Below are 72,089 nucleotides of genomic sequence, written 5' to 3' on the forward strand. Positions count from 1 at the left end.
TGTGTTATACTTACGTTTGCAGCTGCATCGACCGGCCAGCAGTCATCTTCCATCCCACTTCGCTTCCCGCCCCACGCTGCGGCTCTTTGCAGCGCAGGGCACTGTGGTTGGGCTGGGAGAGACGTTATCTCTCCCAGGCAGGGGTAGAGAAGGGGGAGCAGGGAGGCTGCCCTGCTCACGGATGGCCGCGGCGGACATCCTCTGTAAGTGTGGAGACGGAGATAAAGCTATCTCCATCAGGGTGGTTCTGCTGCCGCACATACAGTGTCAGGGAGCGGGCGGCAGGAGCCGCAGCTCAATAAAGAAAGAGCTGCATGCGCTCGGGAGACGCGGGCTGGCCACAGCTGCTCCAGATGCTCCTCAGACTTCACCACATACCCCCAAATCTACCTACATGTCCACAGACATCCCACATTCCCTATGCATGCCTGTCAGACATCCACAAATGCAATCAGGCCTTCACATATGCATACATCTCTATTGGATGTACACGCACATCTGTAGCTCACCTTAGTGCTCTCCTCCTTCTGTCCCCATTCCCTCTCATCCCATTATACTTACCAACCTGATCCTGGTCCTCTTCATTCCTGACGCTGGGGCACACACCTGCACATCACACCTGAAGCGTAGTGGGAGCTGGAGCACAAGCCGTGCCTATTAAGTTTACAACACACATATATACACACACACACACACACACACACACACACACACACACACACACACACACATACATATATACACACACACACACACACACACACACACACACACACACACACACATACATACATACATACATACACACTTAAAATAGGAATATACAATTATTAAAAAATGAAAAATTGTGCTAACCTGCCATCCTGATGAATGATGTGGCACTGTACACTGTGTTGATTTTGTTGGTCTGCACAACCAGCCATGGGGTGGTGTGGACTGTACACATGGAGGAGAAGCAGAGTGTCCCTCTGCAGATGGTGGCAGGGGTATGATGAAAAGGCAGCAGGGGTACAGAGTGGGGAAATATCAGAGGCATAGATAGATAATGTGGCAAAAGTATAGATGGGAAAGTGGACAGAGGCATATGAGAAAATAAGAATTTACTCACCGGTAATTCTATTTCTCGTAGTCCGTAGTGGATGCTGGGTACTCCGTAAGGACCATGGGGTATAGACGGGCTCCGCAGGAGACTCGGCACTCTTAAAAGAAAGATTAGGTACTATATCTGGTGTGCACTGGCTCCTCCCTCTATGCCCCTCCTCCAGACCTCAGTTAGGGAAACTGTGCCCGGAAGAGCTGACATTACTAGGAAAGGATTTGGAATCCAGGGTAAGACTCATACCAGCCACACCAATCACACCGTACAACTCGTGATAACTATACCCAGTTAACAGTATGAACAATAACTGAGCCTCTCTCAACAGATGGCTCATACAATAACCCTTTAGTTAAGCAATAACTATATACATGTATTGCAGAGAGTCCGCACTTGGGACGGGCTCCCAGCATCCACTACGGACTACGAGAAATAGAATTACCGGTGAGTAAATTCTTATTTTCTCTGACGTCCTAGTGGATGCTGGGTACTCCGTAAGGACCATGGGGATTATACCAAAGCTCCCAAACGGGCGGGAGAGTGCGGATGACTCTGCAGCACCGAATGAGCAAACTCAAGGTCCTCCTCAGCCAGGGTATCAAACTTGTAGAATTTTGCAAAAGTGTTTGAACCCGACCAAGTAGCAGCTCGGCAAAGTTGTAAAGCCGAGACCCCTCGGGCAGCCGCCCAAGAAGAGCCCCCTCCCTCGTGGAATGGGCTTTTACTAATTTAGGATGCGGCAGTCCAGCCGCAGAATGTGCAAGCTGAATCGTGCTACAGATCCAGCGAGCAATAGTCTGCTTTGAAGCAGGAGCACCCAGCTTGTTGGGTGCATGCAGGATAAATAGCGAGTCAGTTTTTCTGACTCTAGCCGTCCTGGAAACATAAAGTTTCAGGGCCCGGACTACGTCCAGCAACTTGGAATCCTCCAAGTCCCTAGTAGCCGCAGGCACCACAATAGGTTGGTTCAAATGAAACGATGATACCACCTTAGGGAGAAATTGGGGACGAGTCCTCCATTCTGCCCTTTCCATATGGAAGATCAGATATGGGCTTTTACAAGACAAAGCCGCCAATTCTGACACACGCCTAGTCCAAGCTAAGGCCAAAAGCATGAACACTTTCCACGTGAGACATTTTAGCTCCACGGTCTTAAGTGGCTCAAACCAGTGGGATTTTAGGAATCCAACACACGTTAAGATCCCAAGGTGCCACTGGAGGCACAAAAGGGGCTGAATATGCAGCACCCCTGTAACAACGTCCGAACTTCAGGCAGTGAAGCCAGTTCTTTTTGAGAGAAAAAGGGATAGGGCCGAAATCTTGGCCTTTATGGATCCTAATTTTAGGCCCATAGTCACTCCTGACTGTAGGAAGTGCAGGAATCGACCCCCCTGGAATTCCTCTGTAGGGCCTTCCCGGCCACACACCAAGCAACCTATTTTCGCCATATACAGTGAAAAAGTCTTGCTGTCACGTCTTTCCTAGCCTTTATCAGCGTATGAATAACTGCATCCGGAACGCCCTTTTCCGCTAGGATCCAGCGTTCAACCGCCATGCCGTCCAACGCAGCCGCGGTAAGTCTTGGATCAGACAGGGTCCCTGTTGCAACATGTCCTGACTGAGAAGGCAGAGGCCATGGGTCCTCTGAGAGCATTTCTTGCAGTTCCGGGTACCGAGTCCTTCTTGGCCAATCCGGAGCAAAGAATATTGTTCACACTCCTCCGTTTATTACAATTCTCAGCCCTTGGGTCTGAGAGGAAGAGGAGGGAATATATAGACCGACTGGAACACCCACGGTGTTACTAGTGCGACCACAGCTATCGCCTGAGAGTCCCTTGACCCAGCGTAAAACCTTTTTTATCTTTTTATTGAGGTGGGACGCCATGTAGTCCACCTGAGGCAGTTTCCATCAATTTGCAAAACTGCGTGAAGACTTCCTGATGAAGTCACCACTTTCCCGGGTAGAGGTCGTGTCCACTCCCGGAACGAACACTGCTGACAGTGCGCTTACTTGATTCTCCGCCCAGCGAAGAATTCTGGTGGCTTCTACCCTCGCCACCCTGCTCCTTGTGCCGCCCTGGCGGTTTACATGAGCCCCTGCGGTCTGACTGGATCAGAACCGGTTGGTCGCGAAGCAGGAACTCCGCTTGACTTAGGGCGTTGTATATGGCCCTTAGTTCCAGAATATTGATGTGAAGGCAAGTCTGTTGGCTTGACGACAAACCTTGGAATTTTCTTTCCTGTGTAACTGCCCCCCACCCTCGGAGGCTTGCATCCGTGGTCACCAGGACCCAGTCCTGAATGCCGAATCTGCGGCCCTCAAGAAGGTGAGCACTCCGCAGCCACCACAGGAGAGACACCCTGGCCCTGGGGGATAGGGTGATTAACCGATGCATCTGAAGATGTGATCCGGACCACTTGTCCAGTAAGTTCTATTGTCCTTGCATGGAACCAGCCGAAGGGGATGGCCTCGTATGATGCCATCATCCTTCCCAGGACTCAAGTGCAGTGATGCACTGACACCTGTTTTGGTTTTCAATGGATTCCTGACCAGTGTCATGAGCTCCTGAGCTCTCTCTATCGGGCGAAAAACCCTCTTCTGGTCTGTGTCTAGGATCATGCCTAGGCGAGGCAGATGAGCTGTAGGAACCAACTGCGACTTCGGAATCTATAGAATCCAGTCGTGTTGCCGTTTCACTTCAGGAGAAGGTGATACGCTGTCCAGCAACTGCTCTCTTGATCTCGCTTTTATGAGGAGATCATCCAAGTATGTGATAATAGTGACACCTTGCTTCCGCAGGAGCACCATCATATCCGCCATTACCTTGGTGAAATTGTTAATGACAATCCCGTACCGCAATTCTGAGGTACGCCTAATGAGGTGCATAAATGGGGACCCGAAGGTATGCATCCCTTATGTCCCGATTCATTTCAGGCTTGCAATGACCGCTCTTAGCGATTCCATCTTGAACCTGAACCTTTTCAGGTATATGTTCAGGGATTTTAATACAATATGGGTCTAACCGAACCGTCTGGTTTCGGGATTATAACATGGTCGAATAATAACACCCTCTTGTTGAAGGAGGGGACCCTTGACCACCACCTGTTGAAGATACAATTTCCGAATTGCAGTTAACACTGGCTCCCTCTCTTGGGGGGAAGCCCACCGGGTCCTCGGTGAGGGGGCATCTTCTCACAGTCCAGCCTGTATCCCTGCGATACAATTTCTATTGCCCAGGGATCTAACAGGGAGTGAACCCACTTGTGGCTGAACTTACGAAGGCGTGTCCCCACCGGGCCTAGCTCCGCCTGTGGAGCCCCAGCGACATGCGGTGGATTTTTGTAGAGGCCGGGGAGGATTCTGTTCCTGGGGACTGGCTGTGTTGTACAGCTTCTTTCCTCTGCCCCCGGCTCTGACAAGAAAGGACGCACCTCAGACTTTCTTGTTTCTTTATTCGAAAAGCTGCATTTAATAATGTCGTGCTTTCCTAGGCTGTGCAGGAATATAAGGCAAAATATCAGAATCACCAGCTATAGCTGTGGAGACCAGGCCCGAGAACCTTTCTCCACACAATCCTCAGCCTTCCATATGCCTCTTAAGTCGGCATCATCTGTCCAATGTATATTCTACAGGACACGTCAAGCAGAAATCGACATAGCTTTTGTCTCTAGGACCCAGTATACTCATGTCCCTTTGGGCATGCTTTATAATTATATATCTATCACTTAAGACAGCATCTTAAAATATTTATATGCATACTAGGGTCTCAATCTCTGCTGATAAGGTACCTGTCCACGCTGCCACAGCGCTATAAACCCATGCCGACACAATCGCCGGTCTGGGTAGTATACTAGAATGTGCACACTATCTGCAGGATCCCTGAGAATAGCTAGTGCAAACAGGACACCCAAGGGGAAGATTCTCAACACATCCTGGCCCTAGTGGGGAAAGGATACAGCCTGAGAATTCTCTTGTGGGAAGCTGCCGTCTCTTGTCTGGAGATTCCCGCTCTTTTTCCTCATGAGAGGAGGGAAATTTACCTCAGCATTCTTCCCCTTAACATGTGTACTCTCGTGTCAGGGACAGATGAGTCATCAGTGATATGCAAATCATCTTTTATTCCAATAATCATATATTGAATATCTTTTAGCCCTCTTGGCTGTAACTTTGCATTATCGTAGTCGACAGTGGAGTTAAACGCCGTGTCGATACTTTGTTATTTTGGATAGTGAACATAGAGAGACTCTGAAGGACTCTGTGACATAGGGACAGAACAGGGTAGATTTCCTTTCTGTTCCCTAACCTTTTGTGCAATAATTTTACCTCAGCACTTACACATATCCAAACAGGTGTCGGCGTTGTCGACGGAGACACCCTCCCACACACATATCGCTCTATCACCTCCTTAGAGGAGCCTTTTACCTCAGACATGTCGACACACGCGTACCGACACACCACACACACAGGGGATGCTCTATTTGAAGACAGTTCCCCCACCAGGCCCTTTGGAGAGACAGAGAGAGAATATGCCAGCACACACCACAGCGCTATATAATACAGGGATGTACACTATACTGAGTGATTTTTCCCCTATAGCAGCTTATATACACAGTTTTGCGCCTAAATTTATGTGCCCCCCCCTCTCTTTTTTACCCTTTGTGTACCAGGATACTGCAGGGGAGAGCCTGGGGAGCTTCCTTCCAGCTGAGCTGTGAAGAGAAAATGGCGCCGGTGTGCTGAGGAAGAAGGCCCGGCCCCCTCAGCGGCGGGCTTCTGTCCGTTTATGTACTTTAATGGCGGGGGCTAATGCACATATACAGTTTATCAGACTGTATTATGTGCTTTTCGCCAAGTAAGGTAATCTAATTGCTGCCCAGGGCGCCCCCCCCCCAGCGCCCTGCACCCATCAGTGACCGGAGTGTGTGGTGTGCTAAGGGAGCAATGGCGCACAGCTGCAGTGCTGTGCGCTACCTTAATGAAGACCGGAGTCTTCAGCCGCCGATTTTCAACTTCTCTTCGTTCTTCTATCTCTGCAAGAGGGACGGCGGCGCGGCTCCGGGACCGGACGACCGAGGACTGGGCCTGTGTTCGATCACTCTGGAGCTAATGGTGTCCAGTAGCCTTAGAAGCCCAAGCTAGCTGCAAGCAGGTAGGTTCGCTTCTCTCCCCTCAGTCCCACGTAGCAGTGAGTCTGTTGCCAGCAGATCTCACTGAAAATAAAAAACCTAACAAATACTTTCTTTTCTAGGAAGCTCAGGAGAGCCCCTAGGGTGCATCCAGCTCTGGCCGGGCACAGATACTAACTGAGGTCTGGAGGAGGGGCATAGAGGGAGGAGCCAGTGCACACCAGATATAGTACCTAATCTTTCTTTTAAGAGTGCCCAGTCTCCTGCGGAGCCCGTCTATACCCCATGGTCCTTACGGAGTACCAAGCATCCACTAGGACGTCAGAGAAAGGGGGCTGAGGTACAGAAGGGAGATGGGCAGAGGCACACATGGAGGGATGCAAGAGATACAGGCAGCTGATATAGGTGGTAGAGGCACACATGGTGGTAGTGGGGGGGGGGGGGGGGAGGGAAGGTTAGAGGCACAGCTGGGGAACCTCTGAGTTTCTCCCTCTGTGCTGCCCAACCTGTGGAAGCTGATGGAGACGGGAGGAGCTGTAGAAGACCTGGGGGCGGAGCAACATGTTGTACACTCGTTTCTGCAGGGCTTGAAGTCTGAGGAGAGGGGAAACTGTAGTCCTGTGCTAGATTGGTGGGGGAGGGGCACACAACATCCATCTAAAACCTAAATCTAATGATCAGTGACTGAGGCTGACAGAGGGGCCCGCTGGTGCTGATGATCTCAGCCCCGAGCTGCTTGTTTACTCACAATCTCAGGCAGACATCTGCCTGTGTGTGAGAAGCAGGCTGCAGCCACAATCATTAGCTCCAGCTGTACCCCTCTGATCAGCCCTGTTCTCCCGGTCTTCAGTTTAATGCAGCTTCCCTCCCCCTCTCTGCTCCACCTGTGTCCCGCTCCTCGGTCTCCCAGTCCCAGCTTCTCAGCCCAGCCGGCTGTCCTGCCCCTCAGAGTCAGCCCTAGGAGTACTGTCTACGCTGCCTGTCATTTAACACGGCCCGGCCGCGCCGCACACCCTCGGCTGCCTGTAAAAAAACAAAAAAAAAACATGGCAGATAGGTGGCCTCACTTGCGCGTCGGCCACCTGGGAATCTTCCCGGTAGAAGCAATGGCCAGTCTGGCCCTGGTGGTGGGAGGGCCCAAGGACAATTCCATCTTGCACCTCTTTTTTTTTTCTTTGCATTATATGCTCTTTGGGGCCTAGTTTTTAAAACTGCCATCCTGTCTGCCACTGCAGTGCCACTCCTAGATGTGCCGCCCACTTGTGTCACTTAGCTTAGTTATCCAGCTACCTCGGTGCAACCTTTTGGCCTAAAAACAATATTGTGTGGTGTAAAGTGTTGAGACTAGACTGAAAATGAGTGGAAATGAATGTTATTGAGGTTACTAATACTGTAGGATCAAAAATACCCACAAATTCTGTGATTTTAGCTGTATTTATGTTTTTCTTTTTTTCAAAATAATCCAAATCCAAAATCAAAACTCGAAGGGGTAGTTTTGGTAAAACCAATCCAGATCCAACACACAGATGGAGATCCAGATCCACAACCAAAACACAAAACCTGAAAAGTGTCCGGTGCACATCTCTAGTTTAGATACACTAGGGTAGGAGAGGCAGGCACCATGCTTAGAGTCCTTGCCCTGGATGAAAGATAGCCTATCTTTGCCTATTGTTTTGGTCCTGTAACATAACTGTGATGGGACCAACTATGCACTGTTATAACTCCAGGCAGTATCCTGTAGGAGAATTAATTGTATTAGTACTAGCAATCTTGCACATTAGTCTAAATTATATACTGTATAAGGTATTTTTTATCATTATTTTCCAAATCATAAAACTGCCTGGATAAATAATTTATGAAGACATGTTAAATTTGTAATTTATGGCACGTTTCTTTCTCTTGGGACACACCCTATGCTGTCATAGCACTCACTCGTAGTTACGCCCTGGCCTTGTCTTCAAGGTTAATTGCACTTGTAGCTTCCCCAGTCCCAGGCATTAGTTCATTATATCAGAACTTTTAAACTAGAGTAAAAATAATCTATATTTTGTTCAATATTACACTCCCACATTGACAGTACTACATTGGGTATATGGTACTCTTTTAGCATAAGTAGTGTATCTTCTTGGAAAGGATGTCTATGAGTAATACATCTGTATATTTGCTTAGGTTCTACAAGGTTGAATCTAAAGAACTTCATTAGTGACTTTGTCCAAATCCAGATGGCTCTCACTGCCAAGCTGCTTACGGAGAACTCACTCGGGTTATAAGGAATTTCTCTTGTCTTTATATGAAAGGCTGTATTATATTTGCTTTAAATGAAATTTATTTTGGAATGTCTAATATTTTTCCAGTCTTTTCCCCAAAGGGATTTTTTTAAACCAAATGTGTTAAAATGTGTATTAATTATTTAGTGACATTTTCTTTTATAAATATATGTGTATACTATATGTTATTTTGGGATTGTTTGGAATATGCTTTTTAGCCTCAGGAGTCTTTGACTCATTTTTTGCCCAGTTTAAACCTGATGTATAGCATAAATAATAATAATAATAATAATAATAATAAATTATTATTATTATTATTATTATTATTATTATCCTAAATAACATTAATGTCCATTAATTTCCAGGCAATTTTAACCACCTCACAGCTCACAATATTGTTTTCATCCACATTAGGCCTAAAGGTTGCACCAAGGTAGCTAGATGACTAAGTTAATCAACAGCAGTTGGCGGCACAAACATGTAGCGCTTAAACTTCCAACATGGCACATCTAGGAAACAGAGTGGCACTGCAGTGGCAGACAGGGTGGCAGTTTAATAAAACTAAGCAATGTTCCAGCACAAAATGCAAAGAAAAGAGGTGCAAGATGGAATTGTCCTTGGGCCCTCCCAGCCACTAGGAATAATAATTAAACACTGCAGTTTAATTTCACCAACAGTGTCGCACAATCCGTGTATGAGGAGGAAATAAAATATATTACTGTGGTACCACCTTCACCCACAGTGTCACACAATACGTGTATGAGTCAGAAATAGTAATCGAACACTGTGGTTTAATTTCACCAACAGCGTCGCACAATACATGCATGAGTACAAAATAATATACTGCGGTCTGATCAGCAGTCTTACAGTACTTAAAACTACTTTAAAAAAATTGTATAGTACATTGTGGAACAGCACAAACAAAATAAAACATTTTTTATAAATATATTTTATGCTTTTTTTTTTGCGTTTATTATTTTAATTTTACACTGGAGTGGAGCCCCTGGATGGATGTACAGAGCACCCCCTGGACTGATACAGCAGAGCTGAAAAAGCACCCCTGGACTAATACACCAAGGGCTGGGAGTGAGTTTTCAATTATCTCTGCGGGGTCGGTCCCTGAAGGCACTGACTAGGTTACCTGCGGCTGAGGTGCTCTGCGTCCATGGTGCCACTCGCAAGTACCCCAGAGTGAGGTTTCCAGTGCAACATCCAGGGCAGACAATTCAGCTGGTAGCAGCCGTCACCCCGCGCTCACCCTACCCTTTGATCCTGGGGCGGGATTTCCCTGGCCAGTCCGAACTGCTGGCGTTTCACCTTGAGGAACTGCCTTCCTCTCCCAGCTCCGTGGCTCGAAGGTCGAGTAATTCTTCAGGAGCTGACTGTGTGGAGTCAGTACGTCTATGCCAGAAGAGCTGACCAGAGGAGGCGAGTGATGAAAGGACATTAAGAACTGTCATGTCGCCTCAGGATTTCGGACGAGACCAGTGAAAAGACCTCGCAAATGCTTTCCAGAACATTTGTAGTTATAATGGGAAAATGTATTCAGCCTTACCCAGGGGAGGCAGCCCTTATTTCATAGTAGAGAAGGATTTATTATATAGGGTTGTCAAGGAATGGGGTAAGAAAGTTGAGCAGCATATAGTGCCACGGGTACATCAGCCTCTGGTCCTGGAAGCTGCCCATTCACAGTTGTGGGGAGGACATTTGGGGGAGGATAAAACTCTGCAGAGGGTACAGTAGCGATTTTTCTGGCCGGGAATCCAGGCGTCGGTAGCAAAGTACTGTCAGGAGTGTCTCATTTGCCAGCGTACCGCACCAAAGCCCCAGTACAGAGCTCCCCTTATACCTCTTCCGGTAATCTCCATTCCCTTTGAAAGGATTGGGATGGATATTATGGGGCCGGTGGACAAATCAGCAAGGAGACACCAATATATCTTAGTCCTCCTTGATTATGCCACACTATTCCCTGAAGCCATCCCTCTATGGAATATGAAAACAGCAGCCATTACCAAGGAACTGTTGCTGATCTTCTCCTGCCTGGGCATACCCAAGGAGGTTTTCACTGACCAGGGGACCCCCTTCATGTCCCGGCTGATGAGCGATTTATATCGGGTGCTGTGGGTTAAAAAGATTCGCACCTCAGTGTATCATCCCCAGACCAATGGCTTGGTGGAGCTTTTAACCACACACTCAAGAAGATGCTCAGGAGGGCAGTCGCCCAGGACAAAAGGGATTGGGACCAGCTCTTACCTTTCCTGATGTTCGCCATCCGAGAGGTTCCCCAGTCCTCTACTGGCTTCATCCCCTTTGAGCTGTTGTACGGCAGACAGCCCCAGGGAATCCTGAACCTCCTAAAGGAGGGGTGGGAACAACAGACATCCCTGGAGCCAAATGTACTACAGTTTGTCCACCAGCTCTATGGGCGGCTCCAGCAGATAGCTCCATTAGTCAGGGACCATATGCCCAGTCTAGATAGAAATGTCATTATGACGACAAGGTCTTGGTCCTGGCACCCACAGTGGAGGGCAAGCTGTATTCCCATTGGCAAGGACCCTACACAGTGCTCAAAGCTGTGCGGCCAGTGACTTTATCGTGTGACCCAACCGGGAAAGCAGAAGCTTACACAGATCTATCATATAAATCTGCTGAAGCCTTGAAAGGAAAAGCTCAGAGACAGTAACTGCAAGAGTGGCCAAGATCTCAGCATGTGCAGTCCCAATTGACAGATTTCTCGATGAGGTCAAGATGCTTCAAACTCAAGACATGGTCAGGAGAAATTTAGATGTCTTTTTGACCATTCCAGGGAAGACTAAGATCATTGTGCATGATATTGTTACTCCTTTGGGGGTAGTGTTCAATCTACGGCCATACCAGATACCCGAGGTGAAAAGGGATGCAGTACACAAGAAAGTGGAGGACATGTTACACCTGGGGGTTATTGAAGAGTCCACCAGCGGGTGGAATAACCCCATAGTGCTGGTCCCCAAGCCATCCGGAGTACTGCGGTTCTGTAACAACTTCCGCAGGTTTAACCAGGTGTCTAAATTTGATGCCTATCCCATGCCACGCGTTGATGAGATGATCGAGCAACTGGGCCAAAGCCAATACTTGACCACTCTTGACCTTACCAAAGGCTATTGGCAGATTCCCCTCACCGAGGTTGCCAAGACGAAAATGGCCTTTTCCATCCCAGATGGCCTATTTCAGTATTGAGTCTTGCCATTTGGTCTTCACAGGGCCCCAGCCACATTCCAGCTGGCTATAAACAAGCTCCTCCATCCCCACCGAAAGTACACAGCCGCATACCTAGATGACATTGTTATCTTCAGAGATGACTGGGAGTCTCATCTGGCCAAAGTGGGATATTTTCCCCAAGTTTGTCCTGAAATTTGCCACCAAAGCAGCTCCGCTCACTGATTGCTTGAAAAAGCAAAGTTCGGACAAGCTTGTGTGGACGTTCCAGGTACATGAGGCCTGGAAGGACTTAAAAAGTGCTTTGTGTAAAGCACCAGTGTTGATAGCCCAGGACTTCGGTAAAAGGTTCATCCTGCAGACGGATGCTTCAGGAACAGGCCTCGGAGCAATGTTGTCTCAGGAGGTAGTTGGGGAGGAGAAACCAGTCCTCTACCTCAGAAAGAAACTACTGCCTAGGGAACAGCGATATGCCATGGTATAGCAGGAATGCCTGGCTATCAAGTGGGCAGTAGAGACTCTGAGGTAATATGTATAGATTAACATAATATGTATAGATTAACACAGAATATAGGTTGAACCCTATGGGCAGTTTGACTCTTTTCAACCTCACTGACTATGTAACTATGACGGGAGTCCACCTTAATCACCGATCACACGCCCCTCCAATGGATGTGCCTAAATAAGGAGACCAATGCCCTGGTAACATGGTGGTTCCTTGCCTTCCAGCCATACCGCTTCAAGTTCCAGCACAGAGCAGGAGGATTACAGGGCAACGTGGATGCCCTTTCGAGGATGTTCCTCTCCTCAGAAGGTGCAGAGCCCTGTGGGGTGAAGCTAGGGGGGGAGGAGGACTCGGAGAGAGGCCGACCTGAAAAGGGGTACGTCTACTGAGATTGGCAAGCAGGTATGTGCGCCAAAGAAGAAATCAGCTTCACCCGTATGCTCAAAGTTTAGGGGGAGGATATGTGGCAGTCCAGTCTAGATGCCACCCCGGGTGTTTTCAGGACAGGGCACAACAGTTCAGGGTTAAGACTGGACCAAGAGGAAGCCCAGGGAGGCGTTGGGACACAGCAAGTTGTCATTCGGCCTTGTCATGGCTGGTTTTGGGTTCCCCTGGGTTTGGATGGGAGAGAGAGAGTGGGCAGGCTCCCATCCATGCAGGTACAGTCCAGGGTTTGGAGAAAGCGCTCCCAGCAATCAGGCACACCTGTGCCACACTTTTATAAAACTTGTTAGGGCAACTGCTCAGGGCTCCTGATGCCAACAAGTGGTCAGGCGATAGAGGGCGGGCCAGTGGATTAGACATAGGAAACCTGGGATTTGTATACATGCTGTTTGTGAACTGGTGCCTGTTTAAGGTACCTTGTAAACTTGCCGTGTTACAGACCTGTTTACTGTGCTGTGGAAGTAAACAGGCTGCTTTTCGTCTTGTCTGGTGGAAGGTCGTTACTTAATACATTTATATATATATATTTATTTTTTACTGAGAACATTTGTATTTTAATCATTTAAAATACAATATCCCCAGCCTCAAAATTTCCAGATTATTCCAAGGAGACATGTTATCTTTACCCTTGCAAATATTGTCCACTTCAAAAGGGGTCTCATATTGGGATTCACACGACACAATAGAAATGGTTCTAACACCTTTCCACAAACCTGCTTTGTTCTCGAATAATTTGACTCTAAATTAGCAACTAAAAAGAGAAGTTAGTTTAGTTACAGTAGATACCCCTTGTTCAAACTATACCTTTTGTATAAGAGAGAAGCAACTGGATACAGCCAGGGCCGTCAGAACGTTAGTCAGTTGGGGGGCAAGATAAAATCTCAATTTGGCGCCTCTAATTTATGGTGACCTTTGACAGGTCACTTGTACCTGTACAGAACTGTGCGGAGCAGCTGGGAGTGAGTGACCCCTTATATACATTATGCCTGATAGAGCTCCCTTACACACAATATGCCCGGTAAAGGGCCCAATTCAGATCTGATCGTAGATGTGCTAAATATAGCACATCTATGATCAGTTTCTCAGACATGCGGGGGACACACAGCACAGGGCTAGTCTGCCCCGCATGTCTGCCCCCCCCCCCACCCCAAAGGGTTCAAAAATATCGCATAGCGGCGATCATTTAGCACCCGGCTAGTATCTCCCTTCCAACACAGCCGCCGTGGCTAGCCCCGCAATGGACCGGACATGCCTGCGTTGTCTGGAGCGCACCCAGCCAACGGTGATCTAACGCCGTTGGCACGTGCCCTCACACCCCGCAACCACCTCTGCCTGTCAATCAGGCAGAGGTGATTGCAGCCCAGAGATGCTGTCATCATCTCACTGGGCTCCCGGGGTGCGTGCGCACTCCACAAAGGGATTCAGACTGCGATCACTGCCGCTGCAGCAATCCAGTCTGAATTACCCCCAAAGACCCTTATATACATTATGTCTGGTAGAGCCTCTTACACACATTATGCCTGACAGAGCCCATTATATACACTGTATAGTGTCCCCAGTGCCAGATATGCACATATGCCCCCAGTGCCAGCTATACATATGTCCTAAGTGCCAGATATACATATATGCCCCCAGAGCCAGATATACATATATGCCCCCAGTGCCAGATATACATCTATGCCCCCAGAGCCAGTAATACATATATGTCCCCAGTGCCAGATATACATATGCCCCCAGAGCCAGATATACATATATGCCCCCAGTGCCAGATATACATCTATGCCCCCAGAGCCAGTTATACATATATGTCCCCAGTGCCAGATATACATATGCCCCCAGAGCCAGATATACATATATGCCCCCAGTGCCAGATATACATCTATGCCCCCAGTGCCAGATATACATATGTCCCCAGTGCCAGCAAATATAGCACATCTATGATCAGTTTCTCAGACATGCGGGGGGGACACAGCACAGGGCTAGACTGCCCCGCATGTCTGCCCCCCCCCCCACCCCAAAGGGTTCAAAAATATCGCATAGCGGCGATCATTTAGCACCCGGCTAGTATCTCCCTTCCAACACAGCCGCCGTGGCTAGCCCCCGCAATGGACCGGACATGCCTGCGTTGTCTGGAGCGCACCCAGCCAACGGTGATCTAACGCCGTTGGCACGTGCCCTCACACCCCGCAACCACCTCTGCCTGTCAATCAGGCAGAGGTGATTGCAGCCCAGAGATGCTGTCATCATCTCACTGGGCTCCCGGGGTGCGTGCGCACTCCACAAAGGGATTCAGACTGCGATCACTGCCGCTGCAGCAATCCAGTCTGAATTACCCCCAAAGACCCTTATATACATTATGTCTGGTAGAGCCTCTTACACACATTATGCCTGACAGAGCCCATTATATTCACTGTATAGTGTCCCCAGTGCCAGATATGCACATATGCCCCCAGTGCCAGCTATACATATGTCCTAAGTGCCAGATATACATATATGTCCCCAGAGCCAGATATGCATATATGCCCCCAGTGCCAGATATACATCTATGCCCCCAGTGCCAGATATACATCTATGCCCCCAGTGCCAGATATACATATGCCCCCAGAGCCAGATATACATATATGCCCCCAGTGCCAGATATACATCTATGCCCCCAGAGCCAGTTATACATATATGTCCCCAGTGCCAGATATACATATGCCCCCAGAGCCAGATATACATATATGCCCCCAGTGCCAGATATACATCTATGCCCCCAGTGCCAGATATACATATGTCCCCAGTGCCAGATTATACGTATGTCCCCAGTGCTAGATTATACATATGTCTCCAGTGCCAGATATACATATATGCCCCTAGAGCCAGATATACATATATGCCCCCAGTGCCAGTTATACATATGCCCCCAGAGCCAGTTATACATATGCCCCCAGTGCCAGTTATACATATGCCCCCAGAGCCAGTTATACATATGCCCCCAGTGCCAGCTATACATATATGCCCCCAGTGCCAGATATACATATATGCCCCCAGAGACAGATATACATAAATGCCCCCAGTGCCAGTTATACATATACCCCCAGAGCAGTTATACATATGCCCCCAGAGCCAGTTATACATATGCCCCGATAGCCAGATATACATATACGCCCGCAGTGCCAGTTATACATATGCCCCCAGAGCCAGTTATACATATGCCTCCAGTGCCAGATATACATATATGCCCCCAGTGCCAGATATATATATATATGCCCCCAGAGCAAGTTATACATATGCCCCCAGAGCCAGTTATACATATGCCCCCAGCGCCAGATATACATTTACGCCCCCAGTGCCAGTTATACATATACGCCCCCAGTGCCAGTTATACATATGCCCCCAATGCCAGATATACATATATGCCCCCAGTGCCAGATATACATATGCCCCCAGAGCAAGTTATACATATGCCCCCAGAGCCAGTTATACATATGCCTCCAGCGCCAGATATACATATACGCCCCCAGTGCCAGTTATAGATATACGCCCCCAGTGCCAGTTATACATATACGCCCCCAGTGCCAGTTATACATATACGCCCCCAGTGCCAGTTATACATATATGCCCTCAGTGCCAGTTATACATATGCCCCCAGAGCCAGTTATACATATGCCCCCAGTACCAGATATACATATGTGCCCCCAGTGCCAGTTATACATATGCCCCCAGTGCCAGATATACATATATGCCCAGTGCCAGTTATACATATGCCCCCAGAGCCAGTTATACATATGCCCCCAGAGCCAGATATACATATATGCCCCCAGTGCCAGTTATACATATGTCCCCAGTGCCAGATATACATATATGCCCCCAGTGCCAGTTATACATATGCCCCCAGTGCCAGTTATACATATGCCCCCAGAGCCAGTTATACATATGCCCCCAGTGCCAGCTATACATATATGCCCCCAGTGCCAGATATACATATATGCCCCCAGAGACAGATATACATAAATGCCCCCAGTGCCAGTTATACATATACCCCCAGAGCAGTTATACATATGCCCCCAGAGCCAGTTATACATATGCCCCGATAGCCAGATATACATATACGCCCGCAGTGCCAGTTATACATATGCCCCCAGAGCCAGTTATACATATGCCCCCAGTGCCAGATATACATATATGCCCCCAGTGCCAGATATATATATATATGCCCCCAGAGCAAGTTATACATATGCCCCCAGAGCCAGTTATACATATGCCCCCAGCGCCAGATATACATATACGCCCCCAGTGCCAGTTATACATATACGCCCCCAGTGCCAGTTATACATATGCCCCCAATGCCAGATATACATATATGCCCCCAGTGCCAGATATACATTTGCCCCCAGAGCAAGTTATACATATGCCCCCAGAGCCAGTTATACATATGCCTCCAGCGCCAGATATACATATACGCCCCCAGTGCCAGTTATAGATATACGCCCCCAGTGCCAGTTATACATATACGCCCCCAGTGCCAGTTATACATATACGCCCCCAGTGCCAGTTATACATATATGCCCTCAGTGCCAGTTATACATATGCCCCCAGAGCCAGTTATACATATGCCCCCAGTACCAGATATACATATGTGCCCCCAGTGCCAGTTATACATATGCCCCCAGTGCCAGATATACATATATGCCCAGTGCCAGTTATACATATGCCCCCAGAGCCAGTTATACATATGCCCCCAGTGCCAGATATACATATATGCCCCCAGTGCCAGTTATACATATGTCCCCAGTGCCAGATATACATATATGCCCCCAGTGCCAGTTATACATATGTCCCCAGTGCCAGATATACATATATGCCCCCAGTGCCAGTTATACATATGCCCCCAGTGCCAGTTATACATATGACCCCAGTGCCAGTTATACATATGCCCTCAGTGCCAGATATACATATATGCCCCCAGTGCCAGATATACATATGTCCCCAGTGCCAGATATACATATATGCCCCCAGAGCCTGTTATATATATATATGCCTCCTTAGTCTCTCCGCTGCAACGTCCGGGTCCGGCCCCAGCACAGCTTGCGCATATGTAATGAGCGGCTTGACGTCATGATGCTCCGCTGCTCATTACATATGCATGATCAGAGCGCTAAATGGGAGGAGCAGCAGCACTGTCACCATCAATGACAGTCAGTGAATAGCGGTCCACGGCCGGAGCACCCCTCAATGTGCGGTGCCCATCTCAGCTGCGTACTGTGATGGGATGGCGCTGCGTGTAGCGCTGCCACTAGTATCGGCGGCGGCAGGCGCCTCTCATGTTTGGGGGGAGCGAGCTGACCCCTTGCCCCCCCAATTCCGACGCCTCTGGATACAGTAATACCCAAAATAAATTTGACCCATTTTTGCTGGTTTTGGTTCTAATTCTTCATAGAGTTTTGGGTTTGGATTCTGTTTGCCAAAACTGCTTCATGTGTTTTGGTTTTGGATCTGTATTTTTATTTAAATGTTAATATCCGCTAAAATCATATAATTTGGACCTGTTTTTTTCCTAGAGTATTAATAATCTTAATAACATAAATTTCCAGTCAATTTGGAATACAAATCCTCTTAAAAGTCTGTGATATTGTAATTTCATTTGCTAATATCAGACCCCATTACCAGAGGTATGCATTCTGCTTATTTATTTCAAATCATGAGGGTCTCCCCTGTTTATTTGTGTAGTGACTCTCATATATTATGTTTTCATTAGTATTAGTCAGTGTGTTTTAAACACAGTACAACAAGGAATGCACTGCTAGTTAAGCTCCCGTTCTCTCTGCAATTCTCATATATCATATTTATTGGTGTGAGTCAGTGTATATTAAGTTTTAACATAACACAGTATGGCATGCTACTGGCTGAGCTCCCGTTCTCCCAGTGTCTCAGCAGATTTTGCATATCATGCAGTCATTGTAAGTAATACCCCTTTTACACCTACGAGCACGGGTCGCAGCCGGGAGCCTGACACGGGAGCTGCCCCCTGCTGCGACCCGTGCTCGGTCCCTTTCCCATTAGCAGTCACAACCCGGCATATGCCGGGTTGGTGACGCTTCTAGCTACACGGCAGGGGCGGCGCAGGGAGATCACATGATCTCCCAGCGCCGCCCATCCATACAGTGTAAACGGGAGCCGTGTCGCATCGACACGGCTCCCGTTTACACTACACCCTACCCGGATCATTCCCGTGTCCTACCCAGGTAAATAGCCGGGTAGGATTCACGGGTCACTTGATCCGGGTTTACCCTTTTCCACTTGCCAAAAACACGGGTAAATGCGCGCCCCCGTGCATTTACCCGTGTTTTTTGAGCTAGTGGAAAAGGGGTATCAGTGTGTATCAGCACTGTATTATTGGGAGACACTGCTCCTGTTCTTTCAGCATCCCAGTGTATGTGAGCCGCTCATTCTTCTACTGTTCAGTATGCCTCACAATCCCGTGCACCATCACCTTGCCACTCACACTGATTAAGAAAGGGCCACTTGAGACCACGCTCTGAAGCCCACAGGTTCCCCGCTGAAGCCGTGGCCAGTACAATGGGGGTAATTCTGAGTTGATCGCAGCAGGATTTTTGTTAGCAGTTGGGCAAAACCATGTGCACTGCAGGTGGGGCAGATATAACATGTGCAGAGAGAGTTATATTTGGGTGGGTTATTTTGTTTCTGTGCAGGGTAAATACTGGCTGCTTTATTTTTACACTGCAATTTAGATTGCAGATTGAACATACCACACCCAAATCTAACTCTCTCTGCAGATGTTATATCTGCCCCCCCTGCAGTGCACATGGTTTTGGTTCTGGTCCAGCCGCATAACACTCATTGTCTACTTCCTTCACTGGCTGACTGTAAGATGGTGAATAGTTTTCAATATTGGCTTACTGACTTTCAAAAGCCCTACATGACCAGGGCCCAAGGTACCTAAGGCAGCTTTTCATCCCATACTGACACTCTCAATTACGGCAATCTTTAGATGAAGGACTAGAAACAGTACCTAGAATCTTCCTGAATTCATCTGGGGGTTGAGCTTTCAGCTTTGTGTCTCCAACTCTATGGAACTTCAAAAATAGACTCAAGACTCTCTTGTTTACTTGGGCATTTCACTAATACACATGAACCTGATGGTTATGTTGTGACTCTTCTCCTAGTATTATATTTGTGTCTTTTCTTGCTGTAATACTAAATCTTTGTACAATGTACTATGTTTTCGATGTCTGTAAAGCGACTTTGAGTCCTGCTGGAGAAAAGTGGAATATAAATAAAATAATAATAAAAGATTTATTATTATTATGCGTGGGACATTCATGTAATCTGTGATACCATGCTGCCACTTCTCAAATATGTGGTGTCTATTTAAACCAATGCCTTGGGCTCTTTACTGCCCTCAGGTCTAGTGTCCAAACCAATTACATGCATCCATTGCCATCAGGCAAAGTACCACAGTCCTAAGGCCTAACGTCATATAGTCCTGCTGGGCCAATGAATGTGGATTTATACCTAGTTGTACCATCTGCCTAGAGTAGACCCCTAATTTATACCCTATCATTGGCCGAGAAGGCAGGTCATAGCGCCCTAGTGCTGGCTAAATCCTAGTTGTGCCACGTATTTGGGTCTAATGCCCACTTTTGCTACAGGCCTAATGCCTTGGTAACAAGGGGCAAACAACCTGGTGGCCTAATGGTCTAAAAAAAAAAGGGTGCCCCAGTGAGCCCTTACTGGATGTGGCTGACATTGGTGGGCACAGGGAATTACTCTTTGTGCTGGCCCTTCCCCACATGAGTCGGCGTAATTTCGTAGCTTGGCAAGTGCTGGATCCTATCTTGTGTCTTGGTGTTGCCATGACTCCACCAGCTTCTTGATGCATGTTGGATTTCACATTAAAGCGCTAGCTCATTTGCACAAGAGTCCCTTTGCCACCACCAGGACTTAGGTGTCTAGCGTAACTTGGCGTCTTCTCTGTTGATTCATGCGTCTCTTCTTCTCCTCCACAGTGGGTGTATTCTGTCTGATTTCAGTCCTTCTCCTCTCCTGTATGGCAGAAGTTCTTTCTCTTTAGGAGGTCTTCTTTTATCCCTCTGTGTTGTTATAATAAACACTTCTCGCTCGCATTTGGTTAATACAGTCCACCTCTACTGCCCCATACACAGCAAACTTTAATTGGCTCGTGACGGCTCCATTTTTTAATTGTCATGATTTGATTGCCTGGGTTTAAATCGCTGTAGATTTAAGCCAGCCACAGTCAGGATGCTGACATTATACCATCACCATGTCCCAAGTGGTAGATAGCTGGAATTGGGTAGAATTTTAAGGGAGGAGAAGAATACTGGGTAGAATTTTATGGGCGGAGAAGCCTACTGTCAAGAGTGGCTTTTTTATGTGACTTTTGTTCTTGTTCCAAGGTTTAAGCGAGCCTTTGATTGTGACAGGGTAACATTTGGGTAACGCTGTAACAAAGCTAAATATTTATCTTATTAAAAACACGTTAAAGGTTAAAGAACACAGTACGCAATTGGCGCAAAAAGTACCGCAAGGGTACTCCCTTAACTATACCTTAAGGAATGTACTTATACTGTAAACCTCTGTGTAGTGGTAGAGTGTAAATGCAACACAGTATAACCTTATTACCTTTAAAGCTGTTCTAGCGTCACCGACGCTCTGAGAATACTTAACACTATAAGAAATACACAGATACCGTGCTCAGGGTCCAACGCCTAATATATATATTATGAATGATATACTTGCAAAAGAATTAATACAAATACAAATAATACACTACAATATAACATAGACTACCTAACCAGATAACTACACAGGAAATATAATACAATTACTATTTAAGAGAAAATAAGAGAGAAAGAGGAGAAGAGAGAGAGAGAGAGATTGGCTCACAATAACAAGAAGATCAATATGGTTGCAGCGAAGCTTACACATGTGAGGAACAATCGCTGCGCAGTTATTCAATGCTGAGAATCTTTGTGGAGAAAATACTTGACCTTACCCATACTGGCAGTCCCTAACCCTACAATACCGCATGGGACAGAAGCTAGACTCCATTTTATTAAAGCTCCCATGATTCCAAAGACTGCACCACATGGTTGAAAGGGGGAGGGGAAAACACCCGGCAGCAGCCATTTTAGATTTGCAGGTCCAAACACATGGCACTCTCTACTACACCACAATCACATAGCAGAAGACACAAGACTCCATTTTATTCCAAAATGTCCAAGCCTCAGAACAATGCATATGTTCTGATTTTACAATTCCAAACCATCTAAATCACCTTTCACAATTTCAATCCAACTTCCTAGAACCATCTTATTCACTTTCACATTCCAAACAACTTCAGTATCTCAATAACCAGAGCATATTCATCACAAGACCAGATCACAATGTAACCACACATCTCAGCCTGCCATTGCTACCAGCACATGTTCAAACGTAACTGCATGGTGGTATTTATGATTAACAAGATATATTATAACTAACCAGCACAATCTATTTTAAATCACCATAGGCAAACAAATACCACAAATACTATGCTACAGATTGTCTACTGTTCCAATTCATCACAGACTTCACAGAGTGTCAACACAAACACCCAACAATCACACAACCAAGTTACAATATCCTATTTAATCCAGCACCATTGACCTTAAAGCAATCTATCTAGATTTCCTTATCTAGCCATGTGAATTCAATACTTAGCCTTTAGTTTGTAGGTCAGTCCTGGGGATGTAGCCTCCATGCTGCTGGGTGCCAGGTAGCTGTGTGAGTGAGTGAGTGAGTGAGTGAGCCCTGTGATCTCCAGTGGGTATATCATACCCTCATTCCAGCTCTGGGGGTGTGTCAACAACAAGATGTGTGTGTGTGTCCCTCACAGCATGTGAGCCAGCTGCATCAATGGCCTTGGTTATGCAAAACAATGGGTGATGACCAACACATTCCTGTCTTGTGGGAAGCTATTGTTTGGCGAATACTATCTCACTGTCTACTCTCAGTTGAGACAATGACATCTCAGCAATCATTCTTCTGGAGACAAATCCTAACCCATTGGTAAACACAGGTGTTGGCCCTCCTCATTGAGTCTCAAAGCTCAGTGTAATTAAAGGCTATTGTACTCCGTCTGCGGGAAAGATACTGATTTGGAATACAATTAATCTTCAATTACTATTCCTGTGCTTACCTATGCATAACACCATGTGAAGCCCTCACAACATGCAAACTATTGTTTGGGGGATCTCTAAGGTCAAAGAGCCATTTGAGACCCACTGATACCTGTTGGACTCAGGGGGATATTAACTTATAAAATACATTATATGGTTGAATTATGTAACGATTGAGTCGCACGCTGGGCACACAGAAACTCTACCGTAAATGCGCATAGAGTGCGCCTGCGGGTGCACGTAACAGCGGGTATGCGCACGCACGGGAGAGCGCTCGCATGCGCAGCGCGGACATGTATGAGGTGCAAATATGGCAGTGTGCATAGTGATATTTTTCTGACTTTGACAGTCCACTCTTTGGCAGTCAACAATAACTGCCACTTCCTAAAACATTTCAAAAGGAGAAAAATATATGTCAAGTGTAAATACATTTCCATGGTTGGGTTGGGGAGGAGAAAGAGAAGGTGTGAAAACGGTATGACCTAGTGAGATAGCAAAAGCATGTGTGTATGAATCCATGTTTGGGGGGTCATGTATCATCGTGCCGTACGTGTTTTAAATCAAGCTTCGAGGTATTGCGAAGTATACATTTGAATTCCTTCTTATCCCGTGGTACGGGTCTGTGGATGGGCTGTCAAACTTTACCGAGCTCTTTTCGGCTGTGGTTGTAACAAAATGGGGGAGCACATTTTAGTTGATGATACATGAATGGGGGAATATGTGATTGCTGATATCTGTGCCTGTATTCCCTATCGACTATGTGTATAATTACCTGAGGGTTGTAGAGATGAAGATAAGACATAATTACGGTAAATGCAGTGGTATTCTATGTCAGGTTAATGAACATTCGTCGATTGAGGTCTTGTTCGGTGTCTGTTGAATGCAGTCTTCTTTGTGCTTTTGCCCATTAGGTGCGAGCAAAAAGCTTTGTCAATGTCCATAGATTTACAAAAATGTTGGGCTAGCGTAATTTTAAAATTTCTAGGGAAACTGGGGATCTATGGCAAAGTTCATCAAATCTCTGGGTATAAGGTTGTCAAAACTTCTTCTTTAATCCATCCGTTGTCTGTATACAGGATCATCAAACTCCTCGTCAAAAGTGGGTCTTTTTACCTAGGAGAAACCGGAAAAACAGGTGAAAGAAACGGACCGTATAATCGCATTTTCATCACATCATTGTTTCTACAGTTGGGTCATAAATCAAATCCATTGGAATTACAATTTCCCCACTCCTTAGACTCATTACCTCAGGTAGTACTTTTCCAATATAACACAATCCTTCTGAGTTTGGGGCAAGCCGCTCATACGCCTTTCTCCCGCATGTGAAATATGCATCATCGGGGAGAACATATGGGACTGAATATGTCATTACCATGTTACACATTTTCCATGTGAACTCTCCTAACCCTAATTCTCCCATCTGTCTAGTACACCTATCAGTTTGTACGATCTGTGCACTGTATCCTAGTGATACCTCTCCAACTCTCGTGATCCTATTTCCTAGGGTATACCTATATCGGAAAGATTTTCCTCTACTGGCTATGTGGCGTATAAGCTCTGTATCTGTGGGCATTCTATCTGCTCTATGCGAAAAGGTCATGGTTTGGTTACTCCATGACACTTCCCAATTTACCGGCTTTCGGGGATTGGAGATGTTAAAACATAATAGGGACCTATCCACATGATATTGGTGGAGCTTCAAACTAGGAGGACTAGAGATATTAAACCTCCTGTCCACCGGTCTCCCACCCTTTAGCTCAAGTACCTCCCCTACCGTTAAAGGAAATGGTACTAGCCCTGATTTGCTATGACCTTGAGGTACTTGAGAGCATACCCAACAATCTGTCTTATTTAACACACTACCCACTAAGGAGTGATAGTCACTCAATGGATGCCGGTCCATGTGGATATTAAAACTGGATTGGCATTTCTTAATGCACCCATCCTCAACTACGTTATCACAGAGCCTACAGATACAGTTTTCTTCAGTTAACAATCCAAAAAAAAATGTTTACAAATAACATGGCTGTTAGATTGTTTCCGGTACTCGCCTTTGTTCGGTGATTGGGTTGCTATTGGAAATTTACACCTCCATCTTTATCATCAGGACCTTTCTGGATCCTTTCTCGACCTCACTGATACTCTCACCGAAACAGACTGTTCTGGTTAACATCATGGTCAACAGGAAAATCCGGGTCACAGTCTCTTGGGGCAAGTCCATCTTACAGGAGGAGAAAAGAAGAAATTTGTAATGGGGGTACAGGAAAACAGTTTGAGGGGGAGAGAAACTTGTCACGATAATTAAGTTCTCTAGTCTTGTTGTTCTTCTTGTTCTGCTGTCATCTCAAAGGTGCTGTCTCTCAGTCTTCCAAACGAACATTCCGATGATGCAATATTCCTTCCAAATCAGCGATCTCTCTGTAAGGAGCAAAAATCTTGCATTACCATTTGTCTAACTGATGTGTGACATACCATCTTTTAAACATGAAAACATGAGTGAGAAGAGAGAGGAAACAAAAAAAAAACAAAAGAGAGAGAGAACAATTTATATGCATATATAACATAACACATCAATAAACAACAGAAAAAAAAAGAAACATTTTTCAAACATAAACATTTTCTAAAACATTGTCAGATCATCAGGCTGTCATATCTACATGTCCCATGGTTTCCTTGCGCAGTCCCTCCCCCCAGCACTTCCATATTCCATTGTCTGTATCTGGCCAGAATACATTGGTGCGGATAGGTCATGCTGGGGTTTGGTAGACTTCTGCAAAGACCAAGTATATATGCAATGTTTGAATCCTACCAATAATCGTCAGAGGTGGGGAGAGAGAAAAAGAAAACATTTCACAGATACATTTACAACGTTTCACCCGGTCATTCCTGTGTCTTCAGGGAATGACCTCCCAATTTATTAACCGTTACCTCAGGCTTACCATCAGTCCTAATGATCACCTTTCCTGACTATATATTATGGGTGTGGCCCAAAATTCTTCCTATATGATCCCTGTTTATAACTTGGTGTGTCCTAACTTTTGCTCATTTTCATGTCTAGGGGGTCTGACTTTATGTGGGCTGTTGCAGTTACTGGCATAATGCCCTTCTCTTCTACAATGATAACAAACCCTGGGTTTCCTCCAAGTGTCAATGACCTGAGGTTTTGGTTGATTTGATGCCTCCTCAAATGCTCGGATGCTCATCGCCATCAACCGCTTTCCCTGTGCTTCCCTGCTTCCTTGGATATCATGGTTATGTCGTTGTCTAGGGCGTTGATATACCTTCTGTGAATCTTTGATCATACACTTAGATCTTTCCTAGGATCTGGGAAATCAGACATGATTGATCTCAATTCTGTCCGGGACCAGGGATGGCGCATTGCACTGTCCTTGACGGGAATGATTCCCTGATCGTCAGTCTTCCCATTGGGGACTGTGATCACCCTGACAGGACTAAACTGAATTACATCACCTTGTTTTGGTCTTACAATATGGGGTACATTTGTTTGTGCGTGATATAAAACATTGTACGTACCTGTGGACACGACCTCACCTGACCCTCCGTTAGGGGGTTTGATTATTGCCTTTACCGATTTGGTCGCGTCCACCTGGATGTCTTGTGTGATGGCTGCTGGAAGAGGTGCCGACATCGTGTTGGGTTCACTTTCTTGTTCGTATTCCTGAGGGAAGTTTGACATGGGGTGCGACTTGCACAGGTTAACATTTGTAATTTTTTTACACTTTCATTTTCATAAACATTGTTACATTTTACACTTTCATTCTTAAGACAGTTACTAAGTGCGTTTTTATCGTACAACCTTGTGCCTTTCTCCGCAACCACAATTCTCTCCATTGCCATGTCTCTCCTCCCAAGATGAAAGTCAGATATGTCAGTTACCTCTCTTTGAAATTCACTTTCCTGTTGCCACAGGTTTAAACAATCATAATGTTTGATTCGTCTCTTTGCTGATTTAATGAGACATATCCTTCTCCTTAAATTCGTTAACACTTCTGTGCTGAAGCTACCTACTCTTGGGAATTTCTCCCCGTCATGTACTGTCATTCTCTCCCATTCATCACATAAAGCTTCTGTGTGACTTCCGTATTTCTCACACATTACATACCTTGCCGACCCGACTGGTCGGTTCACTGAATCAACCCGAACCGAGGTTGATCGCCCCCTACCTGAACAAGTGGCCCCCATAGTTCGAAGGTGTTGCTTTATTCAGCCAACCCTTACGCAAACCAAAATGTTCAAAATAGGCTGACGGTGGCGGTTTACCGAGTACCCCACTCACTCGCCCACGCCGACCAATACGACCTGATCACACCGATATGGTGCTGGCGTACTCGACCCAGGGCCCCTGCGACCTGAACCTCTATTTACTGGAACCTGTGAGGGTGATCCGAAGAACACTTACTCTTTCCAGTAACTATTGGTTGTTGGATAGTTCCTGAGTGAGCAGCGAACCTCCCTTAAAATAAAAAAAATCACACAAATCACGTTAGAATGTACAAATAGCGTTTATGACCTTCGTACACAAATAGTACCGGTCAGGTTTACTAATGTACACAATTACGTGCGGTCCAATCGTTCAGCACATAAGCAACTAATCTTATGTACGGAGCGACCAGTGGAATCGAAAATTACGGCTGCGAGTTCCTTCAGCCAGAGCTTGTATGGCCTATATGGGTGTTGCACCAACCCTTTCTTGGTGTTGTGCCTGTGGACTGTATAGCGGACTTCCTTGTCTGCTGTACCTAAACCTGCTGGTCTGCTATGACCTCCTGGTCTGTTACAGTATGACCTCCTGGTCTGCTACACTCTAATGCTCAAATTGTATGTTTTAACCAGGGATGCCTCCCTAGCCACCATGTACGTCACTTACACGCATGTACCTCACGAGAACTCGACTTTTCTTGTGGTTCAACCTCAAAAATTGTAAAAACAAACACTCACTCACCACATATACACTTTTGTTTCTATTTCTATTTCTGCGCAGAAATTTCTCTTTAGACCAGATGTGTTACCAATTAGGAGAAGGATCTGTTAATTTAAATTTCGAATGTTAGAATAGATTTGCGCAATTTATCGCCTTGCGTTATTTACCGCGTTGCGCTATTTATCGCGTTGAAAAAAATTAACACTTGTGATTTGAGTTACGTGGGCGTACCCGTACGCTCCATTGCGTAATATACGCTGCGTGCGTCGGCCTTTGTGTTGCGTTCGCGAGTCTCAGTCTTTTGTTAGAGACACGTGTACGCTGGCCACAAAAATACAATTAGCACGTTTATCAATGTAGATGATCTTTAACTGTAATCATCTACCAAGCACCACACAGGTCTTTCCTTGTATCTCAGGTAAAGCTGTGCGTGTGTCTTACAATTTACCCCTTAATGTATTACTTTTACACTTTAACTATTTAAATAGCGACAAATCTCTCTTAGCACGTTTATCAATTCAAATGGCAAACAGGAAGGTGAGATATGTGAAAGTACACAGATGAAAATGCAATTCTAAATTTAATCTAATAACATACATTGATGTAAGCACACGCATATAGATTTTACATATAAGTACCAATCACTATTACTTATGATTGACTATGATATAGATTAAATAAATGCATTAAAAAACTCATTAAATGATGATTTCTTTTTGACAATGGATGGCTGATTATTTCCTGAGTCAACTGAAAATCAGCCGTTCAAAAAAAAATAAAAAAAATTTGACCTTCCCAAAATGGCCGCTGCTCCTCCCCCTTTCACCTCCATGAGGGTCACACAAAATGGTGGACAGACCATGCGGCCTCTCCTGCCATAAAGAAAATCACCATGCTAGCTCCCAAAGTAACTTTTAAATGTACTTTTAAACCTACTTAAACAGATAAACAATCTAATCTTAATCAAACACGATATGATCCATTTGAACCTGGTTTTGCGACAATAAAAATACATTTTAGCATCTTAAATATTATGAGAAACGCCTTGTCCCTTAAAATTTCCTATCAGCGTCTTACTGATACCACAATACATTAACGTGGATGTTTTTTTTTTGTTTGTTTTTTTTCAGCATTTTGCGAGATGTCCATCATTAGCCGGTCAATTACAGCCGCGTTTGTAATGTACAGTGCATCATTAAGATCGTGATATCGCGGACCAGAGCCCCCATCTAACAAAGCTAAATATTTATCTTATTAAAAACACGTTAAAGGTTAAAGAACACAGTACGCAATTGGCGCAAAAAGTACCGCAAGGGTACTCCCTTAACTATACCTTAAGGAATGTACTTATACTGTAAACCTCTGTGTAGTGGTAGAGTGTAAATGCAACACAGTATAACCTTATTACCTTTAAAGCTGTTCTAGCGTCACCGGCGCTCTGAGAATACTTAACACTATAAGAAATACACAGATACCGTGCTCAGGGTCCAACGCCTAATATATATATTATGAATGATATACTTGCAAAAGAATTAATACAAATACAAATCATACACTACAATATAACATAGACTACCTAACCAGATAACTACACAGGAAATATAATACAATTACTATTTAAGAGAAAATAAGAGAGAAAGAGGAGAAGAGAGAGAGAGAGAGAGATTGGCTCACAATAACAAGAAGATCAATATGGTTGCAGCGAAGCTTACACATGTGAGGAACAATCGCTGCGCAGTTATTCAATGCTGAGAATCTTTGTGGAGAAAATACTTGACCTTACCCATACTGGCAGTCCCTAACCCTACAATACCGCATGGGACAGAAGCTAGACTCCATTTTATTAAAGCTCCCATGATTCCAAAGACTGCACCACATGGTTGAAAGGGGGAGGGGAAAACACCCGGCAGCAGCCATTTTAGATTTGCAGGTCCAAACACATGGCACTCTCTACTACACCACAATCACATAGCAGAAGACACAAGACTCCATTTTATTCCAAAATGTCCAAGCCTCAGAACAATGCATATGTTCTGATTTTACAATTCCAAACCATCTAAATCACCTTTCACAATTTCAATCCAACTTCCTAGAACCATCTTATTCACTTTCACATTCCAAACAACTTCAGTATCTCAATAACCAGAGCATATTCATCACAAGACCAGATCACAATGTAACCACACATCTCAGCCTGCCATTGCTACCAGCACATGTTCAAACGTAACTGCATGGTGGTATTTATGATTAACAAGATATATTATAACTAACCAGCACAACCAGCACACGACCTCACCTGACCCTCCGTTAGGGGGTTTGATTATTGCCTTTACCAATTTGGTCGCGTCCACCTGGATGTCTTGTGTGATGGCTGCTGGAAGAGGTGCCGACATCGTGTTGGGTTCACTTTCTTGTTCGTATTCCTGAGGGAAGTTTGACATGGGGTGCGACTTGCACAGGTTAACATTTGTAATTTTTTTACACTTTCATTTTCATAAACATTGTTACATTTTACACTTTCATTCTTAAGACAGTTACTAAGTGCGTTTTTATCGTACAACCTTGTGCCTTTCTCCGCAACCACAATTCTCTCCATTGCCATGTCTCTCCTCCCAAGATGAAAGTCAGATATGTCAGTTACCTCTCTTTGAAATTCACTTTCCTGTTGCCACAGGTTTAAACAATCATAATGTTTGATTCGTCTCTTTGCTGATTTAATGAGACATATCCTTCTCCTTAAATTCGTTAACACTTCTGTGCTGAAGCTACCTACTCTTGGGAATTTCTCCCCGTCATGTACTGTCATTCTCTCCCATTCATCACATAAAGCTTCTGTGTGACTTCCGTATTTCTCACACATTACATACCTTGCCGACCCGACTGGTCGGTTCACTGAATCAACCCGAACCGAGGTTGATCGCCCCCTACCTGAACAAGTGGCCCCCATAGTTCGAAGGTGTTGCTTTATTCAGCCAACCCTTACGCAAACCAAAATGTTCAAAATAGGCTGACGGTGGCGGTTTACCGAGTACCCCACTCACTCGCCCACGCCGACCAATACGACCTGATCACACCGATATGGTGCTGGCGTACTCGACCCAGGGCCCCTGCGACCTGAACCTCTATTTACTGGAACCTGTGAGGGTGATCCGAAGAACACTTACTCTTTCCAGTAACTATTGGTTGTTGGATAGTTCCTGAGTGAGCAGCGAACCTCCCTTAAAATAAAAAAAATTACACAAATCACGTTAGAATGTACAAATAGCGTTTATGACCTTCGTACACAAATAGTACCGGTCAGGTTTACTAATGTACACAATTACGTGCGGTCCAATCGTTCAGCACATAAGCAACTAATCTTATGTACGGAGCGACCAGTGGAATCGAAAATTACGGCTGCGAGTTCCTTCAGCCAGAGCTTGTATGGCCTATATGGGTGTTGCACCAACCCTTTCTTGGTGTTGTGCCTGTGGACTGTATAGCGGACTTCCTTGTCTGCTGTACCTAAACCTGCTGGTCTGCTATGACCTCCTGGTCTGTTACAGTATGACCTCCTGGTCTGCTACACTCTAATGCTCAAATTGTATGTTTTAACCAGGGATGCCTCCCTAGCCACCATGTACGTCACTTACACGCATGTACCTCACGAGAACTCGACTTTTCTTGTGGTTCAACCTCAAAAATTGTAAAAACAAACACTCACTCACCACATATACACTTTTGTTTCTATTTCTATTTCTGCGCAGAAATTTCTCTTTAGACCAGATGTGTTACCAATTAGGAGAAGGATCTGTTAATTTAAATTTCGAATGTTAGAATAGATTTGCGCGATTTATCGCCTTGCGTTATTTACCGCGTTGCGCTATTTATCGCGTTGAAAAAAATTAACACTTGTGATTTGAGTTACGTGGGCGTACCCGTACGCTCCGTTGCGTAATATACGCTGCGTGCGTCGGCCTTTGTGTTGCGTTCGCGAGTCTCAGTCTTTTGTTAGAGACACGTGTACGCTGGCCACAAAAATACAATTAGCACGTTTATCAATGTAGATGATCTTTAACTGTAATCATCTACCAAGCACCACACAGGTCTTTCCTTGTATCTCAGGTAAAGCTGTGCGTGTGTCTTACAATTTACCCCTTAATGTATTACTTTTACACTTTAACTATTTAAATAGCGACAAATCTCTCTTAGCACGTTTATCAATTCAAATGGCAAACAGGAAGGTGAGATATGTGAAAGTACACAGATGAAAATGCAATTCTAAATTTAATCTAATAACATACATTGATGTAAGCACACGCATATAGATTTTACATATAAGTACCAATCACTATTACTTATGATTGACTATGATATAGATTAAATAAATGCATTAAAAAACTCATTAAATGATGATTTCTTTTTGACAATGGATGGCTGATTATTTCCTGAGTCAACTGAAAATCAGCCGTTCAAAAAAAAATAAAAAAAATTTGACCTTCCCAAAATGGCCGCTGCTCCTCCCCCTTCCACCTCCATGAGGGTCACACAAAATGGTGGACAGACCATGCGGCCTCTCCTGCCATAAAGAAAATCACCATGCTAGCTCCCAAAGTAACTTTTAAATGTACTTTTAAACCTACTTAAACAGATAAACAATCTAATCTTAATCAAACACGATATGATCCATTTGAACCTGGTTTTGCGACAATAAAAATACATTTTAGCATCTTAAATATTATGAGAAACGCCTTGTCCCTTAAAATTTCCTATCAGCGTCTTACTGATACCACAATACATTAACGTGGATGTTTTTTTTTTGTTTGTTTTTTTTCAGCATTTTGCGAGATGTCCATCATTAGCCGGTCAATTACAGCTGCGTTTGTAATGTACAGTGCATCATTAAGATCGTGATATCGCGGACCAGAGCCCCCATCTAACAAAGCTAAATATTTATCTTATTAAAAACACGTTAAAGGTTAAAGAACACAGTACGCAATTGGCGCAAAAAGTACCGCAAGGGTACTCCCTTAACTATACCTTAAGGAATGTACTTATACTGTAAACCTCTGTGTAGTGGTAGAGTGTAAATGCAACACAGTATAACCTTATTACCTTTAAAGCTGTTCTAGCGTCACCGACGCTCTGAGAATACTTAACACTATAAGAAATACACAGATACCGTGCTCAGGGTCCAACGCCTAATATATATATTATGAATGATATACTTGCAAAAGAATTAATACAAATACAAATCATACACTACAATATAACATAGACTACCTAACCAGATAACTACACAGGAAATATAATACAATTACTATTTAAGAGAAAATAAGAGAGAAAGAGGAGAAGAGAGAGAGAGAGAGAGATTGGCTCACAATAACAAGAAGATCAATATGGTTGCAGCGAAGCTTACACATGTGAGGAACAATCGCTGCGCAGTTATTCAATGCTGAGAATCTTTGTGGAGAAAATACTTGACCTTACCCATACTGGCAGTCCCTAACCCTACAATACCGCATGGGACAGAAGCTAGACTCCATTTTATTAAAGCTCCCATGATTCCAAAGACTGCACCACATGGTTGAAAGGGGGAGGGGAAAACACCCGGCAGCAGCCATTTTAGATTTGCAGGTCCAAACACATGGCACTCTCTACTACACCACAATCACATAGCAGAAGACACAAGACTCCATTTTATTCCAAAATGTCCAAGCCTCAGAACAATGCATATGTTCTGATTTTACAATTCCAAACCATCTAAATCACCTTTCACAATTTCAATCCAACTTCCTAGAACCATCTTATTCACTTTCACATTCCAAACAACTTCAGTATCTCAATAACCAGAGCATATTCATCACAAGACCAGATCACAATGTAACCACACATCTCAGCCTGCCATTGCTACCAGCACATGTTCAAACGTAACTGCATGGTGGTATTTATGATTAACAAGATATATTATAACTAACCAGCACAATCTATTTTAAATCACCATAGGCAAACAAATACCACAAATACTATGCTACAGATTGTCTACTGTTCCAATTCATCACAGACTTCACAGAGTGTCAACACAAACACCCAACAATCACACAACCAAGTTACAATATCCTATTTAATCCAGCACCATTGACCTTAAAGCAATCTATCTAGATTTCCTTATCTAGCCATGTGAATTCAATACTTAGCCTTTAGTTTGTAGGTCAGTCCTGGGGATGTAGCCTCCATGCTGCTGGGTGCCAGGTAGCTGTGTGAGTGAGTGAGTGAGCCCTGTGATCTCCAGTGGGTATATCATACCCTCATTCCAGCTCTGGGGGTGTGTCAACAACAAGATGTGTGTGTGTGTCCCTCACAGCATGTGAGCCAGCTGCATCAATGGCCTTGGTTATGCAAAACAATGGGTGATGACCAACACATTCCTGTCTTGTGGGAAGCTATTGTTTGGCGAATACTATCTCACTGTCTACTCTCAGTTGAGACAATGACATCTCAGCAATCATTCTTCTGGAGACAAATCCTAACCCATTGGTAAACACAGGTGTTGGCCCTCCTCATTGAGTCTCAAAGCTCAGTGTAATTAAAGGCTATTGTACTCCGTCTGCGGGAAAGATACTGATTTGGAATACAATTAATCTTCAATTACTATTCCTGTGCTTACCTATGCATAACACCATGTGAAGCCCTCACAACATGCAAACTATTGTTTGGGGGATCTCTAAGGTCAAAGAGCCATTTGAGACCCACTGATACCTGTTGGACTCAGGGGGATATTAACTTATAAAATACATTATATGGTTGAATTATGTAACGATTGAGTCGCACGCTGGGCACACAGAAACTCTACCGTAAATGCGCATAGAGTGCGCCTGCGGGTGCACGTAACAGCGGGTATGCGCACGCACGGGAGAGCGCTCGCATGCGCAGCGCGGACATGTATGAGGTGCAAATATGGCAGTGTGCATAGTGATATTTTTCTGACTTTGACAGCTGTGAACCACTCGTCATTGCAGCTGAAATCCCTTGTTGCGCATGAATCGATACCCGCAATCTGTTCTATAGCTATCTGTAACAATCAGGTCTGTCTCATCCTTGTTGTTGCATTTTTTGCTTTGTATAGGATTCACATTGTTTAGCTTGCAGTCAATTGCTTTGTGACCTATCTTGTGACACTTGTAGCACTTGAACTGTACATTTTCTAAATGTTTCACTTTTTGCATGCAATGCAGTATTCTCAGCAAATCACAGGGCACGCATTCTGAAAACTGTAATAACTTTGCACTGACTGTGGGTCTGATTCTGATTTGGGAAAAAGTCTAATTAATGTTTGTACTAAATGGCCGATGTTCACGCTACGGAATGATTATCAGCAAACTGCACATGCGCAGGGTGCTGCTGCGATCCCTCTCGCACTGAGATCTTTGTCGCAGAGTGATTGACAGGAAGAGGTCTTTGGATGTGTAAACTGAGAGTTTAAGGGGATTTGTTTGCTTTTTTGGTATGCAAACCTGAAGAAGGACCATAGTGGGTAATTCAGAGTTGATAGCAGCAGCAAATTTGTTAGCAGTTGGGCAAAACCATGGGGGTCATTCCGAGTTGATTGCTCGCTGCCGATTTTCGCAGCGCAGCGATCAGGCAAAAAAAATGGCTAAACTGCGCATGCATATGCACCGCAATGCGCATGCATGTCGTATGGGTACAAAGAGCATCATTGCTGTGCAATGGTGCTAGCGAAGAAACCATTCGCACAGGCGATCACAAGGAGATTGACAGGAAGAGGGCGTTCATGGTTGTCAACTGACCATTTTCTGGGAGTGGTAGGAAAACGCAGGCGTGTTCAGGCATTTGCAGGGCGGGTATCTGACGTCAATTCCGGGACCTACGTTGCTGGAATCATCGCACAGGATAAGTAACTACAGGGCTGGTCTTGTTTTGCACAAAATGTTTTTGTACCGCTCACCTGCACCTGCGATCGCACACTTGAAAAGTGGAAATACACTCCCCCATGCGCGGCGACTATGCGTTTTTTGCATGGCTGCAAAAAGTAGCTAGCGAGCGATCAACTCGGAATGAGGGCCCATGTACGCTGGAGGGGGGGGGGGCAGATATAACATGTGCAGAGTTAGATTTGGGTAGGTTATAATATTTCTGTGCAGGGTAAATACTGGCTGCTTTATTTCTCTAACGTCCTAGCTTTATTTCTCTAACGTCCTAAGTGGATGCTGGGGACTCCGTAAGGACCATGGGGAATAGCGGCTCCGCAGGAGACTGGGCACATCTAAAGAAAGCTTTAGGACTATCTGGTGTGCACTGGCTCCTCCCCCTATGACCCTCCTCCAAGCCTCAGTTAGATCTCTGTGCCCGAACGAGAAGGGTGCACACTAGGGGCTCTCCTGAGCTTCTTAGTAAAAATTACGTGACAGTGTCAGCTCTGTATAAAAGACAGTGGTTGACATGAGACAGCCGGCTACTCAGCTTGTGCCTGTCCAGACGTCTCATAGGCCGTCAGGGGCTCTAAAGCGCCCGTTACCTCAGATGGCAGATATAGACGCCGACACGGATACTGACTCCAGTGTCGACGGTGAAGAGACAAATGTGACTTCCAGTAGGGCCACACGTTACATGATTGAGGCAATGAAAAATGTTTTACACATTTCTGATAATACGAGTACCACCAAAAAGGGGTATTATGTTCGGTGAGGAAAAACTACCTGTAGTTTTCCTAAATCTGAGAAATTAAATGAGGTGTGTGATGATGCGTGGGTTTCCCCCGATAACAACTGATAATTTCTAAAATGTTATTGGCATTATATCCTTTCCCGCCAGAGGTTAGGGTGCGTTGGGAAACACCCCCTAGGGTGGATAAAGCGCTCACACGCTTGTAAGGGCTCTATCCTCTCCTGAGATGGCCGCCCTTAAGGATCCTGCTGATAGAAAGCAGGAGGGTATCCTAAAATGTATTTACACACATACTGGTGTTATACTGCGACCAGCAATCGCCTCAGCCTGGATGTGCAGTGCTGGGTTGGCGTGGTCGGATTCCCTGACTGAAAATATTGATACCCTAGATAGGGACAGTATATTTTTGCCTATAGAGCATTTGAAAGATGCATTTCTATATATGCGTGATGCACAGCGGAATATTTGCCGACTGGCATCAAGTCTAAGTGCGTTGTCCATTTCTACCAGTAGAGGGTTATGGACACGTCAGTGGTCAGGTAATGCGTATTCCAAACGGCATTTGGAAGTATTGCCTTATTAAGGGGAGGAGTTATTTGGGGTCGGTCTTTCAGACCTGGTGGCCACGACAACAGCTGGGAAATCCACGTTTGTACCCCAGGTCGCCTCTCAACATGAGAAGACGCCGTATTATCAGGCGCAGTCTTTTCGTGGATAAGCGGCCAAAAGGTTCCTCATTTCTGCCCCGTGACAGAGGGAGAGGAAAAAGGCTGCAGAAATCAGCCAGTTCCCAGGAACAGAAACCCTCTCCCGCCTCTGCCAAGCCCTCAGTATACGCTGGGGCTTTACAAGCAGAATCAGGCACGGTGGGGGGCCCGTCTCAATGAATTTTAGCGCGAAGTGGGCTCACTCGCAAGTAGACCCCTGGATCCTTCAGGTGATATCTCAGGGGTACAAATTAGAATTCGAGACGTCTCCCCCTCGCCGTTTCCTAAAGTCGGCTTTACCGATGTCTCCTTCTGACAGGGAGACAGTTTTGGAAGCCATTCACAAGCTGTATTCCCAGCAGGTGATAATCAAGATACCCCTCCTGCAACAGGGAACGGGGTATTATTCCACACTGTTGTGGTACCGAAGCCGGACGGCTCGGTGAGACCGATTCTAAATCTAAAATCTTTGAACACTTACATACAGAGGTTCAAATTCAAGATTGAGTCACTCAGAGCAGTGATTGCGAACCTGGAAGAAGGGGACTACATGATGTCTCGGGACATCAAGGATGCTTACCTTCATGTTAAAATTTACCCTTCTCACCAAGGGTACCTCAGGTTTATGGTACAGAACTGTCACTATCAGTTCAGACGCTGCCGTATGGATGGTCCACGGCACCCCGGGTCTTTACCAAGGTAATGGCCGAAATGATGATATTCCTTCAAAGGAAGGGAATTTTAGTTATCCCTTACTTGGACAATTCCCTGATAAGGGTAAGATCCAGGGAACAGTTGGAGGTCGGTGTAGCACTATCTCAGGTAGTGTTGCTGCAGCATGGTTGGATTCTCAATATTCCAAAATCGCAGCTGGTTCCGACGACTTGTCTTCTGTTCCTAGGGATGATCCTGGACACAGTCCAGAAAAAGGTGTTTCTCCCGGAGGAGAAAGCCAGGGAGTTATCCGAGCTAGTCAGGAACCTCCTAAAACCGAGCCAAGTCTCAGTGCATCAATGCACAAGGGTTCTGGGTAAAATGGTGGCTTCCTACGAAGCAATCCCATTCGGCAGATTCCACGCAAGAACTTTCCAGTGGGACCTGCTGGACAAATGGTCCGGGTCGCATCTTCAGATGCATCAGCGGATAACCCTGTCACCAAGGACAAGGGTGTCCCTCCTGTGGTGGTTGCAGAGTGCTCATCTTCTAGAGGGCCGCAGATTCGGCATTCAGGACTGGGTCCTGGTAACCACGGATGCCAGCCTGCGAGGCTGGGGAGCAGTCACACAGGGAAGGAATATCCAGGACTTATGGTCAAGCCTGGAGACATCACTTCATAAATATCCTGAAGCTAAGGGACATTTACAATGCTCTAAGCTTAGCAAGACCTCTGCTTCACGGTCAGCCGATGTTGATCCAGTCGGACAACATCACGGCAGTCACCCACGTAAACAGACAGGGTGGCACAAGAAGCAGGAGGGCAATGGCAGAAGCTGCAAGGATTCTTCGCTGGGCGGAAAATCATGTGATAGCACTGTCAGCAGTATTCATTCCGGGAGTGGACAACTGGGAAGCAGACTTCCTCAGCACGACCTCCACCCGGGAGAGTGGGGACTTCACCCAGAAGTCTTCCACATGATTATAAACCGTTGGGAAAAACTCGACAGGTATTGCGCCAGGTCCAGGGACCCTCAGGCAATAGCTGTAGACGCTCTGGTAACACCGTGGGTGTACCAGTCAGGGTATGTGTTCCCTCCTCTGCCTCTCATACCCAAGGTACTGAGATTGATAAGATGGAGAGGAGTAAGCACTATATTCGTGGCTCCGGATTGGCCAAGAAGGATTTGGTAACCGGAACTTCAAGAGATGCTCACGGAGGATCCGTGGCCTCTACCTCTAAGAAGGGACCTGCTCCAGCAAGGACCCTGTCTGTTCCAAGACTTACCGCGGCTGCGTTTGACGGCATGGCGGTTGAACGCCGGATCCTGAAGGAAAAAAGGCATTCCGGATGAAGTCATCCCTATCCTGATCAAAGCCAGGAAGGATGTAACCGCAAAAACATTATCACCGCAATTGGCGAAAATATGTTGCGTGGTGCGAGGCCTGTAAGGCCCGAGGGTGGAAATTCAACTGGGTCGATTCCTACATTTCCTGCAAACAGGAGTGTCTATGGGCCTGAAATTGGGGTCCATTAAGGTTCAAATTTCGGCCCTGTCAATTTTCTTCCAAAAAGAACTAGCTTCAGTCCCTGAAGTTCAGACGTTTTGTGCCTCCAGTGGCACTTTGGGATCTCAATGTAGTTTTGGGTTCCAAAAGTCACATTGGTTTGAACCACTTAAATCTGTGGAGTTAAAATATCTCACATGGAAAGTGGTCATGCTGTTGGCCCTGGCCTGGGCCAGGCGCGTGTCAGAATTGGCGGCTTTATCCTGAAAAAGCCCTTATCTGATGTTCCATTCGGACAGGGCGGAACCTGAACCAACCTATTTGTGGTGCCTGCGGCTACTAGGGACTTGGAGGACTCCAAGTTGCTAGACGTTGTCAGGGCCCTGAAAATATATGTTTCCAGGAGGGCTGGAGTCAGGAAATCTGACTCGCTGTTTATCCTGTATGCACCCAACAAGCTGGGTGCTCCTGCTTCTATGCAGACTATTGCTCGTTGGATTTGTAGTACAATTCAGCTTGCACATTCTGTGGCAGGCCTGCCACAGCCAAAAATCTGTAAATGCCCACTCCACAAGGAAGGTGGGCTCATCTTGGGCGGCTGCCCGAGGGGTCTCGGCTTTACAACTTTGCCGAGCAGCTACTTGGTCAGGAGCAAATACGTTTGTAAAATTCTACAAAATTGATATCCTGGCTGAGGAGGACATGGAGTTCTCTCATTTGGTGCTGCAGAGTCATCCGCACTCTCCCGCCCGTTTGGGAGCTTTGGTATAATCCCCATGGTCCTTACGGAGTCCCCAGCATCCACTTAGGACGTTAGAGAAAATAAGAATTTACTTACCGATAATTCTATTTCTCATAGTCCGTAGTGGATGCTGGGCGCCCATCCCAAGTGCGGATTGTCTGCAATACTTGTACATAGTTATTGTTACAAAAATCGGGTTATTATGGTTGTGAGCCATCTTTCAGAGGCTCCTCTGTTATCATGCTGTTAACTGGGTTCAGATCACAGGTTATACGGTGTGATTGGTGTGGCTGGTATGAGTCTTACCCGGGATTCAAAATCCTTCCTTATTGTGTACGCTCGTCCGGGCACAGTATCCTAACTGAGGCTTGGAGGAGGGTCATAGGGGGAGGAGCCAGTGCACACCAGGTAGTCCTAAAGCTTTACTTTTGTGCCCAGTCTCCTGCGGAGCCGCTATTCCCCATGGTCCTTACGGAGTCCCCAGCATCCACTACGGACTATGAGAAATAGAATTATCGGTAAGTAAATTCTTATTTTTTACACAGCAATTTAGATTTCAGTTTGAACACACCACACCCAAATCTAACTCTCTCTGCACATGTTATATCTGCCCCGCCTGCAGTGCAACATGGTTTTGCCCAACTGCTAACAGATTTGCTGCTGCGATCAACTCTGAACTAGGCCCATAGGGGGTCATTCAGACCTGATCGCTCGCTAGCGTTTTTTGCAGTGCTACGATCAGGTCACAACTGTGTATGCACTACAATGCGCAGGCACGCCGCATGGATACAAAGCGGATCTTTGCTGTGCAATGGGTTTTACGAAGAATCCATTTGCACAGCCGATCGCAAGGAGATTGACAGGAAGAAGGCGTTTGTGACCGTTTTCAGAGAGTGGTTGTAAAAATGCAGGCGTGTACAAGCATTTGCAGGGCAGGTGTCTGACGTAATTTCCGGGACCGGACAGGCTGAAGTGATCGCTGAGTAAGTTCTGGGCATGCGATCGCACACTTGCACAGCTAAAATACACTCCCCGGTGGGCGGCGTCTATGCGAACGCAGGATTGCAAAAACCAGCTAGCGAGCGATCAGGTCTGAATGACCCCCATAGTCCACTAATGTGTTCGCAATTGCGATTTAGCTTGGGATGGCTCCAGTGGAGTTCTCTTTTCATTTCTGTGCGGCAGTTTCACATGCTAATATTAGCAGTTCTGTAGTCAATAGATTTGCAATTGTATTTGCGTACAAAAATGCATTATGCCCAAAGTAAGAAACACAGCAAATAACTGTGCACCTTGGTAAAACCGGAGCTGCACTGCAGGTAGGGCAGATTTAAAATGGCAGGTTTACATTTGGGAGGGGAGTGTCTAAACTGAAATCTATATTGCAGTGTAAAAATAACACTTTACAGCATTTGTGGTGGGCAACATGCAAAAGCAGACAGTGGGGTAAATTTACTAAAGCTTCTAAAAATGAAAAGTGGTGATGTTGCCCTTAGCAACCAATCAGATTCTGTCTATCATTTCTCCTTTGAATCCTAGAAAATGATAGACAGAATCTGATTGGTTGCTATGGGCAACATCACCACTTTCCATTTTTAGAAGCTTTAGTAAATTTATCCCAGTATTACCCCACATGCAAAAAAATAAAAAAATAAAAAATAGATATCTGCACTCCTTGCATTGCAGCATGGTTTGTCCAAGTACACAGTTACTTGTTCTTTCTTACTTTATTCCCAAATCAGAATCAGGCCCTGTGTCTATTGTTAGCTTTGTTGTGTTTGCTGCCAATGCCACAACTAAGACGTCAAGCTCAGGCATCAAGTTTTGTAACACTGCTATCAGTGTCGGACTGGGGCATGAAGGGCCCACCGGGGGAATGCAGTGATAGGGGCCCATACTTAAGGGTGTGGCCAGCCCACAAAGGGGGTGTGGCCAGCCTCCACAGAGGCTTGAAATACACAATAGTCTAGTGCAGTGTAATGCAACATATCTACCATGTATAATACAAGTGCACAGTCTGGAACCTGATCCCTAGAAGAAGGAGTGGGCACTCAGGCAGTGGGGCCTACCGGTGGTTTCCCTGGTACCCCTGTGGGCCAATCCGACCCTGACTGCTATAAGTCTTTTCATCATCTATTTGCACTCCAACAAATGTTAGTTGCTGAGAAACAAACATCGTTTCTATGTAATCACTCATACTGCGGCATTCACTCAATTTTGTGTTATACAATACACATCTTACATTTATTCTTCTCATGTGACCTCTATCTTGGTATGCTGCCTGTAATACTGTCCACATATCTCTAGCTGACGTCTACCCATGTATAATAGAGCATACTTGTCTGCCCTCCAGGAATGGCTGGGAGGATCCCGAAAATCGGGTGCCCTCCCGCCCCGCGGAAAGATGAACAAGTCTCCCGCAGCGCTGCAACTCCTACGCACTCCCCCCCCCACCACCACCACCACGGTCGTCCACTTGCAGAGCACAAGTCGGTGGTCCAAGTGGACCAGATGATGCGATTCCTGCTAAATCATGTCATCATAGCCCCGCTCTACAGTCCCTGTAATATCGGCTCTGTATAGCGTGGGCATGGTCACAGTGACACGACCACAAGCTCCATGCTCCCTGTGCAGCCTCAGCCACATAGTCACGCCCCCACCACACCCCTATGTGACGTCACACCTGCCCTCCCCGCCACCTGCTGTGCTGAGCTGGCTGCTCTCTCCCGGAGGGGTCAGCCAGAAAGTCGGCAACTCTGTAATAGAGTAGAAACGTTGCTCCACATTCAAACCATAGTGCCTATGGCCCTCTCTCCATATCTGGCCACCAGAATCTATTGCATACTTGCCTACTTTTGGAAACCAGTTTCAGGGAGATTCTATACGGTATGGGAGTACTTGCGGCACACTGCTGAGGGGGCATGTCATGCTCCGCCTTAAGGGCATGTCTAGCTCCAAGTATGGGCGTGCCTACTGCAGGGGCTGTCCTGCAGTTGCACACAGGTGTTAATGCCACTCTACAATCACAGGAGTTAGTGCCAGCTTACATATACACACACAGGGCAGGGGCGCTTTAAGAGAAGAGGAGGCCCGTGTGCTCCCCCGTTCCGGCTCCCTCCTCTCTGCCGGCAGCGCTGGAGAGTCTGAGCACTAGAGGGCTCAGACTCTACTGCACATGCGCAGATCACCGGGAAAATGGCCGCTGCACCATTTTCACAGTGATTCTGTAGCGCTGCTGACTTCGGCGCGGGACTCCGGAGGGGTAAGTATTCAAACAGTGGGTGCAGCGTGTGCCCCCTCTTGACTCAGAGGCCCGTGTGCAGCGCACATACTGCACCCATTATGGATACGCCAGTGACACAGGACAGTGTCAGCTTATAAACACACGCCAGGTAAAGCCCCTTTAACACATTATACCAAGTAGAGACCCTTTTACACAATACGCCAGGTAGAGCCCCTTTTATGCGTGTGTGTGTGTGTGTGTGTGTGTGTGTGTGTGTGTGTGTGTTATATTTATGTTTAGCTCTGGAGAAGCAGCTTCCACCAGCTGGCCCTTTTACACATGGCTGTGTGTTCTTGAGACCCTGCGGACAAGCTGGGAGGGACGGGAAGCTGCAGCACTGTCCGGCTACCTATGTGACAAGTAGCCAGGCTAGTGCGGCGGTGGCAGCGTGGCTGTGTGGGTAGCCAGGCTAGTGTGGCGGCAGCGTGGCTGTGTGTGTAGCCAGGCTAGTGCGGTGGTGGCAGCGTGGTTGTGTGGGTGCTGCTGGTGGTTCTGTGCCGTCACTGCATATTTGCTGTGTGCCGGGCGAAGCTGGCACAACCTCTAGTTATTGCTCTGGTACCCATTTACCAATATTAATTCATTAACATATTGTCCAGCTAAATTCTGCGCAAACAGTATAAATATGTAGAAAAAAGTCACATCTACACACACACACACACACACACACACACACACACACACACACACACACACACATACAGGAGTCAGTGGTGGCAGACTACGCACACACATACAGGGTTCAGTGGTGGCAGACTACACACACATACATACAGGGGTCAGTGGTGGCAGACTACACACACATACACAGTACAGTGGTCAGTGGTGGCAGACTACACACACACACATACATACAGGGGGCAGTGATGGCAGACTACACACACATACACAGGGGTCAGTGGTGGCAGACTACACACACATACACATACATACAGGGGTCAGTGGTGGCAGACTACACACACATACACATACAGGGGTCAGTGGTGGCAGACTACACACACACATACAGTACAGTGGTCAGTGGTGGCAGACTACACACACATACTTACAGGAGTCAGTGGTGGCAGACTACACACACATACACAGGGGTCAGTGGTGGCAGACTACACACACATACACATACATACAGGGTCAGTGGTGGCAGACTACACACACACACATACAGTACAGGGGTCAGTGGTGGCAGACTACACACACATACACAGGGGTCAGTGGTGGCAGACTACACATACATACAGGGGTCAGTGGTGGCAGACTACACACACATACACATACAGGGGTCAGTGGTGGCAGACTACACACACATACAGTACAGTGGTCAGTGGTGGCAGACTACACACACATACACAGGGGTCAGTGGTGGCAGACTACACACACACACACACACACACACACACACACACACACACACACACACATACAGTACAGTGGTCAGTGGTGGCAGAGTACACACACACACACAGTGGTGGCAGACTACGCACATAGGTCACACACACAAATACAGACACGCCTACCTCTTCTCCTGCCTCTCCTCCGGACTCCCAGGTGCCTCACTCATTCCACTAGAGCGCTCCGCGACACGCCAGATACCCCATCACTACCAACTAACAGCTGCTCCAGTCACGATGTGTGGGGAGGGGGGAGGGATCCGCTGCTGTTGCCAGCCTGCCGCCACACACAGTAATGTTTTGTCTCCATCACCATGCCTGCACAGGTTACCGTAGACCCTGCTGTGTGGTTACACTGCATTACTGCATGGTCGGCATCAAGCTCCGCCCCCATCGCGCCCAGAGTCACCAATGCTCGGTCCGGATTTCAGACATGGCTGGGTGGTTTCGGGGGATTGGGAGGGCTTTCCGGGGTAGCGGGACACTGGCAGAGAAAACGGGAGCCTCCCGCAGAATGCGGGAGTGTCGGTAAGTATGATCTATTACACAGGTTCTCAAACTCGGTCCTCAGGGCCCCACACAGTGCATGTTTTGCAGGTAACCCAGCAGGTGCACAGGTGTACAAATTAATCACTAACACATTTTAACAGGTCCACAGGTGGAGATAACGAGTTTTATGGTAAGAACTTACCCTTGTTAAAACTCTTTCTGTGAGGTACACTGGGCTCCACAAGTCTGGACAATGGGGTGTAGAGTAGGATCTTGATCCGAGGCACCAACAGGCTCAAAGCAGTGACTGTTCCCAGAATGCACAGCGCCGCCTCCTATATCACCCCGCCTCCCAGCACAGGAGCTCAGTTTAGTTAACCAGCCAAATGCAGTAGCAGGAAAAGAGACTACAACGGTTAGTAGCCACATACACCACACTCTCACGACAAGAGAAGTGTCAGCGGCTAATGCCATATCAACCCAAAGAAGCTAAGTGCGTCAGGGTGGGCGCCTTGTGGAGCCCAGTGTACCTCGCAGAAAGAGTTTTAACAAGGGTAAGTTCTTACCATAAAACTCGTTTTCTGCTGCGGGGTACACTGGGCTCCACAAGTCTGGACAATGGGGATGTCCTAAAGCAGTTCCTTATGGGAGGGGACGCACTGTAGCGGGCACAAGAACCCGGCGTCCAAAGGAAGCATCCTGGGAAGCGGCAGTATCAAAGGCATAGAACCTTATGAACGTGTTCCCGGAGGACCACGTAGCCGCCTTGCACAATTGATCAAGGGTCGCACCACGTTGGGCCGCCCAAGAAGGTCCAACAGACCGAGTAGAATGGGTCGTAATATGAACAGGAGCTGGCAGACCAGCCTTCACATAAGCATGCGCAATCACCATTCTAATCCACCTGGCCAGGGTCTGCTTGTGAGCATGCCAGCCACATTTGTGAAATCCAAACAAAACAAAGAGAGAATCAGACTTTCGAATAGAAGCAGTTCTCTTCACATAGATACGGAGAGACCGTACCATATCCAAAGACCGCTCTTTGGGAGACAATTCAGGAGAGACAAAAGCTGGAACCACAATCTCCTGATTAAGGTGGAACGAAGAAACCACTTTAGGTAAATATCCGGGACGAGTCCTAAGAACCGCCCGGTCACGGTGAAAAATCAGATATGGGGAACTGCAAGACAAGGCACCCAAATCCGACACTCTTCTAGCAGAGGCAATAGCCAGCAAGAACACCACCTTAAGGGAAAGCCACTTAAGGTCAGCTGAACCAAGAGGTTCAAATGGAGGCTCTTGCAACGCCTCCAAAACCACTGACAAGTCCCAAGGAGCCACAGGCGGGACATAGGGAGGTTGGATACGCAACACACCCTGAGTGAAAGTATGAACATCAGGTATAGTCGCAATTTTTCTCTGAAACCACACCGACAAGGCAGAAATATGAACCTTGAGGGAGGCCAGACGCAGGCCTAAATCTAAGCCCTGCTGTAAAAAAGCCAAAAGTTTGGCTGTACTAAACTTGGAGGCGTCATAATGATTAGATTCGCACCAAACAAAGTAGGAATGCCAGACCCGATGGTAAATCCGAGCAGAGGCCGGTTTCCGGGCCCGCAACATAGTTTTAATGACCTCTTCAGAAAAACCCTTAGCTCTTAAGACGGAAGCTTCAAGAGCCACGCCGTCAAAGACAGCCGGGCTAGGTCCTGGTAGACACAGGGGCCCTGAACGAGGAGGTCTGGGCGTTGTGGAAGTAGAAGTGGACGCTCTGACGATAGGCCTTGCAGGTCTGAGAACCAGTGCCGTCTGGGCCACACCGGAGCTATGAGAAACAGATTTCCTTTTTCTTGCTTGAACTTCCAAATTACCCTGGGCAGGAGTGACACCGGAGGGAACACGTACGGCAGCCGAAACCTCCACGGCACTGCCAGCGCATCCACGAATGCTGCTTGAGGATCCCTTGTCCTTGCTCCGAAGACAGGAACCTTGTGACTGTGTCGAGACACCATCAGATCCACATCTGGAAGACCCCACCTTTCCACGAGGAGTTGAAACACTTCTGGATGGAGGCCCCACTTGCCGGCATGCACGTCCTGACGACTGAGAAAGTCCGCTTCCCAATTCAGGACTCCCGGAATGAATATTGCAGATATTGCCGGTAGATGGCGTTCTGCCCAACGTAGAATCCGTGAGGCTTCCTTCATTGCCAAACGGCTTCGAGTGCCGCCTTGATGATTTATGTAAGCCACTGTGGTGGCGTTGTCCGACTTTACTTGGACAGGACGGTTCTGAATCAAATGCTGGGCTAGGTTCAACGCAGTGAAGACCGCCCGCAATTCCAGAATGTTGATCGAGAGAAGAGATTCCTCCTTGGTCCACCGACCCTGCAAGGAGTGCTGCTCCAGCACCGAGCCCCAACCTCTTAGACTGGCATCTGTCGTCAACAGGACCCAGTTGGATATCCAGAAGGGACGGCCTCTGCACAATTGTCGTTCCTGGAGCCACCAGAGCAGCGACAGACGGACCTCCGGAGTCAAAGAGATCACTTGAGACCTGATCCGGTGAGGCAGGCCGTCCCACTTGGCTAGAATCAGCTGCTGGATGGGGCGAGAATGGAATTGAGCATACTCCACCATGTCGAATGCTGATACCATGAGGCCCAGCACCTGCATTGCCGAATGTATCGACACTTGCGGACGAGAAAGGAAGCAACGAATCCTGTCCTGAAGTTTCAGGACTTTCTCCTGAAACAAAAACAACCTCTGGTTGTGAGTGTCCAACAGCGCTCCCAGATATGCACCATGCTCTGAGCAGGGACCAGGGAGGATTTCTTCCAGTTGATGAGCCACCCGTGGGCTTGTAGAATCCGGACCATCATATCCAGATGATGCAGGAGAAGATCTGGGGAATTTGCCAGGATTAACAAGTCGTCCAGATACGGCAGTATCCTGACCCCTTGACGGCGGAGTACCACCGTCATCACCGCCATAACTTTGGTGAAGACTCGCGGAGCCGTTGTTAAACCAAAAGGTAACGCCCGAAACTGGTAATGGAGGTTACCAATAGCGAACCTCAGGTATTGTTGATGTGACACTGCTATAGGAATATGCAGGTAAGCATCCTGTGTGTCCAGGGAGACCATGTAGTCCCCAGGCTCCAAGGCCAGCACTATAGAGCGAAGGGTTTCCATACGGAACTTGGAAACCTTCACAAACTTGTTCAGTGCCTTGAGGTTGAGAATGGGCCGGGAGGACCCATTCGGTTTCAGCACTAGAAACAGCGGAGAATAGTACCCCCGGCCCCTCTGAGCAAGAGGCACCTGTACTATGACCCCTGTATCCAGGAAGGTCTGTACCACCGAATGCAGAGTGTTTGCCTTTGTCTGGTCCGACGGGACGTCTGTCTGGCAAAATCGATGAGGGGGTCGGTTTTTGAAGGCTATGGCATAACCTCGAGTGACGACTTCCCGTACCCAGGCATCTGAAGTGGTCTTCAACCATTCCTGGGTATACCCTAGAAGGCGGCCCCCCACCCTGGGATCCCCCAGGGGGAGGCCCGCCCCATCATACGGCAGGCTTATCGGTCTTGGCTGCTGGCTGACGGGCAGCCCAGGCTCTTTTGGGCTTCGGCTTACCAGGTTTGGAAGTGCGGGCCTGCTTATGGTACGCCTGACCTTTTGCTTTTCCTGAAGGATGAAAGGGGCGAAAGGACGTGCCTTTGGCCTTCTACACAGAAGGAGCTGTATTAGGCAGACAGGCAGTTTTGGCAGTAGCCAAGTCAGCCACTATCTTATTTAAGTCCTCCCCAAACAGAATATCCCCCTTGAAAGGGAGTACCTCCAGGGTTTTTCTAGAGTCCAGATCCGCAGACCAGGATCTCAGCCACAATATCCTGCGAGCCAGGACTGATGTAGTAGAGGCCTTGGCTGCTAGGATACCGGCCTCAGAAGCCGCCTCTTTAATATAGCGAGAAGCTGTGACAATATATGACAAGCATTGTCTAGCATGGTCAGAGGAGATTTCAGCTTCTAACTCCAAGGCCCATGCTTCAATAGCCTCTGCCGCCCATGTAGCTGCAATAGTGGGCCTTTGTGCAGCACCCGTGAGGGTGTAAATCGCTTTAAGACAACCCTCGACACGTTTATCCGTAGGCTCTTTTAGAGACGTGACGGTAGTGACAGGTAGAGCTGAGGAAACCACCATCCTAGCCACATGTGAGTCTACTGGAGGAGGCGTTTCCCAATTCTTAGACAGCTCTGGCGCGAGGGGATAGCGAGCCAGCATCTTCTTTTGAGGCACAAACTTCGTACCCGGCCTTTGCCAGGGTTCCTGACGTATATCCACTAGGTGGTCAGAGTGAGGTAAAACTTGTTTAATCACCTTCTGACGCTTGAACCTATCTGGTTTCTTAGGAGGAACAGATGGCTCGGGATCATCCGTAATCTGCAGAATTAAGTTAATAGCCTCCAAAAGATCAGGAACATCCACATGTGAACTACCCTCCCCATCAGCCGTATCTGAGCCAGAACCTGTTGGGTCAGTGTATGTGCTGTCTTCATCAGATGAGGTGTCAGTGACAGCAGTGGATTGTGAGGAGACGAGCGCTCGCTTAGAGGACCTCTTAGACTTAGGCGAGCGATGGTCAGACTTTTTAGTAGTCAGGGACTGATTCAACTTCTTTAATTGAGCAGATAAATCGTCCGCCCACGGCGGGTTAGCTGCAGGGACCACATACGGTTGTACCGGCATTGGGGGTCCCATAGGGGGTGTTAGTTTATGAACTAGCGTATGCAGAAGCGTGGAAAAAGCGGCCCACGGAGGGTCAGTATGTGCCTCTGTTGCCACAGTCCCACTGGGGGGCAAGGAACCCCCAGAACCAGAGCCCACAGCTGCTATATTCTCCCCATATGTGCCTGTGGCTTCAGCAACATCAGCAGTGTGTTCCGCCCCAGAACCGTTACCCTCAGAAGCAGACATGATATAACTTGCAGTATGAGGTAACACAGTACAATTATTAGCAGCACTATATCCCTAAACCCAAACCCCTGCGCAGTGTAGTCAGCACCAGCAGAGATAAAGGAGAGATATGGTGACTAAATCACAGAGAAAAAATAAGATTTTACTCACCGGTAAATCTATTTCTCGTAGTCCGTAGTGGATGCTGGGAACTCCGAAAGGACCATGGGGAATAGCGGCTCCGCAGGAGACTGGGCACAACTAAAGAAAGCTTTTAGGTCACCTGGTGTGCACTGGCTCCTCCCACTATGACCCTCCTCCAAGCCTCAGTTAGGACACTGTGCCCGGACGAGCTGACATAATAAGGAAGGATTTTGAATCCCGGGTAAGACTCTTACCAGCCACACCAATCACACCGTATAACTCGTGATACCATACCCAGTTTTACAGTATGAAAACAACTGAGCCTCTCAACAGATGGCTCAACAATAACCCTTTAGTTAACAATAACTATGTACAAGTATTGCAGACAATCCGCACTTGGGACGGGCGCCCAGCATCCACTACGGACTACGAGAAATAGATTTACCGGTGAGTAAAATCTTATTTTCTTTGACGTCCTAGTGGATGCTGGGAACTCCGAAAGGACCATGGGGATTATACCAAAGCTCCCAAACGGGCGGGAGAGTGCGGATGACTCTGCAGCACCGAATGAGAGAACTCAAGGTCCTCCTCAGCCAGGGTATCAAATTTGTAGAATTTTGCAAACGTGTTTGCCCCTGACCAAGTAGCAGCTCGGCAAAGTTGTAAAGCCGAGACCCCTCGGGCAGCCGCCCAAGATGAGCCCACCTTCCTTATGGAATGGGCTTTTACTGATTTAGGATGCGGCAGTCCAGCCGCAGAATGCGCCAGCTGAATTGTGCTACAAATCCAGCGAGCAATAGTCTGCTTAGAAGCAGGAGCACCCAGCTTGTTGGGTGCATACAGGATAAATAGCGAGTCAGTTTTCCTGACTCTAGCCGTCCTGGAAACATAAATTTTCAAGGCCCTGACTACGTCCAGCAACTTGGAATCCTCCAAGTCCCTAGTAGCCGCAGGCACCACAATAGGTTGGTTCAAGTGAAAAGCTGATACCACCTTAGGGAGAAACTGGGGACGAGTCCTCAATTCTGCCCTATCCATATGGAAAATCAGATAAGGGCTTTTACATGACAAAGCCGCCAATTCTGACACACGCCTGGCTGAAGCCAAGGCCAATAACATGACCACTTTCCACGTGAGATATTTTAGATCCACGGTTTTAAGTGGCTCAAACCAATGTGATTTTAAGAAACTCAACACCACGTTGAGATCCCAAGGTGCCACTGGAGGCACAAAAGGGGGCTGAATATGCAGCATTCCCTTAACAAACGTCTGAACTTCAGGTAGTGAAGCTAGTTCTTTCTGGAAGAAAATCGACAGAGCCGAGATCTGTACCTTAATGGAGCCTAATTTCAGGCCCATAGTCACTCCTGCTTGTAGGAAATGCAGAAATCGACCCAGTTGAAATTCCTCTGTTGGGCCTTTTTGGCCTCACACCAAGCAACATACATCCGCCATATGCGGTGATAATGCTTTGCAGTTACATCTTTCCTGGCTTTAATCAGCGTAGGAATGACTTCCTCCGGAATGCCCTTTTTCTTCAGGATCCGGCGTTCAACCACCCTGCCATCAAACGCAGCCGCGGTATGTCTTGGAACAGACAGGGCCCCTGCTGTAGCAGATCCTGTCTGAGCGGCAGAGGCCATGGGTCCTCTGAGATCATCTCTTGAAGTTCCGGGTACCACGCTCGTCTTGGCCAATCCGGAACCACGAGTATTGTTCTTACTCCTCGTTTTCTTATTATTCTCAGTACCCTTGGTATGAGAGGCAGAGGAGGGAACACATAAACTGACTGGTACACCCACGGTGTCACTAGAGCGTCCACAGCTATCGCCTGAGGGTCCCTTGACCTGGCGCAATATCTCTCTAGTTTTTTGTTTAGGCGGGACGCCATCATGTCCACCTGTGGCCTTTCCCAACGGTTTACCAAAAGTTGGAAGACTTCTGGATGAAGTCCCCACTCTCCCGGGTGTAGGTCGTGTCCGCTGAGGAAGTCTGCTTCCCAGTTGTCCACTCCCGGAATGAACACTGCTGACAGTGCTAAGACGTGATTTTCCGCCCATCGGAGAATCCTTGTGGCTTCTGCCATCGCCATCCTGCTTCTTGTGCCGCCCTGTCGGTTTACATGGGCGACTGCCGTGATGTTGTCTGATTGGATCAGTACCGGCTGGTTTTGAAGCAGAGGCCTTGCCAGACTTAGGGCATTGTAAATGGCCCTCAGTTCCAGAATATTTATGTGTAGGGACGACTCCCGACTTGACCAAAGTCCTTGGAAATTTCTTCCCTGTGTGACTGCCCCCCAGCCTCGAAGGCTGGCATCCGTGGTTACCAGGACCCAGTCCTGTATGCCGAATCTGCGGCCCTCTTGAAGATGAGCACTCTGCAGCCACCACAGTAGAGATACCCTGGTCCTTGGAGACAGGGTTATCAGCCGATGCATCTGAAGATGCGATCCCGACCACTTGTCCAAGAGGTCCCACTGAAAGGTTCTTGCATGGAACCTGCCGAATGGAATTTTGCTTCGTAAGAAGCTACCATTTTTCCCAGGACTCGTGTGCAGTGATGCACCGATACCTGTTTTGGTTTCAGGAGGTCTCTGACTAGAAATGACAGCTCCTTGGCTTTCTCCTGCGGGAGAAACACTTTTTTCTGTTCTGTGTCCAGAACCATCCCCAGGAACAGTAGGCGTGTGGTAGGAACCAGCTGTGACTTTGGAATGTATAGAATCCATCCGTGCTGTTGTAGCACTTCCCGAGATAGTGCTACTCCGACCAACAACTGCTCCTTGGACCTCGCCTTTATAAGGAGATCGTCCAAGTACGGGATAATTAAAACTTCCTTTCTCGAAGGAGTATAATCATTTCTGCCATTACCTTGGTAAAGACCCTCGGTGCCGTGGACAGTCCAAACGGCAGTGTTTAGAATTGGTAATGGCAATCCTGTACCACAAATCTGAGGTACTCCTGGTGAGGATGGTAAATGGGGACATGTAGGTAAGCCTCCTTGATGTCCAGGAATACCATGTAATCCCCCTCCTCCAGGCTTGCAATAATCGCCCTGAGCGATTCCATCTTGAACTTGAATTTTTTTATGTATGTGTTCAAGGATTTCAAATATAAAATGGGTCTCACCGAACCGTCCGGTTTCGGTATGTGGAATAGTAACCCCGTCCTTGTTGAAGTAGGGGCACCTTGACTATCACATGCTGGGAATACAGCTTGTGAATTGCCTCTAGCACAGTCTTCCTGCCTGAGGGAGTTGTCGGCAAGGCAGATTTGAGGAAACGGCGGGGGGGAGACGCCTCGAATTCCAGCTAGTACCCCTGAAATACTACTTGAAGGATCTAGGGATCCACCTGTGAGCGAGCCCACTGATCGCTGAAATTTTTGAGGCGGCCCCCCACCGTACCTGGCTACGCCTGTGGAGCCCCCCTGTCATGCGGTGGACTCAGAGGAAGCGGGGGAAGAATTTTGATTCTGGGAACTGGCTGACTGGTGCAGCTTTTTCCCTCTTCCCTCGTTTTACACGCTTGCATTTCTGAAGCCGAAAGGACTGTACCTGATAATACAGTGCTTTCTAAGGCTGTGAGGAAACCTGAGGTAAAAATTTTTCCTTCCCAGCTGTTGCTGTGGATACGAGGTCCCAGAGACCATCCCCAAACAATTCCTCACCCTTATAAGGCTCTATGTGCCTTTTAAAGTCAGCATCACCTGTCCAGTGTCGGGTCTCTAATAACCTCCTGACCGAATGGACATTGCATTAATTCTGGATGCCAGCCGGCAAAATATCCCTCTGTGCATCCGTCATATATAAGACGACGTCTTATGTTCGCAAAATAGTATCCCTGTTTGACAGGGTTACAGACCACGCTGCAGCAGCACTATCTGCAGGTCTCAGTCTAGTACCTGAGTGTGTAAATACAGACTTCAGGATAGCCTCCTGCTTTTTATCAGCAGGTACCTTCAAAGTGGCCGTATCCTAAGACGGCAGTGCCACCTTTTTTGACAAACGTGTGAGCGCCTTATCCACCCTAGGGGATATCTCCCAGCGTAACTTATCCTCTGGCGGGAAAGGGTACGCCATCAGTAACTTTTTAGAAATTACCAGTTTCTTATCGGGGGAACCCACGCTTTTTCACACTTCATTCACTCATTTGATGGGGGAACAAAACACTGCCTGCTTTTTCTCCCCAAACATAAAACCCTTTTTTAGTGGTACTTGGGTTAATGTCAGAAATGTGTAACACATTTTTTATTGCCGGGATCATGTAACGGATGTTCCTAGTGGATTGTGTATATGTCTCAACCTCGTCGACACTGGAGTCAGACTCTGTGTCGACATCTGTGTCTGCATCTGAGGGAGCGGGCGTTTTTGAGCCCCTGATGGCCTTTGAGACGCCTGGGCAGGCGCGGGCTGAGAAGCCGGCTGTCCCATAGCTGTTACGTCATCCAGCCTTTTATGTAAGGAGTTGACACTGTCGGTTTATACCTTCCACCTATCCATCCACTCTGGTGTTGGCCCCACAGGGGGCGACATCCCATTTATCGGCATCTGCTCTGCCATCACATAAGCCTCCTCATCAAACGTGTCGACACAGCCGTACCGACACACCGCGCACACACAGGGAATGCTCTGACTGAGGACAGGACCCCACACAGCCCTTTGGGGAGACAGAGAGAGAGTATGCCAGCACACACCAGAGCGCTATATAATTTAGGGATTAACACTATATTGAGTGAATTTTTCCCAATAGCTGCTTGTATATACAATATTGCGCCTAAATTTAGTGCCCCCCCTCTGTTTTTAACCCTTTGAGCCTGAAAACTACAGGGGAGAGCCTGGGGAGCTGTCTTCCAGTTGCACTGTGAAGAGAAAATGGCGCCAGTGTGCTGAGAGAGATAGCTCCGCCCCTTTTTCACGGACTTTTCTCCCGCATTTTTATGGATTCTGGCAGGGGTATTTATCACATATATAGCCTCTGGGGCTATATATTGTGATATATATGCCAGCCAAGGTGTTTTTATTGCTGCTCAGGGCGCCCCCCCCAGCGCCCTGCACCCTCAGTGACCGGAGTGTGAAGTGTGCATGAGGAGCAATGGCGCACAGCTGCAGTGCTGTGCGCTACCTTGGTGAAGACTGATGTCTTCTGCCGCCGATTTTCCGGACCTCTTCTTGCTTCTGGCTCTGTAAGGGGGACGGCGGCGCGGCTCCGGGACCGAACACCAAGGCCAGTTCCATGCGGTCGATCCCTCTGGAGCTAATGGTGTCCAGTAGCCTAAGAAGCCCAAGCTAGCTGCAAGCAGGTAGGTTCGCTTCTTCTCCCCTTAGTCCCTCGCTGCAGTGAGCCTGTTGCCAGCAGGTCTCACTGTAAAATAAAAAACCTAATTATATACTTTCTTTCTAGAAGCTCAGGAGAGCCCCTAGTGTGCATCCAACCTCGGCCGGGCACAAAATCTAACTGAGGCTTGGAGGAGGGTCATAGTGGTAGGAGCCAGTGCACACCAGGTGACCTAAAAGCTTTCTTTAGTTGTGCCCAGTCTCCTGCGGAGCCGCTATTCCCCATGGTCCTTTCGGAGTTCCCAGCATCCACTAGGACGTCAGAGAAATACGTAATACAGTATATCTTTATGAAAATCCTATATTAAATAACACCTGACGCACCAAGCCCCCTCAGGTTATAGAATATAGGGATAGCAAGTTGAGTGAAAGACACGAGATGGACACCACTCAGCTATCAATGCACACACAAATAGTCACAGTTTGTACAATGCAGAGGTTATTACAGACAATAATACTGCACTGGACTAGCTTACACAGCTATATAACAATAGATATAACACTACACAGTAAGAAACTGGATGTATATCACAGGGTAATTGTACTAGGAAACCATGACTAAATGCACTCTTTCTTACTAACACTGACTAAAAAGGCAGGTAGAATACTTAAGTGTCATGTAAAGGCACAGCGCTGACAACCAGGCGGCTTTACATAGAAGGATTTGCCCAAGCAGTCCCAGGAACAGTGAGCTGAGGAGTAATGGCGCCACAGACACTGACAGGGAGTGAGGAAAAGACAGAGATGCAGCTCCAGGGCGGGAACACTTGCTGGAAATGGCGCCCTGGGGCTGGGGGAGGGGCTTCAGGTCTAAGCCTTATCCCCCTGCTGGCAACACCACCGGCTACTGTGGGCGATATTAAAAATAAGAATTTACTTACCGATAATTCTATTTCTCGTAGTCCGTAGTGGATGCTGGTAACTCCGTAAGGACCATGGGGAATAGCGGCTCCGCAGGAGACTGGGCACAAAAGTAAAGCTTTAGGACTACCTGGTGTGCACTGGCTCCTCCCCCTATGACCCTCCTCCAAGCCTCAGTTAGGATACTGTGCCCGGACGAGCGTACACAATAAGGAAGGATTTTGAATCCCGAGTAAGACTCATACCAGCCACACCAATCACACCGTACAACCTGTGATCTGAACCCAGTTAACAGCATGATAACAGAGGAGCCTCTGAAAAGATGGCTCACAACAATAATAACCCGATTTTTGTAACAATAACTATATACAAGTATTGCAGACAATCCGCACTTGGGATGGGCGCCCAGCATCCACTACGGACTACGAGAAATAGAATTATCGGTAAGTAAATTCTTATTTTCTCTGACGTCCTAGTGGATGCTGGGAACTCCGTAAGGACCATGGGGATTATACCAAAGCTCCCAAACGGGCGGGAGAGTGCGGATGACTCTGCAGCACCGAATGAGAGAACTCCAGGTCCTCCTCAGCCAGGGTATCAAATTTGTAGAATTTAGCAAACGTGTTTGCCCCTGACCAAGTAGCTGCTCGGCAAAGTTGTAAAGCCGAGACCCCTCGGGCAGCCGCCCAAGATGAGCCCACCTTCCTTGTGGAATGGGCTTTTACAGATTTTGGCTGTGGCAGGCCTGCCACAGAATGTGCAAGCTGAATTGTACTACAAATCCAACGAGCAATAGTCTGCTTAGAAGCAGGAGCACCCAGCTTGTTGGGTGCATACAGGATAAACAGCGAGTCAGATTTTCTGACTCCAGCCGTCCTGGAAACATATATTTTCAGGGCCCTGACTACGTCCAGCAACTTGGAGTCCTCCAAGTCCCTAGTAGCCGCAGGTACCACAATAGGCTGGTTCAAGTGAAACGCTGAAACCACCTTAGGGAGAAATTGAGGACGAGTCCTCAATTCTGCCCTGTCCGTATGAAAAATTAGGTAAGGGCTTTTATAGGATAAAGCCGCCAATTCTGAGACACGCCTGGCTGAAGCCAGGGCCAACAGCATTACCACTTTCCATGTGAGATATTTTAAGTCCACAGTGGTGAGTGGTTCAAACCAATGTGATTTTAGGAACCCCAAAACTACATTGAGATCCCAAGGTGCCACTGGAGGCACAAAAGGAGGCTGTATATGCAGTACCCCCTTGACAAACGTCTGAACTTCAGGAACTGAAGCCAGTTCTTTCTGGAAGAAAATCGACAGGGCCGAAATTTGAACCTTAATGGACCCTAATTTTAGGCCCATAGACAGTCCTGTTTGCAGGAAATGCAGGAAACGACCCAGTTGAAATTCCTCTGTAGGGGCCTTCCTGGCCTCGCACCACGCAACATATTTACGCCAAATACGGTGATAATGCTGTATGGTTACATCCTTCCTGGCTTTGATCAGGGTAGGGATGACTTCATCCGGAATGCCTTTTTCCTTCAGGATCCGGCGTTCAACCGCCATGCCGTCAAACGCAGCCGCGGTAAGTCTTGGAACAGACAGGGTCCCTGCTGGAGCAGGTCCCTTCTTAGAGGTAGAGGCCACGGGTCCTCTGTGAGCATCTCTTGAAGTTCCGGGTACCAAGTCCTTCTTGGCCAATCCGGAGCCACGAGTATAGTCCTTACTCCTCTCCTTCTTATGATTCTCAGTACCTTGGGTATGAGAGGCAGAGGAGGGAACACATACACTGACTGGTACACCCACGGTGTTACCAGAGCGTCCACAGCTATTGCCTGAGGGTCCCTTGACCTGGCGCAATACCTGTCTAGTTTTTTGTTGAGGCGGGACGCCATCATGTCCACCTTTGGTTTTTCCCAACGGTTCACAATCATGTGGAAGACTTCTGGGTGAAGTCCCCACTCTCCCGGGTGGAGGTCGTGTCTGCTGAGGAAGTCTGCTTCCCAGTTGTCCACTCCCGGAATGAACACTGCTGACAGTGCTATCACATGATTTTCCGCCCAGCGAAGAATCCTTGCAACTTCTGCCATTGCCCTCCTGCTTCTTGTGCCGCCCTGTCTGTTTACGTGGGCGACTGCCGTGATGTTGTCTGACTGGATCAGCACCGGCTGACCTTGAAGCAGAGGTCTTGCTAGGCTTAGAGCATTGTAGATGGCCCTTAGCTCCAGGATATTTATGTGAAGTGATGTCTCCAGGCTTGACCACAAGCCCTGGAAATTTCTTCCCTGTGTGACTGCTCCCCAGCCTCTCAGGCTGGCATCTGTGGTCACCAGGACCCAGTCCTGAATGCCGAATCTGCGGCCCTCTAGAAGATGAGCACTCTGCAACCACCACAGGAGAGACACCCTTGTCCTTGGTGACAAGATCATCCGCTGATGCATCTGAAGATGCGACCCGGACCATTTGTCTAGCAGATCCCACTGGAAGGTTCTTGCGTGGAATCTGCCGAATGGGATTGCTTCGTAAGAAGCCACCATCTTTCCCAGGACCCTTGTGCATTGATGCACTGAGACTTGGCCTGGTTTTAGGAGATTTCTGACTAGTTCGGATAACTCCCTGGCTTTCTCCTCCGGGAGAAACACCTTTTTCTGGACTGTGTCCAGGATCATCCCTAGGAATAGAAGTCGTGTCGTCGGGATCAGCTGCGATTTTGGAATATTGAGAATCCAACCGTGCTGGCGCAGCACTATCTGAGATAGTGCTACCCCGACTTCCAACTGTTCCCTGGATCTTGCCCTTATCAGGAGATCGTCCAAGTAAGGGATAACTAAAACTCACTTCCTTCGAAGGAGTATCATCATTTCGGCCATTACCTTGGTAAAGACCCGGGGTGCCATGGACAATCCAAACGGCAGCGTCTGAAACTGATAGTGACAGTTCTGTACCACAAACCTGAGGTACCCTTGGTGAGAAGGGAAAATGGGGACATGTAGGTAAGCATCTTTGATGTCCAGAGACACCATATAGTCCCCTTCTTCCAGGTTTGCAATCACTGCTCTGAGTGACTCCATCTTGAATTTGAACCTTTGTATGTAAGTGTTCAAGGATTTTAGGTTTAAAATTGGTCTCACCGAGCCGTCCGGCTTCGGTACCACAAATAGTGTGGAATAGTACCCCTTTCCCTGTTGTAGGAGGGGTACCTTGATTATCACCTGCTGGGAATACAGCTTGTGAATGGCTTCCAATACTGCCTCCCTGTCTGAGGGAGACGTCGGTAAAGCAGACTTTAGAAAACGGCGAGGGGGAGACGTCTCGAATTCCAATTTGTACCCCTGAGATACCACCTGAAGGATCCAGGGGTCCACTTGCGAGTGGGCCCACTGCGCACTGAACTTCTTGAGACGGTCCCCCACCGTGCCTGAGTCCGCTTGTAAAGCCCCAGCGTCATGCTGAGGACTTTGCGGAGGCGGGAGAGGGCTTTTGTTCCTGGGAACTGGCTGTTTGTTGCAGCCTTTTTCCTCTCCCTCTGCCACGGGGCAGAAATGAGGCGCCTTTTGCCCGCTTGCCCTTATGGGGCCGAAAGGACTGCGCCTGATAATACGGCGTCTTCTTAGGTTGAGAAGCTACCTGGGGTAAAAATGTGGATTTTCCAGCAGTTGCCGTGGCTACCAGGTCTGATAGACCTACCCCAAATAACTCCTCCCCCTTATAAGGCAATTCTTCCATGTGCCTTTTAGATTCCGCATCACCTGACCACTGCCGCGTCCATAAACCTCTTCTTGCAGAAATGGACAGCGCGCTAACTCTTGATGCCAGTCGGCAAATATCCCTCTGTGCATCACGCATATATAGAAATGCATCCTTCAAATGCTCTATAGTCAGTAATATACTGTCCCTATCTAGGGTATCAATATTTTCAGTCAGGGAATCCGACCACGCCAGGCCCGCACTGCACATCCAGGCTTAGGCGATTGCTGGTCGCAGTATAACACCCGTGTGAGTGTATATACATTTTAGGATATTTTCCAGCTTTCTATCGGCAGGTTCCTTTAGGGCGGCCGTATCAGGAGAGGGCAGTGCTACCTGTTTAGACAAGCGTGTGAGCGCTTTATCCACCCTAGGGGGTGTTTCCCAACGTGCCCTATCCTCTGGCGGGAAAGGGTACGATGCCAATAACCTTTTAGGAATTATCAGTTTTTTATCGGGGGAAACCCACGCCTCATCACACACTTCATTTAATTCCTCGGATACAGGAAAAACTACAGGCAGTTTTTTCTCACCAAACATAATACCCTTTTTAGTGGTACTTGTATTATCAGAGATCTGCAATACATTTTTCATTGCTTCAATCATGTAACGTGTGGCCCTAGTGGAAGTCACGTTTGTCTCCTCATCATCGACACTGGAGTCAGTATCCGTGTCTGTGTCTGCCATTTGAGGTAACGGGCGTTTTAAAGCCCCTGATGGCGTTTGAGACCCCTGGACAGGCACAAGCTGAGTAGCCGGCTGTCTCATGTCGTCAACTGTCTGTCGTAAAGAGCTGACACTGTCACGCAATTCCTTCCATAAGCTCATCCACTCAGGTGTCGACTCCCTAGGGGGTGACAACTCTATAATAGGCAATTGCTCCGCCTCCATCTCATTTTCCTCCTCAAACATGTCGACACAATCGTACCGACACACCGCACACACACAGGGAATGCTCTGATAGAGGACAGGACCCCACTAGCCCTTTGGGGAGACAGAGGGAGAGTATGCCAGCACACACCAGAGCGCTATATATAGACAGAAATACCACTATAAAGTGTGCTTTTCCCTTTATAGCTGCTTAGTATTAAAACTGCGCCAAATTAGTGCCCCCCTCTCTTTTTTACCCTTTTCTGTAGTGCAGGACTGCAGGGGAGAGTCAGGGAGACGTCCTTCCAGCGGAGCTGTGATGGAAAATGGCGCCCGTGTGCTGAGGAGATAGGCTCCGCCCCCTTCTCGGCGGCCTTTTCTCCCGCTTTTTGGTGAGTTCTGGCAGGGGTTAAAATACATCCATATAGCCCTGGGGGTTATATATGGTGTATTTATGCCAGCCAAGGTGTTTACATTGCTGCTCAGGGCGCCCCCCCCTAGCGCCCTGCACCCTCAGTGACCGAAGTGTGAAGTGTGCCTGAGTAACAATGGCGCACAGCTGCAGTGCTGTGCGCTACCTTGTTGAAGACTGATGTCTTCTGCCGCCGATTTTTCCGGACCTCTTCTTGCTTCTGGCTCTGTAAGGGGACCGGCGGCGCGGCTCTGGGACCGAGCTCCGAGGCTGGGCCTGTGTTCGGTCCCTCTGGAGCTAATGGTGTCCAGTAGCCTAAGAAGCCCAAGCTGGCTGCAAGCAGGCAGGTTCGCTTCTTCTCCCCTTAGTCCCTCGATGCAGTGAGCCTGTTGCCAGCAGGTCTCACTGAAAATAAAAAACCTAAAACTAAACTTTCACTAAGAAGCTCAGGAGAGCCCCTAGTGTGCACCCTTCTCGGCCGGGCACAAAAATCTAACTGAGGCTTGGAGGAGGGTCATAGGGGGAGGAGCCAGTGCACACCAGGTAGTCCTAAAGCTTTACTTTTGTGCCCAGTCTCCTGCGGAGCCGCTATTCCCCATGGTCCTTACGAAGTTCCCAGCATCCACTAGGACGTCAGAGAAATCGGTTTTAAGAGAAAACCTGACCTGCGCCCATGCCCTGGTGATCTAGTGGGATCGCCTGTATACACAGTGTCCAGCGCGCGTGGCCCACCTCCCACTGACCGTGCCGGATCGCGATAAAGACCGGGTCCCGCGAGCGGGACCCACTTACCACCTCCCGAAGCGCGGCCACACGATCCTAGAGAGCCCCTGCCGTGTGTGTCTAACATGAAGAAAACCGTAGCCTCCGCTGTAGGTACCCGGCAACCAGGACTCGGGAGTGTACAGCGCCGCTGGGGAGAGCTGGAGCTGCAGCAGTGAATGTCACAAGACATTTACCACCACTGCTGCCCTTGAAGTCTTCACTTTTTACCTCATAAAAAGCTTTTCTCAGGGCCCTCTGTTAAGTGCCTGCTTACTGCAGCACCAACTGACAAACTGAGCTCCTGTGCTGGGAGGTGGGGTGATATAGGAGGCGGCGCTGTGCATTCTGGGAACAGTCAAAGCTTTGAGCCTGTTGGTGCCTCGGATCAAGATCCTACTCTATACCCCATTGTCCAGACTTGTGGAGCCCAGTGTACCCAGCAGCAGAAAATTATTTCAATTGTGATTCTGTGAGAAGACCTGCAAAATATGCACTGTGTGGGGTCCTGAGGACCGAGTTTGAGAACCTGTGATCTATTGTATCCTTCCACGCTTTCATTTTCAATTGCAAACTTCCAGTCTTTTATTTAAAATAAATTAGCAAAAATCACATACAAAAAAAAAAACAACGTTGTCATTTTGGGGTATTGTGTGTAGAATTCTGAGGGAAAAAATGATTTTATTCCATTTTGGAATAAGGCTGTAACATAACAAAATGTGGAAAAAGTGAAGCGCTGTAAATACTTTCCAGGTGCACTATATATGGGAACATACCAGCGGATAGATAAACCTATGAACACCCCAGTTACTTAACCAGTGGTGTTGGTTTATTGATAGACAGTAGGTACAGCCATCATACAGCTCACCAGCTGGTGAGTGTATGTAGTCACTGGGTAGTGGTAAGGGAGCACTGAAATCATTGAGGATTTAAGGCAATTGTAGGTCTCTCTAGAACTTATTGGAAGACGTGTCTTCCACTGTGCTGCTCTAGCACAGTCTTGCAAGATGGCCCTGCACATGTGCAGGAGAGATGTCGATGGCCATCTTGGGATAGGGAGAAAAACAAGGTTGAGGCTGCGCTGGAATGGATCAATGTGACAGTCGTAACAGTGTATCTGGTATTAAAATATCACAATTTATTATATAAAATAATAGGTATATTGAATGCTATAATTAATTCAAATTAAAAATTAGATACACCATAAATAATATGCATATTTATGGTTAAAAACTGTATATTACATACAATAGCAAAGATTGTTTATTACCCAATCGGCCAGGAACTTATCGGAGTGATAATATATGGGAGTCCGTTCTAAAATATTCCCCTGTATTGGTAAAGTCCAGTGTTTAGTAAGTCTCTGGAGGTGAGGCAATTTCCAATGGAGTAGCTGTGTTACTATTAGAGGATGGCGTGCTCCAAGATCTTTAAATGATGAGCTCCTCATGTAATACGGTATTGATATATTTCCTTGGTAGGATTGGCTAATTAGAAGTCCTCCTGAGGCTGATGAATTGGTCTGGACAGAGTCAGGGGATGGTCCGGTCCTTCACACCTTTGTTCCTGGCTTGAATGTCTGTAGACCTGACGCGTTTCGCTGCATTTAGCTAGCAGCTTTTTCAAAGGTATAGTTAGTTGAGGCATATGGGGTTTATATACCCTTTTCAATATGGTGGCTAATTAGCACCTGAGAGCATTGTTACATAATAATTGAACAATATGCATAAAAACAAGCTCAAGCTATATAGAAGACAGACCTACTCATCACAGAATATGTTTAATATAGAGATGATTTAATTACTATTCCAATTCATAGATTTAATATTGTGCATTACTTAGCAACATAAGACCAGGAAGTGAGTATATATAGTTTGCAGCCAATCAATAAATTTGTTGTGGCTGTCATTGTCATGGAAACGTATATGTGCACTCTGTTATTGGTTAGGGACAAGGTAGGGAATTATGCAGTATTCAGTGCCCATAAACCGTGTCACCTAGGTTCTGGTCACGTGACGATCACCGCGTCACGTGACCGGAGCTACGGCCGCGGCCGCCCGTGTACATAGAATTATCTCTGGGCGAACCTGGCAAGGAGTTCTTCCGTCCTTACGAGCGGGTCCCGGTCACGTGACAGCATACGAACATGTGACTTTCTTTGTGTGTGCTGAACGTGCTATGCGTTCAGATCAAAGGTCACGTGACCGCACTCGAGCCACATTATCAGAATACGCCAAATGTGTTTATAACATTCTTAATATAGCATTCGGAATGATTAGTATGAATCTTTTCTATTGGCATGGTTTATAGATCTCTAAGGGGCCAAGGAAAGGAACTCAAAGGGATCACAATTGGTTGTCATGGTAATCGGTCATTTAAAGAGGTACACACCTCCATGTTTGGATATGCTAATAAGCCCCCCCATTCACATCTCATAAGTTAAGGTTGTATGTAAAAGAACATTATTGACCAAATTTAGAATAAAATACCATATATCAATTAAAATATAATTATATTGATATTTAGTTTACATTAGTAACTAATAGATCTATAAGAGAATTACCACATTATAGCTTATAATATGGATGTATAGATATAGATAGATCTCATTATTTAACATAATTATGAAATTTCTAAAATATAAAGAAAAAAAAAGGGGGGATAAAGAAGAGAGGGGTGGGCCCCATAGGATTATTATATATACTATTTATTAAATTATAGTATTCAATTCGACGACCTCATTCAGACCTCCTGGATAAACTGAACCCATTTTAAACATCCAATAGGCTTCCTGTTGGCATAGTCTTTTATATCGGTCACCTCCCCTATTGGTCTGTGGAATATATTCCACTCCAATAAGTTTGAGGCTTTTAGGATCGCCATTGTGAAACTCGTGAAAGTGCTGAGGGACACTATGGGACATAAGTCTTTTGATTATGTTTCTGCGGTGTTCAAGGAACCTCACTTTTAGTTTCCTAGTTGTGCGTCCCACATATTTAAGGCCGCAATCACAGGAAAGAATATATACAACATATGTAGAGTTGCAATTGCTAAAATGTTTTATTTCATATAGTTCGTCATTATTTTCTGTTTTGATGTATTTAGTTTTATTTTCTATAAGGTTACAGGTGATACACCTGTTGGCTCCACATTTATAGAACCCCTTGGTTTCTGATTGGAGCCATGAGTTAGTTCCAAGAGTTTGTTTTGGATCTAATTTAAAAAAACTTGGTGCAAGTGCATTTTTTAAAGATTTATTTTTTCGAAAAATAAATACTGGATCAGCTGGAAGTGATGGTACTAATAAATAATCTTGTTTTAAAATGTTATAGTTTTTCTTGAAAAGCTGTTTAACTCTGCACAGGTATTTGTAGACTCTCTTAAGTTGAACACATTTGATTTAGTTTTCACTCATTCATATCACCCTCACTGTATCAACTTTCTGGACATAACTTTGGAAGTTGTAGATGGCCAAGTGTGCACTGTGAACTATGTAAAAGAAGTTGGCACTAATGCCTACCTGCACTGTTCCAGTGCACACTATCCCCCCTGGAAGAAGAGCATTCCCAGGGGACAACTAATACGCCTCAGACGTAATTGTTCTGATATAAAATCTTTTGAAACCCAAGCATTAGAGATGCTAAAATCCTTCGAACAGAGGGGATACCCAGGTGCCCTTCTAAAAAGGGCATTTGAGGAGACCAGAAAAATGGATAGAAATATTCTGCTATCCCAAAAGAAAGAGAGGAACAGCAAACTAGGGGGCGAAAGACAACTAGCCTTTATTTCTACATATAATAACCATAGTTTCCAATTTAAACAGATTTTCAAGAAAAACAATAACATTTTAAAACAATATTATTTATTAGTGCCATCACTTCCAGCTGATCCAGTATTTATTTTTCTAAAAAATAAATCTTTAAAAAATGCACTTGCACCACGTTTTTTGAAATTAGATCCAAAACAAACTATTGGAACTAACTCATGGCTCCAATCAGAAACTAAGGGGTTCTATAAATGTGGAGCCAACAGGTGTATCACCTGTAACTTTATAGAAAATAAAACTAAATACATCAAAACAGAAAATAATGACGAACTATATGAAATAAAACATTTTATCAATTGCAACGCTACACATGTTGTATATATTCTTTCCTGTGATTGCGGCCTTAAATATGTGGGACGCACAACTAGGAAACTAAAAGTGAGGTTCCTTGAACACCGCAGAAACATAATCAAAAGACTTATGTCCCATAGTGTCCCTCAGCACTTTCACGAGTTTCACAATGGTGATCCTAAAAGCCTCAAACTTATTGGAGTGGAATATATTCCACAGACCAATAGGGGAGGTGACCGATATAAAAGATTATGCCAACAGGAAGCCTATTGGATTAAACAGGAAGCCTAATGGGTTAAATTTATCCAGGAGGTCTGAATGAGGCCGTCAAATTGAATACTATAATTTAATAAATAGTATATATAATAATCATATGGGGCCCATCCCTCTCTTCTTTATCCCCCCCCCCTTTTTTTTCTTTATATTTTAGAAATTTCATAATTATGTTGAATAATGAGATCAATGTATATATATACATCCATATTATAAGCTATAATGTGGTAATTCTCTTATAGATCTATTAATTACTAATGTAAACTAAATATCAATATAATTATATTTTAATTGATATATGGTATTTTATTCTAAATTTGGTCAATAATGTTCTTTTACATACAACCTTAACTTATGAGATATGAATGGGGGGCTTATTAGCATATCCAAACATGGAGGTGTGTACCTCTTTAAATGACCGGTTACCATGACAACCAATTGTGATCCCTTTAAGTTCCTTTCCTTGGACCCTTAGAGATCTATAAACCATGCCAATAGAAAAGATTCATACTAATCATTCCAAATGCTATATTAAGAATGTTATAAACACATTTGGCTTATTCTGATAATGTGGCTCGAGTGCGGTCACGTGACCTTTGATCTGAACGCATAGCACGTTCAGCACACACAAAGAAAGTCACATGTTCGTATGCTGTCACGTGACCGGGACCCGCTCGTAAGGACGGAAGAACTCCTTGCCCGGTTTGCCCGGAGATAATTTTATGTACACGGGAGGCCGCGGCCGTAGCTCCGGTCACGTGACGCGGCGATCGTCACGTGACCGGAACCTAGATGACGCGGTTTATAAGCACTGAATACTGCATAATTCCCTACCTTTATCAATTGCAACGCTACACATGTTGTATATATTCTTTCCTGTGATTGCGGCCTTAAATATGTGGGACGCACAACTAGGAAACTAAAAGTGAGGTTCCTTGAACGCATAGCACGTTCAGCACACACAAAGAAAGTCACATGTTCGTATGCTGTCACGTGACCGGGACCCGCTCGTAAGGACGGAAGAACTCCTTGCCCGGTTTGCCCGGAGATAATTTTATGTACACGGGAGGCCGCGGCCGTAGCTCCGGTCACGTGACGCGGCGATCGTCACGTGACCGGAACCTAGATGACGCGGTTTATAAGCACTGAATACTGCATAATTCCCTACCTTGTCCCTAACCAATAACAGAGTGCACATATACGTTTCCATGACAATGACAGCCACAACAAATTTATTGATTGGCTGCAAACTATATATACTCACTTCCTGATCTTATGTTGCTAAGTAACGCACAATATTAAATCTATGAATTGGAATAGTAATTAAATCATCTCTATATTAAACATATTCTGTGATGAGTAGGTCTGTCTTCTACATATCTTGAGCTTGTTTTTATGCATATTGTTCAATTATTATGTAACAATGCTCTCAGGTGCTAATTAGCCACCATATTGAAAGGGGTATATAAACCCCATATGCCTCAACTAACTATACCTTTGAAAAAGCTGCTAGCTAAATGCAGCGAAACGCGTCAGTTCTACAGACATTCAAGCCAGGAACAAAGGTGTGAAGGACCGGACCATCCCCTGACTCTGTCCAGACCAATTCATCAGCCTCAGGAGGACTTCCAATTAGCCAATCCTACCAAGGAAATATATCAATACCGTATTGCATGAGGAGCTCATCATTTAAAGATCCTGGAGTACGCCATCCTCTAACGGTAACACAGCTACTCCATTGGAAATTGCCTCACCTCTAGAGACTTACTAAACACTGGACTTTACCAATACAGGGGAATATTTTGGAACGGACTCCCATATATTATCACTCCGATAAGTTCCTGGCCGATTGGGTAATAAACAATCTTTGCTATTGTATGTAATATACAGTTTTTAACCAAAAATATGCATATTATTTATGGTGTATCTAATTTTTAATTTGAGTTAATTATAGCATTCAATATACCTATTATTTTATATAATAAATTGTGATATTTTAATACCAGATACACTGTTACAACTGTCACATTAATCCATTCCAGCGCAGCCTCAACCTTGTTTTTCTGCTTCCACTGTGGGAGTGACTTCCCTCTTCTTAGAGACTGCTGCTTGGCGGAGCACCCCATACCTAAAGCGCCCGAGTACCCTTGGATAAATCCATTTGCTCGCATTTACACATAGTCACCTCTTGGGCTGCTAAGGTATGAGCTGCTTTGCTAAATTTTATGAAAGAGCCAATAGAAGACAGACCTACTTTTCTAGATGGGATATGGGAAATGAAGGCAGAGGTGAAAAACCACGCCTCATTATAGATTGACAGAAGAATTTCACAAACTTGAAAATTTGTTAAAATCCAAAATGAAACAATGGTTAGATGGTGTAAATCTTCAGAAATATATTGATAAGAAAATGATTCCTAGAGGCCTCAGACTTTTCAAGCCTTCTATCTTTCAGGAGAATATAGCTTTTCAGGAACAATGGGAGAATATACTTGATAAATGTTCTTTTTCCCTTATGGAGCTGGTTGTCAAATATTGAATAGAGAAGGCAAAACAATTAGAATTAGAAATTGAGGAAGTTAAAAAGAGATTAGAACCTTCTACCAATACACCTGAATTTAAGGAAAGGGACAGGATCACCACAGATAAAGTGGACAAATTTGAACAGACACTTCTAGATACCAAATGCAAAAAATTTAGACGTGATCTGGAAGATTATAAGAGGGGAACGGTGAGAACCTACAAAATAAAAAGTAGGGTGGAACAAGTAGAACAGAGAGGGAGAACATATGAGAGAACAAGAGGTCGATTACACACCAATACCCAATCAATATCCTCTAGACGAAGAAACACCTCTTTTAGGAAAAAATACCAAGCTCCCCGTTGGAATCCCCACTATAATAACTCCAAAGATGGGGATAATTCAAGCTACTATCGGGATAATGGCTCATCCCAACCTATGAGGGCCAGGGAAAAGGGGAAAGAACAGAGGGCTCACTCCAATTGTCAGAATTCACCTAGATCTAAAATACATGAGAAGGCCTCACAACCATTACCCAATGACATTCACAATAGGGGGCAAGACCAAAAGAGAGAGATCTAAAAACTAGATACCAAGAAAACGATTCAGAAGTTTTTTTAGACAAAGGCCCCAACAAATCTTATCGAGAACAAATTCCCCATATAAACGAACATCAGGCAACCTCAAAAAGAGGGAGAAGAAGTACAGATTCAGAGGGAGAAGAGGGGGCAAGAAGGAAAAAAATAAGGGGCTAACTAGGAGCAGAAACAAAAAGGGAAAAGTACTACCACAATTTTTAACTTATCATCTAGAGTGTTGTCAGATTCAGAGATTGCACTTTTAAATAAAGGTCTTAAGTTTTCTCCAACAGCTCCCCCTAATATTTTTTACTTTTATTTGTTGAACTCAATAGGTACGTACGAACATTGTGCCGTAAAAGATTCTTTGCAAAACAAAATATTCAAAAGAATAGAGAAGAAGCTATTCCCATAGTACTCAACCAAGGGGATCAGTTAGCTCTAGACATATTAGAGGAACTTAGTGGGTGTCACTGACCTGGTTTGGGAGTGTTGTGGACTCGGGGCTTCTTCCGATGACCGGGAAGAGGAACCGCCACTGGGTCGTAGTAGAGATGGCCGGATGTAGGTCTTCCTCATGCAGGACTAAGACGGCAGGTGGGAGGCCCAGAGGAATTCTTGAAGGTCTCCTGTAAGACAAGACTTGTAGAAATACTGAAGGCTGGGGTACTGAGATATTGGAGACACTGTGGTATTGGAGGCACTGAGGTGCTGGGAGTACAGGGAGTGCAGGGAGGCCCTTGGAGGCACGGAGGTGCTTGGAGGCACGAAGGTGCTTGGGGCACGGAGGTGTTTGGAGACACCGAGGTGTTTGGAGGGATGAGGTGCTTGGAGGCACGAGGTGCTTGGAGACACGGAGGTAACTGGAGGCACGGAGGTGCTTGGAGGCACGGAGGTGCTTGGAGGCACGGAGGTGCTTAGAGGCACGGAGGTGTTTGGAGACACCGAGGTGTTTGGAGGGATGAGGTGCTTGGAGGCACGAGGTGCTTGGAGGTAACTGGAGGCACGGAGGTGCTTGGAGGCACAGAGGTGCTTGGAGGCACGGAGGTGTTTGGAGGGATGAGGCGCTTGGAGGCACGAGGTGCTTGGAGGTAACTGGAGGCACGGAGGTGCTTGGAGGCACAGAGGTGCTTGGAGGCACGGAGGTGTTTGGAGGGATGAGGCGCTTGGAGGCACGAGGTGCTTGGAGGTAACTGGAGGCACGGAGGTGCTTGGAGGCACGGAGGTGCTTGGAGGCACGGAGGTGCTTGGAGGCACGGAGATAATTGGAGGCACGGAGGTAATTGGAGGCACAGGATGCTTGGAGGCTCAGGATGCTTGGAGGCACAGGATGCTTGGAGGCACAGGATGCTTGGAAGCACAGGATGCTTGCAGGGACGAGGGAGCTCTGGAATCACAGCTTCCGCAGGAGAAACGAAGATACTCAGGCACCGGATCTCTGCCTGGTATCTGATTTTAAATTCCCCGCCCTAGCCTGATTGGCGGAGCAGGCAGGTGACGTCAGACCTGCTCCGCCTCCTTGCCCTCGCTTGTGATGGCGGCGTCCTTGCTTCCGGGAAGCCGCCGGAGAGCAGCGCCGACCCGCCGCTGAAGCCGGAGACCGTCAGGGGAAGAGAGGTGCCGGGCAGACCAGGCCACCCGCAGGGACAAGCGCGGTCGCCGCTGCCCGAGGTTCGTGACAGTACCCCCTCCTCCAGGAGTGGCCCCTGGACACTTCCCGGGCTTAGTCGGATGTCTGGAGTGGAAGATCCGAATCAGACGAGGAGCCGTTACTTCAGTAGCCCCAATCCAACTTCTCTCCTCAGGACCATAACCCTTCCAGTCCACCAAGTACTGTAATTTTTTATGAAGATAACGAGAGTCAAGAATAGTTTTGATTTCAAACTCCGCTCCAGCTTCTGCCACTACGGACGTTGGCCTAGGGAGTGCTGAGTGGAACCGATTCAGAATGAGGGGACGGAGTAGAGAAACATGAAAGGCGTTAGGTATTCGAAGATGGGCAGGCAAACCCAGTTTACAGACCACAGGATTTAAGACTTGTAGCACAGGGTAAGGACCGATGAACCTTGGAGCGAATTTCATGGTGGGCACCTTCAACCGGAGATTCCGTGTGGACAGCCATACCCTGTCCCCAACTTTATATTGAGGTGCGGCTTGCCGTTTCTTATCTGCGAAGAACTTGTACCGAACAGAAACCTGCTTAAGATTAGCATGAACCTTTCTCCAAATTTGTCCAAAGTGTCGTAGAGTGGACACTACAGCAGGAACCTCTATTATCGGAAGGCTTGGAAATTCCGGAACACGGGGATGGAACCCGTAGTTGA

The sequence above is a fragment of the Pseudophryne corroboree genome, chromosome 2 (genome assembly GCF_028390025.1).
Source record: "Pseudophryne corroboree isolate aPseCor3 chromosome 2, aPseCor3.hap2, whole genome shotgun sequence".
In the NCBI taxonomy this organism is placed as follows: Eukaryota; Metazoa; Chordata; class Amphibia; order Anura; family Myobatrachidae; genus Pseudophryne; species Pseudophryne corroboree.